Below are 70,478 nucleotides of genomic sequence, written 5' to 3'. Positions count from 1 at the left end.
TGGAGTAGGTATCTTTTTATAGTGACTCTGTGTAGTCGTGGTGCTTCAGGGGAAAGTCTCTTCCAGTATGAAGCTAAAAAAGTTTTCCTTTGTTCGTCTTGAAAATGGATCTATCAACCAGGGTATGAACTGACAGCAGAAATAGGGAAGGATATGTGGAATTGTTTTGTGGTGCTGTGAATAATATTTCACAAAACTCATAAGAACTTGGCAGGAGCTTACAACTTTATGAGTGCTTTTGAAGGTTTTTTGTTTTCTTCTTCTGGGAAAAAAAAAAAAAACCCACCTCATTTAATTATGAAAGAGATTGATGGGAACCAACCTTAGAAAATCGAATAAATGTCATTTGGAGGTACAGGAAGGGACCAAGAGGCACCATCTCTATGGGCTTACCCTCATTGTGGGCTTGGCAGATGGGGTAATGAAAAGTCCAGTCCAATCTGATATAAAAAGCTGCAGACTCTTGTCCAATTTAAAGTTTCCCTTTCCAGGGGCTGGGGGGCTCAGTGGTTGAGTGTCTTGTCTTTGGCTCAGGTTGTGGTCCTGGGATCGAGTCCCTCATCAGGCTCCCCGTAGGGAGCTTGCTTCTCCCTCTGCCTCTGTCTGCCTCTCTCTGTGTGTCTCTCATGAATAAATAAATAAAATCTCTAAAAAAAAAAAAAAAAAAAGTTTCCCTTTTCAGGGCACCTGGGTGGTTCAGTCGGTTAAATATCTGACTCTTGATTTCAGCTTAGGTCACAGTCTCAAGGTTGTGAGATCAAGCCCTTCGTGGGCTCAGCGCTGGGTGTGGAGCCTGCTTTAGTCTCTTTCCCTCTCCCTCTGCACCCCCCCCCCCCCCCCCCCCGGCCCCCTCACCTGCTTGCTTACAGTCACTTGGACTCATGTGCTCCTTCTCTCTGGAAAGAAAGAAGGAAAGAAAGGAAGGAAGAAAGAAAGGAAGGAAGAGAAATTTCTCTTTCCCCAGGCTTGGAATGCTGCAGGGTGGGCGGGATGTCTGGTAGGCATCTTCTCTTTTCTTTTACTTCCTCCCCACTCACCAGCTGCTGGCTTGGGTCCCTCTAGGGGGAGGGAAAGGTCTTGGTGATTTCCCTAGTAATCTGGTGTTGGTGCCTCTGGGTGGAAGTCCAAGGATGACTGTCTTGTGAGGTGATTTTGGTGGATTTTTTTTTGAGATCCTCACATTTTTTTGAGGACCTCCACCTATAGTTCCACGGAGAAGAGAATGCCCCCGCTGGCTGGCCGCCCCAGCTTGGCTTCAGTGTTTGATGGTCCAATACCCAGCCTCTTTCTGCCAATGGCACCTGGCTTCTGGCAGGAACCATTCTTGGTCAGATTTCCTTTTGGGCGTCTCACACTTGGCTCTTCCCTTGGGGTCTGCCCATGGAAGGCACGCACCTTTACCCAGCTGTAGATTAAATTTCTCTTCTTGGAGATAAATACCTTACCAGCTTCTTTTCTGTCCTTCTAAGGACTATCTGTGTTACTGTTTGTGATGCCAGTTAACCATTTATTGTGTCAGCACCAAAGCCACCCTCTAATGCCCTGCTTTGTCGAAGGTGGAACCCTGCAAATATTTCTCCTTTGCTGTGGCCATGATGTTAAGCCTTGTGTGTAGAGCGTACTGGAGGGACACTGCTGGAGGAAGGGGGGCTTCTCCTCCTGATTCCTGTGTTCTTCCTTTCTTGCTCCTTTGACGCAGAGCGGCCAGCAGTGTGTAGTGACCACTAGCATGTGGGGCAACCAGTGCTGCTTATGCCTAGTGAGTTTGAGTCACCCCTGTGGGCCTCCCAGTGAGTTTTAGGGGCACCCTGTGCATATCTTCATGAGTTCTACTAGCACCTAGTGGGTGGCTTCCAGCTGTTCCTCTCTCACAAGTAGTATTCTATTGAGTTTATTTTATTTTATTTATTTATTTATTTATTTTTTAATTTTTTCTGTTGAGTTTTATTGGTGCTCAAGAGGGGCAGTTTTCTGCTTGCCAGCCCTGGCCTGTGTCATCTCCGCGAACTTCTCTGCCATCTAGTGGGCCAAGACACACCTTCTCCCATGAGGTCTGAATCTCAAATTTGTTTTTTCCTTGGTGCTCTGCCTCCAGCTCTGGGAAATGCTGGGGCCCTATGTCAGCTCTTGTTCCATTGTTTCACCTTCTCTCTACTGCTTAGTAGTTAACCCCCTGCTATTACTTAAATGAGCTTTCCCTGTTCAAATTACTGTGTGATTTCTGTCTCCTGACTAGACCCTGACTAACACATTTGTCTTTTTCTTATTGATTTTTAGTAACTTTTTGTATATTCTGAATCTTAATACCATGGTATGTATTTGTCACATATCTTTCCCCAGACTCTCACTTATATAAAAAGTATACAGATATAATTTAAAATTTTTTAAGATTTTATTTATTTGAGAGAGAGCGAGAGCGAGAGCACGTGAGCACTCACAAGTGGGGGTGGGTGAGGCAGAGGGAGAGGGAGAAGCAGGCTTCCTGCTCAGCAGGAGCTAATCCCAGGACCTTAAGATCATGACCTGAGCTGAAGGTGGATGTTTAACCAACTGAGCCACCTAGATTTCCCCAATTTTTAATGATAAAGACAACATACATATCTTCCCACCTTAAGTCAAGAAGTACAACATTGGTGCAGCCCAGGTGGCTCAGTGGTTTAGCACCGCCTTCGGCCCAGGGCATGATCCTGGAGTCCCTGGATGGAGTCCCACGTCCGGATGCATGGAGCCTGCTTCTCCCTCTGCCTGTGTCTCTGCCTCTCTCTCTGTGTGTGTATCTCTCATGAATAAATAAATAAAATCTTAAAAAAAAAAGTACAACATTGTAAGCACCCTGAAATTCCTCAGCATGCCCCCTCCCATCCACAATTCCATCTTCAAGCTCCCTTCTCCCCACTCAAGATAACTACCATCCTGGCTTTTATAATGATAATATCCTGTGTTTTTTTTTTTTTTTTATTCATAGACAGAGAGAGAGGCAGAGACACAGACAGAGGGAGAAGCAGGCTCCATGCAGGGAGCCCGATGTGGGACTCGATCCCGGGTCTCCAGGATCACACCCCAGGCTGCAGGCAGCACCAAACTGCTGCGCCATCGGGGCTGCCCTTGTTTTTATTTTATTTATTTTTTATTTTTTTATTTTTTATTTTTATTTTTATTTTTTTTTTAAAGATTTTATTTATTTATTCATGATAGTCACACAGAGAGAGAGGCAGAGACACAGGCAGAGGGAGAAGCAGGCTCCATGCAGGGAGCCTGACGTGGGATTCGATCCCGGGTCTCCAGGATCGTGCCCCGGGCCAAAGGCAGGCGCCAAACCGCTGCGCCACCCAGGGATCCCTGTTTTTTTTTTAAATATAGTTTTAGTACATATGCTTGCATCCTCAAACAATGTAATTATGTCTATTTTTAATTCTATATGAACACAGTCTTACTGGATGTTTTCTTTTATACCTCATGTTTGTGAGACCCATCCATGTCATTGTGTATAGCTCTGATTTATTAGATTGTTTTATAGTATTTTATTGTGTGAATTCATAACATAGAGTGTCTCCATTTTATTGGTGGTGGACAACAGAGTTGTCCACAGTTTTTAGCTATTAGGAACCATGCAACTATGAATAGTTTTGAACAGGTCTTCAGGTATGACTAGGCAAGTTTTTCTACAGTACATACTGAGAAGTGGAATCGCTAGGTCAATGGATTCAGGTATCTTCAACTTTTCAACACAACTCCTGTTTTCCACAGTGGTTGCACCAATTTACATTTCCATCCAAAAAGGGATGACATTCCTCTTGCTCTACAGTCACACCAATAGTGGTTATTACCAGATTAGAATTTATTATTATAATTATATTTTTGGCTAATTTGGAGGATGTGTAATGGTATCCTATGATTTTAACTGGCATTTAAAATAAACATATTAATATGTTTATTAGTCATTGGTATTACCATTTTTGATGACATTATATTAAAAAATCTTTTACTGGGGCACCTGGGTGGTTCAGTCAATTAGGTATCTGCCTTTGTCTCAGGTCATGATCCCAGGGAGCCCTGCATTGGGCTCCCTGCTCAGCGGGGAGTCTGCTTCTTCCCCTCTCTCTGCCTGCTGCCCCCCCCACTCTCTCTCTCTCTCTCTCTTTCAAATAAATAAATAAAATCTTAAAAAAAAATCTCTTACCTATTTTTCTACTAGGCTTGTCTGTGTTTTTTTTTCCTCTTTTTTTTTTTTTTTTAAAGATTTTATTTATTATTGAGAGACACAGAGAGGGGGAGGGAGAGAGGGAGAGAGAGAGAGACGGAGTGTGTGCAAGCTGCAGAGACACAGGCAGAGGGAGAAGCAGGCTCTATGTGGGAAGCCCAATGTGGGACTCGATGCCGGGTCTCCAGGATCAGGCCCTGGGGCGCCGGCGGCGCTAAATCGCTGAGCCACCCGGGCTGCCCTGTCTGTCGTTTTCATATTGATTTGTAGGAGGTCTTCATTTATTCTAAGTCCTGGTTGTCTTTGGTGTTTTTTCTGTATTTCAAATAACTTTTTCACTCTGTGGCTTGTCTTTTCTCTCTATATTATACATTTAGCAAACAGAAGCTTTAAATTTTAGCGTTACCAGATTTATCAATCTTTTTCTTTATGATTATTGCTCTTTGTATATTGCTTAAAGAAATCCTTCCCTACCCTGAGATCATGAAGATATTCTTTCCAAAAAAATTTTTTTTAAAGTAATCCCTAAACTAATGTGGGGCTTAAACTCATGACCCTGAGATCAAGAGTTGCATGCTGTACTGATTGAGCCAGCCAGGCACCCTCTTTCTAAAATCTTTATACCTTTTATTTTTCATATTTAGGGTTTTGATGAATGCTGAATGGATAGCCAGTTGTCTAGCACCATTTATTGAAAGACTGTCCTCTGGGTGATGAGTAGTCACTCTGTCATCTATTAAGGTTATATAGAAGTTCAAGTAGTTTCCAGGCTCTATAATCTGTTTCTTTGGTCTATTTGTCTATTCATGTGGCATCTTTTTGTATTTTCATTTTCTTATCTTTTTTTTTAAAGTATGTCCTGTGCCCTACATGGGGCTTGAACTCACAACCCCAAGATCGAGAGTCACATTCTCTACTGACTGAGCTAGCAAGGTGCCTAAAATTTTCATTTTCTGTTTATAACTGTGTTTATAAGGAATAAAATGGATTTCCATGTATATATTTTATATCCAGAAGCCTTGCTAAACCTTCTGATTAACTTTAATAGTTTATTGGTGGTCATTTTGAATTTTCTATGTATACAATATGTAGACAAATAGGCCAATGGAACAGATTAGAAACCTCAGAAACAGACCTAAACTTCTATGGACACTTGATACGTGAAAGAGTTGACAATTTCCGGTCCTTATAACTCTTCTCTGTTTTGCCTAATTGGCCTATTACATTAACTAGGACCTTCAGGACAATGTTGAGGAGAAATGGTGCTACTGGGTATCTTGGTCTTATTCCTGATCTCAAACGTTTCACCATTGCATATGATGTATGCTGTGGGTTTTATTTTAAAACAGATATCCATGGGGGCAGCCAGTGGCTCAGTGGTTTAGTACCACCTTCAGCCCAGGGTGTGATCCTGGGGTCCCGGGATCCAGTCCCACATTGGGCTTCCTGCATGGAGCCTGCTTCTTCCTCTGCCTATGTCTCTGCCTCTCTCTCTCTCTGTGTCTTTCATGAATAAATAAATAAATAAAAAATCTTAAAAAAAAATAAAACATATCCATGATCACATTAAATAATTTGCCTTCTATCATAGTGCACTAAGAATTTTTACTGTGAAAGGATACTGACTTTTATCAAATGCATTTCCTGCATCTATTGCGGTGATCATATGATTCCCCCCAAACTTGTTACTTTTTGTATTTTTAGTGCCTAGTAGAGGGCCTGGCACAGAATGGATGTTCAGAAAAATAATTTTTGAATGAAGTAATTAAATACTAGCTGAGGAAATTGGGGGACTTGCAACAAGTAACAGAGCCTTCAGATCTGGGGCTTGGACTTTTAGTTCTGATACAGTTTATACGACCCTTACCCCTGTCACTATGATTTGTCCTGAGGCCTCTCATTTCGACTTCCGACCTGGGAAATTTTTTCTAGGAAACTGCAAAGGCCAGGTGACTTTCTAACATAGTCTTTTTTTTTTAGAATTTTATTTATTTATTCATGAGAGACACACAGAGAAGGAGAGACATAGGCAGAGGGAGAAGCAGCCTCCCTGCCGGGAGCCTGAGGCAGGACTCAATCCCAGGACTGTGAGATCATGACCTGAGCCAAAGGCAGACACTCAACCACTGAGCCACCCAGGGGTCCCTGAGTCTAGTTTCAGGAACAATGATCCTAAGCTTACCATGAATCCATGGGTGATCCTCAAGGTTTTCTTGCCTATATACTTGCTATATTTCATTGAAATACACTTTGAAACTAGAAGGTAGTGGGTAGTTGGCGAAGGCAGGAAGAAACTCTATGTTTTCATAGAGAATCTGAAGTTATTTACGTAGAATGTGGAATCTTATGAGGCATATATGGAAAATTATTAATTAAGAGACAGTTGACAAGTAAATTTTTGGAAATGGCTAATTACTAGTAGTTCATTGTGTTTTATGGAAAGATCATCTGAGTTACTTTTCCATTTGTATCTTAACTACTGCAGTTTACGATTATTAGGTTAGACTTTGGTTGTAAAGGTGCTGGTAGGTTAAGGTACAACACATTCTCCGCATATTTCCTCTGGCACAAGACATGTTCTCACTCAAGGCTCTTCTGTGCTCATGGTGCTAGGACCAATTAGTTGTCCTAGAACTCAGTCGTAGATACCACGAGTGCCCTGCTCATATTCTCAAGGCCCACCCTGGAGATGACTTGTAGACCATCATTGTATGCCACGTGGCTTCCTGTTTCTCTCTGCCTGAATGTACCCTCAGGCTGCAGTAACTTGCTTGGCTCGTGCACAGGAATATTAGAAATGTTGGAGAGTTAGTGCCCAAGATGATCGATGCCCCAGTTAAAAGGGATGTACTTGGGGATAAATACCCCAGCCTCTTTGTCCTTTGGGTGGACAACTCTCTGTTCTACACAATGTTTCAGAGGATCTCCAGTGGGATTGGGCCCCACGTAGCCACAGCAGTAACCTGCTCGTTAACACACCCTTTCTTGGCTTCCTCTGTTCCCTGTTTCACTTGTCTGCTCCCCTACTGATGCCTCCTGTGATTGTCTCTCAAATAAACCACTCCTATCCAAATCCTTATCTTGGGGACTGGCTTTGGGGGAACTCACACAGGACAGACACCGTTTTGGCCTTTTCATTCTGCTGCTCAAGAAGCTGCATTGGCTCCCTTCCATCCACTGAGTAGAGTCCAAACGCTGCTCCCTGGTGTTAGATGCCATTTGTAATTGGCCACCTAATGTTGCTCCCAACTCTCTCCCCACCCCATTCTCTAGTTCAGCCCCTGATTCCTTTTTATTTTTTTTTAAGATTTTATTTATTTATTCATAGACACAGAGAGAGAGAGAGGCAGAGACACAGACAGAGGGAGAAGCAGGCTCCATGCAGGGAGCCCAATGTGGGACTCGATCCCGGGTCTCCAGGATCACACCCCAGGCTGCAGGCGGCGCCAAACTGCTGCGCCACCAGGGCTGCCCCCAGCCCCTGATTCCTACCCGTGCTGTGCATACACCCATCTCTGTGCCAGAGCTTTCTCTATCCCCCAAGGGATGGCTTTTAATCACCTGCCAGTTGCTCTCTTCTCTATCCTGCTAGCACATAGTAGGTATGAAAAATATTTGTAGGACAAATCCATTAATAATTGAGATGTCATTTTAAGCCCCTTAGACTACTAAACTATTACAGAGTTTGGTGGTAACAAGGATTGGTTATTGGTGTTGGGAGCATAAATTAGCATAGTCTTTCTTGGAAGCAATTTCTATCAAATATTTAAATATGCCTACCATTCAACATAGCAGTTTCATTTTTAGTTACTTATCCCACAGAAATACTTTACCCTACGGAAATACTTTATTCCTTAGAAATACAGCACATGAACCCAGTGATGTGTAAATAAAGATCACATACAATGTCTATTGTCATTGCTTGTAATGATGAAAAAAAATAGGAAACTGCCTAAATGTCTATTGATAGAAAAATGCTAAACACTATTTAGTTCAGGGTATAAAATAAAATACTATACATCAGTTAAAAAGGATGAGGAATGGTTATTAAAAATCTTCAACAATTATGTTCAAAAAGCAAATAGAAGAATATACATAGTATGGTTCTATTTATGTAAAAAGAAATGTACAGGTGGGTATATTCCTATATATGCATGTATGTATACAAATGTATGAAAAAGGACTGGAAGGATACACTCCAGACTGTTAATAGTAGTTACCTCTGGGCATGGAGATCTTGAGTACGTGACACTAGAGAGGGAGATGGAAGGGAAGACTTCTGCTTTTTATTTTAGGTATTTTTGTTTTGTTTGCATTTTTTACATGTGAGAACATAGTTACTTTCCATTTACAGTTATAGCAGCGGGCCTGGAACCTATTCCTTTTTACCAAGGACCCTTGGAGGGACAAAAAAGGATCTCCACTCAGATCCCCTTGCAAATATTCCAGTAACCAGAGCATCTGATAAGCAAATAAATGGTATTTACTAGCAGAAAGGTAATAGTCTTTATCTGTAAAATGTATTTATTGGTATATACTTAATCTGCCCAAATTATTTATTATAAATAAAATCAGAATTTGTGGATTTATGGGGCATTGCTTATTGGAAAATGTTACATATACCATGTAATTAATGGGGCATAAAAAGAAGATGCTTTATAACTGATACGGCTCCCTCATGTAAGTGATGGCATGTATAATTGGTTAAGACTTACATGTTAAATCCAAATCACAATGTGCGTATGTGGGAGAGGAAGGGTTTATGGGGAGCTACGTCGATGGTCTCAAACTTCTCCAAGGATGAATGTGTTGCCTCCATCTTTCAATTACTGTATCCTTTAAAATAGTAGTGTTTGGTCTTGAATATGGTCTATGATGCATGTGAATCTGATTTACAAATGGGGAGATATAAGTTGGATTACATCAGCACATAAATGCACCTTAATGCCATGGAACTTGGGAGAATAATCTGGGCTGAGGGCATGGATAGGAAAGAGAAGATCTTGGACCAGTGGAGTAGCCATCTCCTTGGTCTCCTGGCCCCAGGGCTCTTGACCTCTCCACAGCTCCTAGTACTCACCCCTTGTTTGCCAATGTCCCTTCTACCCTGGGCTCCATCAACTGTCAGAGAGGCCTTTCTCTGCTGTTGCCTCTGCCTGCAGCATCCTTCCCCTGGGACATTCTCTACGTGGCTGTCACCTCTCATGTTTCAAGTCTCAGTTCAAATGTCACCCTCTCAAGACTTGCTTTGATATGCTACCTAAAATAGCTCCCTTCTCAGCCCTTGTCTCTTATCACCTCACTCCATTCACATGCTGCTTATCGGAAATTGTTAGGTTTTTAATTTTTTTTTATTGTGGTAAAAGCTACATAACTTAACATTTACCACTTCCACCTCTTTTAAGTGTACAGTTCAGTAGCATCGTATGTTGACCACATTATACAACCATCACTGCTATTTCCAGAACTTTTTTTTATCATCCCAAACAGAAACTCTATACCCATAAACAATAGCTTCCCATTCCCTCCTCCTCCCATTCTCTGATAACCTCTATCCTACTTTTTGATTTTATGAATTCGCCTATTCTGGGTTCCTTCTGTAAATAGAATCATACAATACTTGTCCTTCTGTGTGCGGCTTGCAAGATTCATCTGTGCTATAGCAGGTGTCAGACTTTCATTCTTTTCAAAGGTTGAATAATATTCCATTGGGTGGATATACTACACTTTGCTTATCCATTCAGCTCTTGATGGGCAGGCACTCAGGTTGTTTCTACGCTTTGGCTATTGTGAGTAATGCTACTATGAGGAGTACAAGGATCTGTTTGAGTCCTTGGTTTCTGTTGTCTTGGGTCCATATTTAGGAGTGGAATTGATACTATAGCTGTTTATTTATTCACTTGTTTATTATCTCCTTTCCTCTAGAATACAGACCCTAGTGCCTACAACAGTGCCTGACCCACAGTAGGAGCTCAATACATACTTTTGAAAGGAACTCATTTCTCAGGTAAACTGAACAAGGCATCATAATTGTCACCTAACTTGTAGGGCTGTTAAGAGTGTTAAGAGGATGAAATGCAATGGCTCACGTCCTAGCATGGGGCCCTAGCACATCGTCACAGTTCTGTTTATGGTGGCTGCCAACGAACACTTCATAGTTCAAGTTCCTGGCCTTCCTAACTGCTATTTTAGCTTCTATTTATCTTTCTGTTGCCAGCATAGATTGTTTTTTGGCATTCTCTAGTTTGCCCTACGCCATGAGGGCACCAGACGTCAAGATGAACAAGACCATGCACTTGTCCTCAAGCAGCTCATAATTAAATTAAATTCAGAGCATAGACCTTAAAGCGACACCAGAGGAACAGTTCATGGAGTGAGTTAGCTTGTGTTTTAATTTGAATTAAATTTGTTTCATAACTGACAGTATGACTTGGGAGTCCTTTTCAAAGTGGGTGAAAAGAAATCAAGCATGAAAAGTCTCCTCTTTGTACTCTTCTAGTGATCCAAGTAGGACCCCAAATCCTGGGCTAGAAGGCGGTGCCTGCCCTTCAGCTTTTCGCTTCATCTGTTGCATATCAGGTGGCAAGCAGCTGCTTACACTTTGCCAACCTATATTCTCATTTCATGCTTCTTGGAATTAGAATATGTGAATCTTTGGGGTAAACCCTAGAGGGGAAGATGGAGAGATGAAGGAAAAGGAAGCAGGAGCTGTTCGAACTATCAAGAAGTTTTTTTTTAATTTTAAAGATTTTATTTATTTATTCATGACTGACTGATTAACAGAGAGAAAGAAAGGCAGAGACATAGGCAGAGGGAGAAGCAGGCTCCCTGCAAGAAGTCTGATGTGGGACTCGATCCCAGAACTCTGGGATCACAACCTAACCCAAAGGTAGATGCTCAACCGCTGAGCCACCCAGGTGTCCCAGGAAATTCTTATTAAATGCAAACTGTGTCTTTCTTATGGTGCAGTAAGAATAGGGGTGGGGGCAGAGGGGAGTTAATGTACTGCTGTTTTATCTTCACGGAGCTTATGATCAAGAAGGGCCAGATAGAACTCCTGGCTGAGAAACCCCCACAAGACAGAGATGTAAGTAAGTGCTGAGAAATAAGGGAGTTGCTGATACAAACCTAGACTGTCAGGATGGAAGGGCTCATTGAAATATGAGCTAGTCCGTCATTTCAGAGGGAGGAATCTGAGGCTCAGAGATGGTGAGTGATTTGCGTAAGGCCACAGAGCTAGATGCTGTCAAAGGTAAGACTTAAAACTCCATCCCCCAACTTTTGTACCACAGTCTTTTCTGTTAAACCACAGGTATCTCTGTTAACTGAACAGCCTAGCTTGGCTCTGTCCAGAATCTGTAACATGAGTCATATGAGGAATTTAAAAATTTCTAGTAGCCACATTAAAAAATACAGGTGAAACTGATTTTAATAACATTTTCTCTAACCCAATGTATGTGAAATCTTATCATTTCTTCATGTAATCAATATGAAATTATTAAATAAGCTATTTTATAATCTTTTTTTTTTTTGCTATTTTATAATTTTGTCATTGTACTATGTCTGAGAGATTGGTGTGTGCTTTATACTTCAGCACATCTGGATTTGGACTGGCCACATGTCAAAGGTACTATGGCCAGCCCCAGCTAGCTATTTGAATTTAATGATTGATGGATCAAATTTTCAGGGGAAATAACTGAAGAATGTGAAAGGTGTTACACAGACATCATGGTACATAGACAAAGGAGTCTTAAAGCTGGTAGCCTGGGATTTGGATCTTGATTCAACTGTTTAGCAGCTGTTTAGACTCTGGCAAATCACTGACCCTCCTTGATCTCCATTTCCCTGGTTGGTTTATATGCATCCAAGGGCAATTGTAAAGATCTGTTGAGCAGCATATATGAAATATACATGTGTAATGCGTGTATATGTAAATATATATGTATGTATGAAAATGATTTGTTGTAGAGCATCCAGTACTCAGAGTGTTATTTTCATTTCCCTAAAATGCAAACGATTTTGGAATGTTGTCATGTGGTGAACACCAGATGGATAATGAAGCAACTTTATCAAGCATCTTTAGCATCCTATGAAATCAGTACAAAAGCAAGTGGGAAGCAACTAACGATGTCTCAGGTTGTTGAGCTGGGAAAGCCAGCTCAGTTGGTCAAAGTTGGAAGGTACAAATCTCTCTGAGTCTCCAGTCTGTTTGCCTACTGAGCCCAATCCCAGCTGATAGCCTGTGGAGTTACTACTGTCAGGGAGATCTGAGCTCTTGGGCCAGCAAGCTGCATGCCTGTGTTAACATTATTCACTTACATTTGCAATTCAGAATTAGAGGGGGAAAGCTCTGCTGGAAGCTGCACTGCTTCACAGCCCAGCTGCAAGCCATCCTCTGATAATGGAGAGCATCAGTTATCCAGGTCCATAGGCATGTTTTCATCACCACTTGGCTGATGAAAATACTGAGTTCTGGAAAGATTCAGTGATTAGGCCAAAATAAATGGGCTGAGAGTTGAACTCAGGTAGCCTGACCCTGAGGCTGCTTTAGGGACCAGAGATTGTTATTAAAGAAATACTAAATAAGCTGAATGCAGTTAGTTGCTTTCCCTTCCTCAGAAGGCAACCTGGAGGCAGTACTTTAAATGATTCTGTTTTTACTTCTTCTAGTGGCTGCCCCACACCTCTAAAGATAGAGTTGTGTGGTTATTTCTCAATGTATTAATTTTAGACATTTCTGTTGACTTCTTGTGGTGGGTTATACAACCTCTTTTCCTCTCTTTTTGTTTTGATGTTATAAGCATTCAGGCTTTGTAAAGCTTTTTTCCCTTCTCTTAGCTTTCTGCAGCTACCTTTGGCTTCCAATAAACAGAATTTACATATAAGCATCATGTAAGTAGAGCCAAGTAATGTGCTGACATGCCATTTCCATCTCTACTAATTTAATGCCACTAGAGGAGAATGCCCCAGAGTCCATTTCAAATGGATTCTTCTTTCATACAAAACACCAATTGTGGGATCCCTGGGTGGCGCAGCGGTTTGGCACCTGCCTTTGGCCCGGGGCACGATCCTGGAGACCCAGGATCGAATCCCATGTCGGGCTCCCGGTGCATGGAGCCTGCTTCTCCCTCTGCCTGTGTCTCTGCCTCTCTCTCTCTGTGTGACTATCATAAATAAATAAAAATTTATTAAAAAAAAAACACCAATTGTTTAAAATCATGACATGCTTTATTTTTGGATTATGCCTTTCCCGTACAGTTGCTTCCCCCTGGCATTTCTGAGCCTCTGTTTTTCTTGTGGGGAGTAACTAATAAAAATCGCTAATCTTTTCTGAGCAGTTGCCACATGCTGGATACATTAGTAAGGGCTCCACACATAATAATTCAATCAATACAGGTACCCAAAGAGGAAGGCACAAGAGTATCACCATTTTACAGATGAGGAAATTGAACCACAAAGATGTGAAGGATTTAATACAGATGGCTTGGCTTTATATGCCTAACCACTGTGCTCTTCCCAAGGGACATATGCCATAGTCACCATATCCCTAATCCATTCTAGCTCCCTACTCATTCTGTGTTCCTTTTTCTAATTTAGATTGGTTTCTTTGCATTTAGACCATGCCTTTCTTGTCCAACTATTACAATTTATTTTATTTTATTTTTATCTTTTTAAAATATTTTATTTATTTATTCATAGAGACACACACACACACAGAGAGAGAGAGAGAGAGAGAGAGAGAGAGAGAGAGAGGCAGAGACACAGGCAGAGGGAGAAGCAGGCTCCATGCAGGGAGCCCAATGCGGGACTCGATCCTGGGTCTCCAGGATCACACCCCGGGCTGCAAGCGGCACTAAACCACTGAGCTACCGGGGCTGCCCTACAATTTATTTTAAATGGACATCTTTGGAGTCTATTATTCTCCTTTCTGCACCTGTGGGAGAAGTCCATATAGATCCTGGAAATGAATTTGGAGACTTTTGGTCAGGGGATTCTTTTTCTGGGTACTGGGTACATAGTTTATAAAGAAGGGATGTCATAGACTCTGTGTAGCCATGTTTCCTTGGCTCCATAGAGTCCTTGACCCATAGAGAGGGGTGTGGCCGCAGAGGGTCAGAGTACTGGCTAAAAGGATGGGGCCCAGGGAAGAAGATCCTCTTTCTTGGGTCTAAGGCCAATACTGTTTTCTCCAAGAAGTTTTTAAGAGCTTTTGAAGATAAACCCATCCTCAAAGCTCAGTGATTTGCTACCACTCCACTGAAATGATTCAAAAGAATGTATCTTGAGTTCTGACTGTACAGTTGTGGGTGGCCACTTAAGGGTCAGAGCTGCTATGCCATCTCTGCCATGCCAAGGCAAAGGGTCCCCAACCATATACAATATCTGTGTTATAGATCAAGAGGCAGATGCCAGAAATCCCTGTGGCATTTACCAGAAGGAACGGCTGCTCTGAGAGGCATGTCCTCTTGGCCATGTGGGCTCCTCATCTAGAAGGGGCTCCTGAAGATTTTTTTTTTTAATTTTTTTTTATTTATTTATGATAGTCACAGAGAGAGAGAGAGAAGCAGAGACACAGGCAGAGGGAGAAGCAGGCTCCATGCACCGGGAGCCCCACGTGGGATTCGATCCCGGGTCTCCAGGATCGAGCCCTGGGCCAAAGGCAGGCGCCAAACCACTGCGCCACCCAGGGATCCCGCTCCTGAAGATTGAAGCAAGGACAGTAAGTCACAATGAGGAGTTGTACTTGTGATATGCCCGAGAAAGTTCTAACTAGACTGATCCTCCTGCAGGCTGCAGCTATTCACCTTTGCTCCACATCCCTACCCCCCACATTTTACCTGAAGCACTGGAGAATAAACAAAAGCAGATAGGTCCTGGAAAGAAGCTAACACTTGGAAGAAAAGAATGCCACAGGATGAGTTTCTAATATTTTATGGCTTTCAGCACACTGCAGTCAGTACCATTTGAGGGTGTCTAATATCCCAATAGAAAACCTACAGTAGGGAAGCCCAGGTGGCTCAGCAGTTTAGCGCTGCCTTCAGCCCAGGGCAGGATCCTGGAGACCCAGGATCGAGTCCTACATCGGGCTCCCTGCACGGAGCCTGCTTCTCACTCTGCCTGTGTCTCTGCCTCTCTCTCTATGTCTCTCATGAATAAATAAATAAAATCTTAAAAAAAATAAACTCCAGATCTCTGTGGCTGACCAGCAAATCATACATATATAGGAAAGACTATAAGCAGGTCAGTTAAGGATACAAGAAGTAAACTGATATTTGAGCTGCTTTTCCAAAGATGATGTGCTTTGAACCCAACCAAATAAATTACCTGGCAAAATAACAATCACAAAAATCAGCACTCTTTAGAGGAATATAACAGAATCTAGAGTGTTCATAACATTCACAGTGCAACCAAAATTATTCAAAGAAGAGGAGAATGTGATCCATTTTCAAGAGAAAAAGATAATCAACAAAGATTTACCCTAAATGAACAGATAATGATTTTAAAGCAGCTATTATAGCTATGCTCTTTGCTATAAAGGAAAACCTATTCATAGTGAAGGAAAAGATAGGAAACCTTAATAAAGAAATAGAAGTATAAAAAAGAACCAAATGGAAATTCCCAAGGTATGAAATATAGTATCTGAAATGTGAGAAGTCATCTAAGTCTCAAAAGATCATGAAGTGAGGGTGCCAGTTACCATTGATGAGTGAAGTAAATAAGCAAAATAAATGGTCCTGGACCAAGAAACAAAGAGAAGAAGGAGAGGCTAGTTTGGCAGAGATAAGACAGATGTCTGTGGTAGCTTTTAAAACTTTCAAAGGGCTTCTCTTTTCTGTTTAAAATATAATGCAAGTTTATTGTAGGGATTTTGAAAATACAGATAAGAGAAGAAAACAAATATCTATTGCAATACCACCACCTGCATAATTTACTGTTAACATTTTGCTGTTTATTTTTCTAGTCTTCTAAAATGTTATCATCTTTATTTTATTTTATTTTGTATTTTTATCATCTTTATTTTAATCAAATAAGTTCACACTCTATATACTATTTGAAATCTGCCTTTTGATGTTAATACCTGTCCTGGACATCTCATCTTTCCATGCCTCTAAATATTTTCTTGCAACATCATTTTTGATGATATGACTGGATAGTAATTATATACTAAATGTATTAGTGTTATATTTTCCATATAGATTACAAATGTTTTTCTCAGTTGGTTTTTGCTTTTGATGCAAATCACGGTGTGCCTATGCTTTCCTCAGTTGGCAATAGTCCAATAAAAATCAGTTACTGGGATCCCTGGGTGGTGCAGCGGTTTGGCGCCTGCCTTTGGCCCAGGGCGCGATCCTGGAGGCCCGGGATTGAATCCCACGTCGGGCTCCTGGTGCATGGAGCCTGCTTCTCCCTCTGCCTGTGTCTCTGCCCACCGCCCCCCCCCCCCCCCCCCCCGTGTGTGACTATCATAAAAAAAAAAAAAAAAAAAAAATCAGCTACTGGGGCTCCTGGGTGGCACAGTTGATTAAGGATCTGACTCTTGTTTTCAGCTCAGGTTACGTTTTCAGGGTTGTGAGATCGAGCCCTGTGTTGGGCTCTGCGTTCAGTGCAGAGTCTGGTTGAGATTCTTTCCCCTTTTTCCCTCTGTCCCTCCTGGTTATGGGCTCTCTCTCTCTCTCAAATAATAAATAAATAAATCTTAAAAAAATCAGCTACCATCTCTCTGGATAACCATCTATTAAATGACATTTCCGATGTGGGCAGGGTCCATGTCTGGTTTGTTCATCTCCATATTGCCAGCACATAGCATATTGCCTGGAGTGAAGTAGCTACTCAATAAAAATATGTGTTGGCTAATCAACTAACTTCTAACCTGTGCCCCTGAGGAGAAGGCCCAAGGGTACCATGACTGCTGGCTAACTTCCATTCTTGCCACGTAGCTAGTCTGTTTTTGATCTAATAATTCATGCTCTTTGACCAAGCAATTCCTCTTCTTGAATCTAAACTTTTTCAGAGATGTAGGCAAAGATTTATATACAAGGATGTCCATCTGAGGTTTATTTATAATAGGGAAAAATTGGAAACTATTTCTAGGAATAGGGAAATGATACATAAATACATGATAGACAAACACAAATATAGGGTTTTAAAATGCTTTTTGGTAACATGAAAAAAGATTCTTATGATTTAGTGGCATATGAAAAGCCCAGAATGTAAAATTATAAGATTTCTCAACTCTGTTAAGACTAGCTGGAAATATACCAAAAATTATTAACAAGTGGTGTATGAATTGGGATGCTTTCATCTCTAAGGAACTGAAAATCTGACTTATGGTGCCTTAAATACAGAGGTGTTTATTTTTCTCTCATAAGTAGCCTGGATATTTAAGGGAGTGGCATTGGCAGCTTGGTGATGTTAAGTTTGGCATCCCGTGATTCTGTCTTCTTTATGGTCACAAGATGACTGCCCCAGCTCCAGGCATCATGTCCACATTTGAGGCAGAAAGGAGGAAAGGGAGTAGCACAGTGCCTGAAGTGTCTGTCCCTTTTATCAGACACATCGAGAGCCTACTGAGGTGCCCCAGCAGATTTTTGCTTAGGTCTCTTTGACCAGAATTGGGTCCTGTGGCTGTCCCCATTTACAAAGAAGCTCCAAAGAGAAGTATTTAGCTTCCCGGTCTCCAGAGTGAAGGCCGCAGTGGGGAAGTGGTAGGAATATCTGTGGTGTTAGTTAATAAACAGTGTCTTTTACCCTGCTTATTTCTGGTTGGCGGGCTTATGGACATTTTTACTTTTCTTAGCTCTTTTCTGTTTTGTCCAATTTTTCTACAACCGGCCTTTATAATTTCTATGATTGAAAGAAAAATACAACAGATGCTACTTTAGAAATTCCTTGTGAAGTTGTGGGCTTATGTCTCAGGAAGCACCTGTATTGTCATCAGTCACGAATGTACAGGAGCAACTGTTGAATTCTGTGGGAGCTGGATTGACCCATCTATTGTCCCCTCCACCCCCTTCCCCCAATTAGGCACTGTGCTAGCTACTCGGGCAAACATCCCTTCACCTAATTCTCATAACAGCCACCTTTCCCAGAAGAGATGAAGGATGGTTACACAATTAATTCACACACAGTATAAAGCAAAGCCAAGTCTCAGATGATGGCACCAAGCTTTAATTTTGTATATTCCTGCCACGCAGCAAGTTCAGTAAAGATTGTGTTGAATGAATGCAGAGTAGATGAATCATTTAGATGTGCAAATGTTTTTTGACAGAATGAATTTCACAAAACTTCTAAAAATTATGCTCATCAAAGGATACCACTAAGTAAATGGATATCCAAGCCACAGACTGGAAAGTATACTTGCAGAACATCATATAGATGGATGTGCAAATTTTTTTAACTACAGCTATTACTTGATAATTATTTCTTACAGCATATCTCTGTTACCACTATTTTAATTAGTGTGATAGAAGAGACTGTTACAGATTGCCTGCAAGAGAAGAACTCTGCTCTCTTGCCTGTATCTAATATCCTTGACTAATATCTGGATTAAAAAACTTAATATGACTTCAGATGAAAAGACAGCTGAGGATTTGTTTCTTGTGGAGTCTTTTTTAAAAAATATTTTATTTATTCATGGGAGACAGGGAGAGAGAGAGAGAGAGAGAGAGAGAGAGGCAGAGACACAGGCAGAGGGAGAAGCAGGCTCCATGCAAGGAGCCCGATGTGGGACTCGATCCCAGGACCCTGAGATCATGCCCTGGGCTGAAGGCAGATGCTAGACTGCTGAGCCACCCAGGCATCCCTCTCGTGGAGTCTTTAAAATTTTTTATTATGAAAAATTTCAAACGTATACAAAAGTAAAAAAAAATAAAATGAATAAACAAACAAACAAACAAACAAACAAAAAAACGTATACAAAAGTAGAGAAAATGGTGGTAGGACTCTGTACCCATCATCCAGCTTCAAGAATCATCAAGATTTTACTTTTTCCATTTATCTCCCTCCTATTTAAAAAAAAAAAAAACTAGAGCATTTTTAAGCAAACCCAAAGACTCATTTCATCATGAACGTTTTTATAATTGGGATAAAAAGCCTTCTGAGTGGCCTCGTGTTTCTTTCTTTAGGTCTGCTCACATAGGAAGCAGTGGGATGAAAGTCAGCCGGCTCCATGACATAAAAGAGGCCCGGGAGCGGAGGGGCACATTCCTTCCAGGCTGTGCAATTTGTTTTGCTCTCAACCCAGGGCCCTCCTTCGCTGAAACTCCTCTGGCCTTAAGATTTATATTTTTTTCAAATGCTGAAAATAAAATATCTGGCTTCCCTCTAGCTAGAGACATCTGGGAGTGTTACTTCTGAAAGTATTTTTGGCATGAAAATGTCACCCAAGTTGCTGGAAGTGATTTGGGAATTTTAAGGTATTGAAAGCATCTGACTAGTGTGGTGGCTGAGGCCTAGTGGGTAGAGGTTAATTATTATCCTGGCCAGTCATTTCCCATTAGGATTCTTGCTCCCTATGTTCTTCCTGTTTACAGCTCTTAGTGCTTTAGGTCAAGGATTGGACCTAGGGCTGGTATGTGGAAGGTGGCAAAATAAGTACCTGTAGGAGACGTGTGGCTGATGGTAGGATAAAGGGGTACTCACTGGCCATCCTTCCTCTAATCCTGCCTGGCTCCCTGGAAGTCTAGCACGTTGGGAGACCCACAGAGGGCTCCTAGAGAATGCTGGGATCAGATGTTTGCTGATGGGCTCCACTAGGTAAAAAACCAGAAAGTTCTGACCCTCTGAGTCCCACATAGGGTACTGGGTATCAGGCTAGATCAACTGAGATGTTTCCCAGGATGAGCCATTAAAAGAATATTAGAAGGAGCAAGTGGGATTTGTAATTAAGGGGGGACCATAGGGGTCCAGCAAGCAGCCTAGGCTGGGGGCAGGAGTGGAGGCCATTAAAAGAATAATAGAAGGAGCAAGTGGGATTTGTAATTAAGGGGGGACCATAGGGGTCCAGAGCAGCCTAGGCTGGGGGCAGGAGTAGAGGCCATTGAGAACAGGCTGGGAAGGGGAGAAGAAGGCAAAGGCCGGTGGTTTGGACATTATCCAGGGGTGGCATAGTAAAGCAAAACATCCTCTGAACCGGGAGCCAGGGAATCTCGTCCTTGTCCTGACTCTGCCACTTACATTTGGGGTCTCAACTGCCCTACCTGGGAAAATGGAGCCAGTGATGCTGTGCCACTCGATCTGATGAGCAATGAGATACGAGAACGCTTCATAATCTTTGAAGTGTTGTATGCATGTGACCATCATGATCTCCACCTACCTCCTCCCTGTGTGTGGGGATGATCCTGTGAAGGAGAAGCGGAAGTGCTTTGTGTTAAGACGCAGTACTTACATAAGCAAATGTGAGGCTGGTAGGGCTCTAAGCAGGAAGTGCGTTGATACCATGCTCTCCGATTTCTTTGAAATGTGTAATATTTTGCAGTGACACATGAAAGAAGCCAAGTCTCGACTCTGAGATCCCAAGTACCAGAGTGGGAGCAAGCAGGGGCTAGGATGGAGCCTTCTTTTGCACCACAGTTTCGAGAAGAGCAAAGCAAAAGAGAGAGTTAAGTTCTGGGAGGTGATTAAACTTTTAGGGTCGGCTGGAAGGGCCCTCAAAAATGATCGTTCAGCCTTCTCGTTCTACAGATGGGAAACGGAGCAAAGCCCAGAGAAAGGAAAACAATTGCCCAAGAGCACACAGCGAGCTTGTGGCTTCAACCCTAGGTGTGTTTCTCTCTAAGATCTGCACAATTCCCATACTTGTTCCCAGCCAGGGCCAGTCACATTCCCCCCCCTCACCCCCCTGCACCCCCATGCCCCCATCCCCCACCCCACTGCTAAACACCTGGTCTGACTGCCCCATGTAGCCCAGAACACGAACAACTGGGGGTGCAAGTTAACCCACCACGCCTGCGTACACGTGTAGGTGGCAGACGTAGGAAAGATTCATTTCATCCTCAAGTTCAGAAGCCATTCCAGAAATCAGAGGCAGCGGTGATCTCCTGGTGGCAGGAGTATCAATGATCTTTATTTTATCCTTTATAATATTCAGGGTTTCCTAAAATATTACAACAAACATCTATAATTTTATAAACCTCACTCCCTCCAAATCTTATTTTAAAAAAGAAGGAAATTGGAGGGCCCTGACATGCCCTCCAATGGGGTCCACTGAAGCCAACCAGTATTGTCACGCCAGGCAGAGGCCCTGAGCCGGGCGAGGTCCTGAGGTCATCCACCTCTCCCGCCTGGCACCAAGGCCAGCTAGGCGGCATCTCCCCACCTCCTGAAATGTCCTCCTCTCAATACCGTTGCCAAATTGGACCTATTTTTCAGGGTCCAACACCAATTCTGCTGATTCTGCGAAGGTGTTTTAACGTCCACCTTCCCCATTGAGATGAACACCTATCTCCCTCCTCTGACCACTAGTGGCACTTTCTTTGGATCCGTTTTGTGATCCTTATCTGCCTTGTCCTGGAGTCTTTTGTACCCAGGTCTGTCTCTCCTACTGGGCTGAAACCTCGAGGGTGGGTTGGGCTTCCAGTAATATCCTCCGCCTGGCAGAGGTAGAGCTCAGATCAGTGTTTGCTGAAGGGAAGCGAATTGAAAATACAGATTCCTAACGAAGGGATCTGCCCGGGCTCATCAACCTTGGCACCACCGCCCTTTGGGGTCTGATAATTCTATGTGGTGGGGAGCTGTGGGTTAGGAGCATCCTTGGCCTCTACCTACTAGACGCCAGCAGACACCCCCGGTTGTGACAACCAAAAGTTTGGACGTTGCCATATGCCCTCTGGAAGGCACAGTGCCTCCTGTTGAGAGCCCCAGAATATGGTTTATCAAGGGTCTTTCATAAACAATCCATCGGAGCAGAAATTCCCATTTAGCAGATGAGAAACGCAAGGCTCGCACGGAGTTGGACTTGGAGCAGAGTCTTGCACATAGTTCTCCCACTGCAAGTCCGGTGCCGATCCCAATACCCCAAAACCCCTCAGGACCCCAGCAAGGTCTTTGCTTCTGGGCTTCGTGTGCCCACGCCACTCTCACTGCCCCTCCACCCCGTCCTGCATTCCATCCTGTCCCCTCCCCTCCCAACCCAGGGCCTGTGCCAGGCTGTGACCCACTGGTTGACCCTACTGGTCCATGCAGACTAGAACACAGGCGGTGCCTCCGCATGCCCTCTCGTCTTCTCCAGCACCTTGGCCTCCTCCCCGTGCTTAAACACGCTGATGGTGACCTGTCCTGTCTCAGAGCCATACTTATTCTTGACAAAGACACCGTAGCGCCCACTGTCCTCACTGTTGACCCTTTCGATGGTGATGGTGACCTCCGAACCCCTCACTTCCATGCGGTAGCGGTCAAGGAAGGCGACAGGCTGGTCATTCTTCAGCCAAGAGATTTCAGGGGTGGGGTCTCCTGAGATGACACAGGTCAGGCACAGGGTCTGTTGGAAAGGACAGGAAGGGAATGCTCAGTCTCCCCTCCTTATAATCCGCCTTGGCATTCACCTTCGCTCCCCCCAGAGAGCTCCCAGTACAAGTTGCTCCCCGTGAAAAATGAATTATGTGTGTTCTACTGTAAGCCATAAAAGGATAACATTAAAGGGAGAGACGTTTTATTTTATTCCCACATCCTCCTCAAATTTTCTAGACTAATACTTAGAATTTCAGACCATCACCACCCTAGCAATTACCTGCCCCAGACTGGCCTGAATTTTGCTTTCTTGCTTTTTGTCGCATACATGCCATTTTATGATTATGATTTTACCGTGCAAATAAGACTATGTTGTTTTGATACAAAGATTTATGAATCGGGTTTGAAACCTCTTGGACAAGCTCTAACACAGGGCCCTGTAGTGTAATGGTCAAACACTCAGACTGGAGCTGGGCACATGCAGACTCTGTGAATCTCAGGTCGGTCCCTTCGAGTTGTGGGACCTTAGGAAAGTCTCTTAGCCCCTCTGGGTTTCAGTTTCCTCAGCTATGAAGAGTGACTCGTTTCCTGTGGTTGCCTTGATGTTAAACAAACTAAGGTATGTGCATATATATGGAACAGTGCCTGGCACAAAGTAAGCACCACATGCACATCGGCAATCATTTTCTAGAACGTGAGGCTTGCAGACTTTCAGTTCTAGAAGGGCTTTTAGGGATCATCTACTAGAACTCCTGTAACGGAAATGCAAGTTCACAGAAGTCTGTGATGCCCGTGGGCCTGACACCAGGCTCAGCGTCTTCCTTTGTACCACATATGACCAGTGAGGTGTGGCCACTTGACCTGGCCTTGGTGGAGCCGGCAAATTTGGTTTTTGAGTCCATGGCGCTACACTGTATCATGAGCTTTGATGGATACAGAGGGAGCAAGAGGGGCACCGCCGGCCACGGGCTGGGGTGGTCAGTACCTTATCTTCCATGATGGTGGCTACATCTGGCAGGCCTCTCACCACTTTGGCACGATCTGGAAGGGAAAAGAGAGACACCAGTGATGAATGATTTCCTGCCAGCTGCTTCCCAGAATCAGATTCCGCAGAGCCGGGGTTTATTTTTAAGCAATGATTCTTTTCTCTCTTTTCATCATTTTGGGTGGAAACCTTTAGATTTGTTTCCATGTTTCCTTGCCTTCACTAACAGAAGATAGGGGACCTACTGCGCTTCTGTTACTGACCTGAAGCGATCCTTATAACAGGTGGAACCTGGAGGTGACAGTGAGGTGCCCCGGCCCTCAAGAACTGGGAAGGAGGAACTGGCTGGGGACACCCGATGAAGCTAACGTATGTGGGCTTGGTGGTGGCATCCCTGCTGCTCAGAGGCCAAGCCTCGTTCCTCCAGGGTTGGGACTGTGTCCTGCCTGGACTAGGTGAGGCCCCTGGGTCCCGACAGCCAGAACCAGCTTCAGCTCTGAGGTCGTCCCACCCCAGGCCTCCCCTCGAGAGCCCGCCCAGCCCCATTCCCATCTTCCCGGCCTTGCAGGCCCCAGCTTCTGCCCCTGACCTTGTCTGCAGGCCTGCTCAGTCCACACCCACCACGTCCACCATCCTCGGGCCCCTTTCCATCCATTTGCCTGTGTGCTGCTGCCGCCACGGCCACACAGACCCCACGGGGAACCAGGACTTCAGACACCTGCCCAGAGGCATAAACTCACGGGAAGCTGCCCCAAACTCAGACACGAAAACAACAGCAATGCGAGGGGACTTACTCTTCTCAATGATGGCCAGGGCTCTGAAAAACAGACATGGGGAAAAGGCTCGAGCTGCGCTTGTTGAAGGACAGGCCCGCCTGGGAAGGGTGAGGGGGTGATGCGGGAGGGGCAGAGCTGGCCGGGGCTCCCAGGAGGGGGTCCTTGTACCCAGCTTGCACCACACCCCAAGGGGCAGAATGGACAAGTTGGTTCACACAAGAGATGCGAAGGGCACTTACTTCAGTCTCTGGTGCTCAGCGAAGGCGTCGTCAAAAGCTGTTGGAAGGAAAGGGGGAGAGAAGAGGCGTGTCACCCCTCAGTCCCTGTGCCCTGCAGGACAGGGCTTCACGATGACTGCTCCTCCACTGTCCTCCCATTCCTGTGGGCTCTCAGGGCAGTGCTGGGATCGGGTGGGGCGATGGGAGGCCCCCCCACACCCTGCCCTTCAAAGGACTCTGGGATTTTCTAAACAGGGTTTCTCTGTGGACGGACAGGTGGACAGCTCACCTTGTCCTGAGAGATCCGTGGAGAGCTGCCGGGTATCCTTCCCCGCGGCTATCTCCAGGGTGTATTTGCCCTTGTCTGAGTCTTTGGGGTCCAGGATGTGGAGCCAGATCTCATCGAGGGTGTTGCCAGCCCTCACCCGGTCACCACTCTCCAGGCGTTTCTCTCTGGATATGAGGACATAGAAATGTTTGACACGGCTCAGCTCATCAGCGCCGCCCTGCTCATCGGTGCTGGCTGGCTGGGGGTCTGCAGGCACCCCCTGCCCCAAACTCCTCTCCTGGGGCTTTGTTTCCAGGTGTGTGGTGTTCCAGTGCCGAGCCTATATTTGTGACATGTCCTTCAGGCTGGGGATCTAAGGACACGGGGCTCCAGGGTCAGTGCCTACCACTTCCTCCACCCTTGGGGCAGGGGTCACTTCCTCACCTCTTCATTCTGCTCCGCTTAAACCCTTTAGTGTTTCTTCTAACAGTCATCCTTCCCTTGCCCCTAAAAACCACAGAACTCCTTCCTTTCTTTCCTTAAACTCCATTCCTGGAGACACCTGGTCCACATCTTCAGTGTCATGTCGCAGAAGTGACACTTCTGGACTTGATCACTGGGCTCCGTAACTCTAGCTGGGAAAGGAGCTCTTGGCTTTGGTTCTCACTCATTTGACAAACTTGACCAAGTCGGCCTAGCCTTCTCCATGGGACAGGGGCAGTCATGTCTGCTCTGCGAGGCCGAGGCACGCAAACGATAAGCAGCCCTGGGAAAATAATGCTCGCAAACTGTCTGTGGTCACTTAGCTCCAGGCTGAGTCTCTGTGGACAACTTGTCCATCCTGCCTTCAAGCCCTGGAACTCAGTCAGTCTCTGCTGCACCTCTCCCTCAGCCTGGCTGCCACAGTTTGCTAAGGTTGCAAAGACCCACAAGGGCACCGTGACCCACCCGACCTTCTGGTTCTCCCCCGTTCTGCATCCTTCCCTCCCCCGCCCCCCCCCGCCCCAGTTCCCAGATGCTGCTCTAAGACAATGATCCTTCTGTGGCCATGGATGTTCTGGAAAAATGATTTTATCACCAGGGTTCCCACCTTCCCTGGGGAACCTCCCTTCTGTTAATTGCTGTTCCCTGTCTCTGACTCCCTCTGAGGACACTGCAGTTGGTGGGAGACCCTGTCTCTACCAATCCCTTGGGACTGGGCTCTGGGGCAGATGTGCCTGTCCTCCTCCATCCTATACGCCCCCACCCCAGCCTGGCTAGGGCTCCAGGGCAAAGCCAACTTACTTGTGGAACCAGGTGGTTCTCATGTACTGGATATTGTAGTACTTGACCTTGCTGAAGATCCGGATCCCCTCCTCAGTCCCCTGGATTTTCAGTGGGGTCGCAGAGAGCGCTGGAGAGGCAAAGGAGAAAGCCAAGGTCCTTTGGGCAGCACACATGGGGGCCAGCCAGCTCACCCCTGCTCTGGGGGTGTGGTGGGGGGAATGCCTCATTGTGAGGAGGCAGGAACTTCTCCCTCAGTCTTTGAGGTTGGAAAATAAACCTATGCCTGGTAGCCGAGCCTGTTTGGAGGTGCCCTGGAGGGTCTTTGCATCAGGACAGGGCTGAGCAAAGCAGGGAGGGGGGCTTGCTTACCACCAATCCTGCCCAGCTCAGTGAAGATGGCATCCAGGGCTGGAGGAAGACAGAGAGAATGATTAGTTGATGTAGGGCCCTCCCAGGGATGTGCCTGGGGTGGGCACGTCCCTGGAAAAGGCTGGTGACACTCATGGACAGCTCAGAGCATGGGGAGCTCTGTGAGATGACTCCCATGGCTTGGGGGTAGAGGGGGTCTGGGGCACTCCCTGATGGATGGGGCAAGGGGGCACTATGGATGGAAGACAAATGGGTCAGCTTGACAATTTTCTTGAGGCTGGACCAAACAGCCTGATGAGGAGTCTGGGGCCCAGGGGAGGGTGGAGGAATGAACTCTGGCTTTGGGTCTTGAAGCCTAGGCTCACTGTGGTACATTGCAGAGAACATAGGTGTTGGTGTCACAGACCAGGCCTCTGTCACTGACCAGCTGTGCAGCCCTGGGGAGGTCACTTGGCCTCTCTGTTGCCCCAAGTGATATGGGGATCCCATACATTTTACCCCACAGGTCATATCATGTCTCTTGATTCTGTGTGACCTCCTGGGTCCTCCTGGCCCATCTCTAACATTGCCAGCTCCTACCTTCACCTGTGAGGTCCAGTATGGTGTCATCCTCCCCTCGATCGTCAGAAACTGTTGCTCTATAAATTCCCTTGTCCTCTTTGGACAGCTGGAAAGAAGAGAGATGATGGTGTCAGCATGGGTTCTGGAAGGAGTGCAAATCAGCCCGGACTCCAGGCCCGCCCCTAGCTGTGTGATCTTAGGTAAGACTCTTCTCCCTGAGCCTCAGTGTACCATCTAGAATGGGTGATCTCTAAGGCTCCTTCTAGCTCCAGAGCTCTTCGATTCCAAGTTCAAGGCTTGGTCTGGGCCCAGGGTGGGAGTGAGGGGGAACTGAGGGCAGAAGCAGACACCCCACATTTGGATTCACAGGCAGCTGTGCCAAGCAGAGCATGATGAGCTCTCCTCACAGGGTAACCTGAGCCACCCTGCTCCCTGGAGGTCCTCAGATGGAGAACCCCGGGGACCCCTCTGCACTTCTCCTGAAGGAAGTGAGTTGTCTTTGGCCCATGACAAGGGGCTCCTTTCTGGCACATGCTCGTCATCCCCAAATGAAGTCTGAACTAACACTCAGCAAAGCAAGAACTTGGATTGTGCTTTTGAAGCACCTCCTTCAGGCCCTGGGAAGTGCTGTCTGCTTCCCCTTCCCCTGGAAGTGTCCCTCCCACTCCAGGTCTACATAGTCTGTTTTGAGGAAGAATCCAAGGCAGAGACAGCCCTTAATCTGGGGATCACAGGGCTGAACCCCAATAGTCTTCTCTTATGTACCCCTCTCTTTCCCCAGTGAAGGTGCCAAAGTCCCAGCCAAACCTGGGGGAAGGGTGATTGGAGTGACTTCTGACCCCACTCTCCAGCCTTGTGTCTTAGTATGTAAACCCTCTGAGCCTCCGTTTACTCGTCTGTAGAATGGTGGCACAATCCTTGCCCTGGCCAGGTGCTGTAGCTGCTGTGAGGATCAAGGGAGGTAACCCTTTGGAAGCTGGAAAGTTCTGTGCCAGTGGGTCGGGCTGTTATAACAAGACACAGTAGCTATTAAGCACCTACTTGACGCCCAGCTCTGTGTAAGGAGGTGACAAAGGGCGAATCCTGGCCAGGATTTGGGGAAAGACCCTGAAATCATTATTTTCCTTCCTAGTCAGGAAACCTGCATTGGTGCCAGTCCTCCCTGGCACCCAGTGAAGCCACAGAGACCAGCAGCAGGGCAGAAAAGCATGGAATGTTTGAGAACAAGCCTTATGTTTCTATCGTAACCAGACTACCCTCCTCTGGAGGCCAGGAGGTGGTCATGGGCTGGACAATGGAGCCCCAGCCCTGCTTTGCTCCGCCCAGACCTGCCTCGCACAGAGCAAGCATTCCTGTCCTGAATCCTAGACTGAACAAATCTTTGAGAGAGCATCCCTTCTTTTAAGAGTTTTATCTTTTTAAAAAATTTTATTTATTTATTTATTTATTTATTTATTTATTTATTTATTTATTTATTTAATACACACAGAGAGAGAGAGAGAGAGGGAGGGAGAGCAGGAGAGCGCACAAGTAGAGGGCAGGGCAGAGGGAGAAGTAGGCTCCCCACTGAGCAGGGAGCAGGCTTAACCCACTGAGCACCCAGGTGCCCGGAGAGAGCATCCCTTCCCACCCATTCATGTAACAGATGAAAACCGAGGTCACAGGAGGATGGTGACTAGCCCAAGGCCACACAGTGGCAGGGCCAGAAATGGAATCCAAATAAAAAGGAAAAAAATCAGTATTATTGTTCCTTCTTTATTTAAGATTTTGCTATTTTCCCCTCCATGGGCTTTTTTTGCATTAATTTTTTGTAAAAAACACTGCATGAAATATTATTAATCTCGCTTACTGGGTTTTTAGTGCCCCCTTAAATTTTGCACTCAAAGTGAGTGCCTCACGTGCCTCACCCTGATTCTGGCCCTGCCCCTGACTCCCTGCCCAGTGCTCCTGGTGCTGCCTGGAGGGTAGGAGACATGAAGCTGGAGCTGCACTTACCTCTTCGATGCACAGAATTCCCACTCCAGTCTGGGGGTCGTACTGACCATCCGGTGCCTCTCTCTTCTGGAAGAACCACTGGAAGTGGGTTTCCTTCTTGGTGTTGGTCGCCTGAGGGAGATGGGGAATGAAGAGACTTCCTCAAACTTTCTCTTTTTTTAACTAAAAACTCAACTCACCACATTTTTCTTTCTTTTCTTTTCTTCTTTCTTTCTTTCTTTCTTTCTTTTTCTTTCTTTCTCCTTTCTTTCTTTCTTCTTTTTCTCTTTTTTTTTTTTTTTTTTTTTTTTTTTTTTTTTTTACAAATCTGACTCTCCCCCACCCCCATACTCACTCTTAGCTAATTCCCTCCCAGGTCTCAGCTATTCCTTCCTCACACCGTATCTCTTCTCTGGTTTCTGGATTTTCACTAATGATTTTCACTTTTGATCTCTTCCCTACTCCCATTTTTCCTTGCTTCTGCAACTTACAGATGCAGGTTAGATGTCACCTCCTCTAGGAAGCCTTCCGTGAAGCACCCCAGAGTGTCCCTATCATGATTAACCAATTTCTTGCACGTGTCTGGATCACAGCAGGAGGGCATGCTGTTTTCCAAGGATCCTGCCTCAGACCCCTGGGCTCCTAGAGGCCTAAGGAGACCTCACTTCTTCATGTTTGTGTCCTCAGTGCCATGCAGAGTATCTGCTGCATAGTATCTGCTTTGAGTTAGCTGAATGGATATGATTCTGGGAGAGCACTCCCCCTACCCTTCCTGCCCTTCCCCAGTCATCTAAAAAGGCTGCAGGGTGCGGAGAAGGGGCCTCAGCTTTGGAGTCAGACAGACTGGGTGAAAACCGTGCTCTAGATCTACTTCTTACCATGCGGTCTTGAGCTATTTCTCTACCTGTTTTCTGGTCCATGCTTATCTCACAGATGATTGTGAGGCAGATGAGCACTGAGCACAGGGTCTGGCAAGGCCCTGTGTCCCTGATGTCCCTGATCAGACCCTGATGTCCCTAATAAACATCAGGGAATCCCTCTCAATATACAGATCCTCACATGCTCCCAGATGCCCAGGCCCTAGAGAACCCTTTCCCGGAACAGCCAGGAGATCTGGCTGAAGGCTGACCCAAACCACACTGATTGGTGGGTTTCTCCAGGGGGTGGTTTTGTTTTCCAGTTAAATGTGGTCTCCCTGGGGCTGCTGCTCCTGGGCCTCAGCCAAGCACAGGAATTTGGGAAAGTGGGCAAGGACGGCCACCGGGCTTGGGGACGAGCCACCCGCTCCCCGCACTGGGCCAGGGGGCAGGGCCGGAGGCAGGGCCGGGATTTGCCTTGCATGTCAGCAGCACTTGGCAGTCGTCCGTGACCTTCCACTGCAAGGGCTCCTCGAAATGCGGACCTGGGAGCGCAAACAAACACGCCCACCGTCAGAGCTCCAGGCTCCGCCAGGGCGCCGCCTGGTGGCCAGACGAGGGGGCAGCGAGGCAGGGGCAGCGAGTGACCGCAGGCCGGGTGGGCCCCAGCCCAGGCAGGGACTGGGGCGCGGAATTCAAGGAGGCGTCACTCTCAGGGGTGGATCGGCTCTCAGGGGTGTCGCTCTGGGTTTTGTTCTTGCACGAGGACCCACCTGGATTGCACCGCAGCGGCCCTCCCTCTGGGCTCTAGTAGCCCACCGACAGGCAGGTGCCCGGCAGGTGCCCCGCAGGTGCCCAGCACCCACCGCCGGCCTGGTGGCCACGTCGTCCGAACTGCACCCCAGCACTTCTTACCCTGTTTTCTCTTCCAGTCTCTTCTCTTAGCTTCTGCTTTCCTCAGAAGTTTGTCGAACTCTGTGAACACACAGGGAGGAGCTGGCATGAGCCAGGAGGAGCGCAGGACCTGAACGGGGCCTAGGGATGGACGGGGCGCCCCAGAGCAGAGAGCGGGGACCTGGGGGTGGGTGGGGTGGGGGTGGGGCGGGGCTGACCGTCATCCACCAGGGCCAGGGTGATCTGGTTTTTGGCTTTTCCGTCCTGCAGCTGAGCGGTATAGGACCCTTTGTCATCCTCGGACAAGTTCTCTATGAGCACTTCCACCAGGCCCTTCTCTCTGTCAAAATTGATCTTGCGGTTCTGGGGAGAATAAACCCGGAGATTCTGTTTTGCTCTTTTCCTATCCCAGGAGATTTGTGCCCTATCCCAGGGCCGGCTTGGACGTGGGGAGGGGATGTGTGCAGAGTTAGGAGCCTTCCGAGATGCGAGGGGAGGCCCTGGGTAACTCCGAGGCTTCCACACACTGGGGTCCACCACCCCTGGGGGCCCTGGGAACACCTATGGGATCCAGCAGGCACAGGAAAGAGTCTTGGGTGCTTGAATTAATTGTAATTCATAATAAGCCCCAACCCCTACTGTGCCACATTTTCTACAAATCCTCACAAAAGTATAAAGGATAATGTAAAAAATGCCTGCCTCTGTCCTTGCTACCCAGAATTAACATTCATTTCCATTGTGTCACGTTCTAACAGCTCTTAAAAGTCTTATTTTCCACATTTAGGACTGTATTCCCTCTGGGTTTATTTGTATATATGATATGGGGGAGCCATCTAGTTTTAGTTTATTTTTCTGTCGGGACAAGCAATAGTCCCAATGCTGTGCACTAAAGAGTGCAGACTTTGTCACATGTCCTCTACCACGTGCCAAGGTCTTTTTTTTTTTTTTTTTACGTGCCAAGGTCTTGATTAATCTTTATGCACAACTTTCACAGCAATTTTCTCATTTGCTTCTTTTGATCCTGGGACAACCAGCCCCATTGTACAGATATAGAAACTGAGGCACAGAGAGGTGACGAGAACTGCCCCGGGGCACACAGGAGGTGGGTGTGAGTCTGACGCCCAGCCCTGAGCGCTTTCTCCTCTGTCAGAACCACAGCCCTTCTCTGTAACACGTATCTTCTGGTGGCCACGGTGCCATCTGGGGATGGAATTTGCAAATCACACGATGGATGTCACGACTGAATTTCTCCTGAGATCGAAACCTCCCATGTTTGTAAAAAGTTGATTACGGGCGGCTCGTGGTTGAATCTAATACAACCTACACACATGATTTTTTTTCCCCTCCAGAAAAGCAATGTAACACCACGACTGTAATATGAAGAAGAAATAAAAGCCATATGTATTTCAATAGTAGATGCTCCAACATAATCTCACTCATGCTGCCCTGATTTATAATGAACTGGTTTGAATTTAAGAGAAGTTAAGTAAAGCAAGAGGATCAGGAGCTATTTGGTACGAGAAGGACAGGAAAGTGAACGAAAGAGCATAGGTGAAGGGGCTCATAGAATAACCCTGTACTTGGTGTATATTAAAACTGTGCAGAAATCCTGTATATTATAGAGTTAGGGTCTAGGCTTGGATAATTATGAGCACGAATGTGAGTTTTTAATCTTAAGAACGGATGGTAGGACATTCAAAAGTTGTGGGTGGCACGAGGATTCTTTATCTGGAGGGTCCCTTGCATCAGTGGGCAGCTAGCCACGAGCCCCCCCCCCCCAAAGCCAGGTGTCCCACCCTCACCCCACCATTGGGTCAGCCAAAGCATGTGGCTGTTTCTGCAATGTCCACCAGGGGGTGGTGCTGGGCTGTGGAGAACCACTGCCCCGAGAGGCCACATCCTCAAGGCAGGGGGCCTCCCCTAAGAAGTCTGAGCCCCCAGTTACCGGTGAGCTGAAGATCTCCTTCTCGTTGAAGATTAGATGCAGCTCCGCGGCGGGAGACAACTTTTCTACTTCCAGCCACAGCCGCACCTCTCCTTTTTCGAGGATGTCAACGTTCCAGCCCGAGATCAGCTTGATCACTGGGAGGATGGGAGGATGGGGACACGGAGGGGGTGGGTGGGGCCTCCTTCCCCCCTGCTCACTCCCAGGCCAGCCCCACCTCCAGCGCACCCTGGGCCTTGAGCGGGCAAAGTGCTTGAAGCTCTGAAGGCCACACCACCGGGATGGGGGCCTTAGGAGGGTTTCCATTTCAGCTACTCTAGATAGAAAAATTGTTTGAAGATCTTATTTATTTATTCATGAGAGACACAGAGAAGACATAGGAACTGGCTCCCTGTGGGGAGCCTGATGTGGGACTCGATCCCAGGACCCCAGGATCACGACCTGAGCCGGAGGCAGACGCTCAACCAACTGAGCAACCCAGGCGCCACCACTCTAGATAGAATTTATCTCAGAGAAGCATTTGGTGTTCCTATGGTTTTGAGGCCATGCTTCTCAACCTGGCTGGCCACTGGATCCCTGAGGATTTTCAAAAAACACCAATGTCTGGGCTCCATCCCAGAGGTTATCTGATGTGTCTAGGGCAGGGCCTGGGCATTGGGACTTTGAAAAGTTTTCAGAGAGATTCCAACGTGAGCCCAAGTGCGTGACCCCTGCTCCAGGGACTGCAGGCTACTCCTCACCAATGACGGGAGGCAGGGGTTTAGAGGATCCCAAATCCAAACTACTAAAGAGCCAATAATAATAATCATAAGGAGATGAAACCAACCACACAGCCCTCCTCGGTACCTTACCCCCTTCACACCCTGCTGGCCTCCCCCTTTCTCATGGACCCTGACCCTCTAGCTCTTGGATGCTCCTATCTTCCTCCCACCCCCCAACCCCCCACGCTCTGGCTCTCAACCCTATTCAGCTCTGCTCTGGACACCCCAGGGGGCCCAGCTTACCTGGGTTTCTGATCTCATGGCTCAACTTCTTCAGCTTGTCCAACTCTGGAACAGGAGGAACAAGGGGGAAAAGAGAATGAAAGAGAGAATGAAATGCTTGGGCCGTGGGGTCCATCCCAAGGGACTCCCCCCGCCAACCTGGAGTCACTTGCTACACAGGTGGTGATGATGAGCACTGTGGGCCTTGGCCCCGGAGCACCGAGGGGGATGTGGGGGGCTGCTGCCAGCCACCCCAAGATCAAGTGCCACTTCCTCAGAGAAGTGCCCACCATGTGCCAGGCTCTGCATTACCTCACTAGTCTTCACATAGGGCTGTGGGGCGAACATTACTGTCCACCTCTGAGCACTCTGGGCTCACTGGTTCCTGAGCCCCAGGGTTAACCCACTCTAATATGTTGTCCCGTCTTGAGGGGGGAGGCCCCCCATCCTGAGCACTTCAGTCTACAAGCCTCAAGGGCAGCTCAGCAAAGTTCTCTTCACTTACTGCTTCTGTGTATTAGGTTTGTAGGTTTGTGTCTTCTGCTAAGTTGAGCTCTGGACTTACATGAGTGTCTGGTACACAGTAGGTGCTCAGTAAATGTGTGTTGATGGAAGAATTGGCAGGGGGTAGAGGCCATACTTCGCTTTCCTTGTAAGCCCCAGAGTCCATAGAATCATCTGATGGTATCTGCATAACGTTGTTTCAGTTGGGGCAGCGAGGGACTATGATCTCCCTTTACAGATGAGCAAACTGAGGTCCAGAAAGGTGACATGACTTGTTCAACCTCAAACAGCCAGAAAACTATGGAACCGGAACTGGAACCTGAGCCTGTCTGGCTTCTTAATCTTTTATTTTTATTTATTTATTTATTTTTTTAAAAAAAATATTATTATTATTTTTTGGCTTCTTATTCTTAACAAAATCAGAGAGTCTCCTGTACAATCATCAGCGGGCAATGGTCTGTCCCTCAGTTACTCTGGAGACTGCAGAGCATGAGTCTTGTCATTTGTCAGCCCTGGTCCCAGTTCTGCTTAAATCAAACATGAACGACCCTTGAGAGGCAGCATCTACTCCCTGGTTTGTCACAGTCCCCACTGCTCCCTACTGTCATCCTCATTCTTCAGACCAACTGCCATTTGCAATTTTTTTTTTTTTCCATTTGCAATTTATCCTCACACTGCACTGTTGCATTTCCAGGGCTGCAGAAGAAGGTGAAAGAATGCTGGTACCTTTGCTTTTATCAAAAGTAGAAAAAGGAAAGAGAGACAGGAAGGATGTGAACTCCACCAAGCAGGGATTTTTGGCTGTTGCACTCACTGATGTAACCCCCAGGGCCTAGGACAGTGTCTGGCACACGCTAGGTGCTCAATAAGTCCTGATTAATCGCCTGGCTGACTGAATGGGTGGGTGAGGGCCTACTTCTTTGGAACTTGCTGCTGCATTAATTTTTGTTGCTTCTTGCCAGCCTCTGGGGATGTTTGTGTTTGGGACTCTCCATCAGGGCCTGTCTCTCCGAGGAGCTGGCGGTGGAGCGGAGGGCATTACCTTCCTCCGTCAGCGTGTGGCTGGCCGAGATGTCTTCATCAGCATCGGTGACCACCACGGAGTAGGTGCCCAAATCTTCAAGGCCAGGCTCTTTCAGGATGACCTTGGACCTGGCAGACAGAGAGAGAACACAGACTCAGTGAGGTGCCTCGTGCATCGGAGGCCTGGGAGTTGGAGGCTCTGTACCCCAGACGCACCCCTGGTCATGCTACGGAGCAGGGATGGTTGCCTCCTTACACCTCCCTGGGGCTCTCTGGCACAGGGTCTTCTACTGGCTGCACTGCTCTGTCTCTCCCCCCATGGCTCAAGTCATCGTCTGGACAGGGCCAAAGCCAGAGCTACTGGGGGTGGGGGAGTGCGACATGGGGGACATTCGACATCTGGCCCCTATCCCTCATTTTACAGATGAAGACGCTGAGCCCAGACCTCTTCCAAGAGCAGGTCACTGTTTGTGACTAGAAACCAAGGCTAGAAACCAAGTGCTTGTGCTCGCTTCGGCAGCACATATACTAGAAACCAAGTGCTTAGCGTGGCCTTGGAAGCACAGGTGCAAAGGCACACGCCATTCCTTGCAGAAGAAGAATCGCCAACGAATGTTGCCCGGTCTGCTCTTAAATGTACTGTCCCCTCATTTCTCCCTACGGTGGCAGGCAGCATCCTTAGGAGAGGGACCAAGCAGCCCCTGTCAGGCCCATTATCTGTGAGTCCCGCCAGGCGGTCTCACCCATGAGCTTCCGGCGACACGCCCGACAACATCTGGGACCTGTGGACTGGGTCCGCCACCTCCCACTCCCCTCACTTACTTGTTAGCTTTCTCCTCGACCCTGACCCTCTGGGGGTCTGGGGGGCCCTTGTAGTCCTTGGACCACTGAAACTCCGCCGAGTCAGGGGCCTCGGGGGCTTCGAAAGCCAAGTAGATAAAGCCTTCTTCATCCACCCCAACCTCGATCTCTCGGGCATCTGAGGGCAGGATCCAAGGGAGGGCACGGGACATTTAGAAGTAATAAGCCAGGTCCTACACCTCCCTGCTTAAACCTTCCATGGCTGTCCACGGTGCTTGAATAAAATAATAAACCCCAGTATCCTTGCGTGGCCTCCAAGGACTTGTGCGATCAGTCCCTTCTCGGCTCAGATGTCACACCTCCTCAGGGAGGCCATCCCTGACTGCTCTGGCTAAAGTTAGCCTCACTCCACCCTACCACCCTGTTCATTTCCTTTCTAGCACTTACTATCCTCTTATATGATCACCTTCACGTCATCGGTACCTGGCTTACTGTCCTTCCTGCCCCTCCCCCATGCTTGAGCAAGGGGCCTTGCTTTCTTGTCACTGCTCTGACCCTGGTGCAATGTGGGTGTCACCAAATATTCGTTGAATGAAGGAATAAGCAGAAGAATGGAAAGAAGATGTGCTTTAGAGTTTGCAGAGCGGAGTGATTCCATCTCATACCGGCTGTGTGCTCAGATCATTTAACTTCTGAGCTACAGCAAAAATCAGCTCTAAAGTGTGGGCAATGATCCCTCACCTGGGGGCTTGTCGCAAGGGCCAGGGCCGTGGGAGGACCTAGCACAGCACATGGTGTGTGTGGTAGGAGGGGACCTCAGCAGTTGTGACTGCAAGACAGACAAAGCCTCGTGTAGCATCTGGAATGCAGTTGGGTATTATTTTAAATATCCACAAAGGGTTGTGTGAGTTTATGAATTTGGCATATGAAAGAATGGAAGACCCCATCAAATAGAAATGTTCATATCTTGGGCTCCCACATAAATAAACGGGAGTGGGGGGTGGGGGAGAAATAGGCAAGAAGGAAAGGCAGAGCTAGAAGACGGGGAGGGTGGCAGTGGGAGGGGGCCCCGTCCTGATCCACCTGCTTCTCCCGACCCCCATCTGACCTCCGCCTGTCCTCGATGGCACAGTCTGGCCTTGTGGTGCCGGCGCCTCCGCCTGCCCCTACCTGGCTTGTCCTCCAGGAGTATGGGGTCGGTGGGCAGGGACGGCTGTCCCGGACCTGCTGAATTCACTGCCTGGACCTGGAACACGTAACTCTTCCCCGGCTGCAAGTCAGAGATCTGGGGGTGGAGGTGGGGGGTAGAGGGGTGGGTAAGGGTGAGCACCTAGGACGTCAGACTGGCCCTTCCTACAGCCCCGGCCACAGGGGCGGGGGGTGCAGGGAGCCACTCGCCTGTGGAACCCAGTTAGGGCACAGGCCGCCCTGGCGTGGGGAGCGGGCCCGGAGCGCCGTGCTCTGCCCAGGCCCAGTTTGTAGGGGTCCCCGGGCTGGAATCGCCTCCCGCGCCTACGCACCCGCAACTCTGTGCGCCCAAGTCACCAGCTGCCTCGCCCCCTTCCTGCGACCCATCTCTCCTCCGGCCATCACCCAGGGAGAGGCCTGGGCATCGTCTCCAACATCTTCTTCTCGAGCCCTACACGTCCACCCACCCGGTTCACGTCTTATGTCCCTAACGTTTCTCGAACGTGGCTTCTCCTCCCGGCGTCCCAGCCACGGTCCCGATGGAGGCTTCATTTCTGCTCTCCTGGACTGGTCCAGCAGCGTCCGAGATGCTGTCCCTGACCCTGGGCCCCTCTTCCCGCTCCACCTTTCCTTCCGCCAGTTCTTCCGAGGTGCCAGTCTGATTGCGTTCCAACCTTCCCGCGGCCTTCTCGGGAAAGTTCAGGTTTCCAGGTTTAGTTCCTAAAGGCTTCCTCATCGGGCCTTAGCCTTCTGCATGCCCCCTTCACCCCATGACTCCCTCCGGGTGCCCACGGTCACCTCCTCCGTTCCCCTCTCACGGCTCCACACCCTTGTCCTTGCTGGGCCCTCTGCCTGGAATGTTCTCTCTTTCTTGGTCTAGCCAACGCCTGTTCATTCTTGACCACTCAGCTCGGGCAGACTGAGGATTCCAGGAAGGGTCTCTCGCCTTCCTCCTTGGAACTCCTAGGATCCCTTTGCCCCCCCTCCCTGGCCCCCCGTCAATGGTACAGTGCACAGCATGCTGATTGCCTGTTGCCCAAAGACCAGGGCCTATTTAGCTTTTTACGTCTAGGACCTGGTTCCAGACGTGGCACTAAGTTGGTGTCAAGAGGTGTTTAGTAAATGACTGAGCGAATGCCAGCCAACGATCCGCAAGGCAGAAGTGGTGCCAAGGGGCCGAGGCCCGCCCAGTCCTTGCCTGGGCCAACCTCTGTGAGGAGGCAGAGGGACTGCCCATCCCGTGCGGCTCTCGGGCCAGCTGTCCAGCGCTGGCCGACTCTCCTGCAGGGAGCCTGGCCCCATGGGGCAGAAACTACGGAGTTCCAGAGCATTCCACTGGCCAAGGCTTATCCTCCCTGCTTCTGTGTGAGCTGGCCTTACTGTTATTTTTTCAAAATGAAAGTTTTCATTCTTTCTGATGATCAGAAAATACACCCTTGGGATAATATGAAGGCAATAGAGAAGACTATAAAATGAAAAGGGTTAACGCTCCCCTGGCAGCTGCACCCAGAGAGGTGACCAGAAATAACAATTTTGTAAAAATCTGTTTAGACTTTGAACTGCACATGAATCATGTAGAAACGTGACATGCACCATGTTTGTTAGTATCTTATTCTTTCCACATTGTTTTGGGCGTCTCCAACTTGCCTTCTTTTCTCTCGGTTGCTAACTGATGGGATGCTAACGGGTGGTCTCGAAAACTGCACCCCCCACCCCCTGGTGTGTAGTTTTTGCTGCACAAAGTGAGCTGGAGAAGCAAAATGAGTTGGAGAAGATATTCCCCTGTCCCTAGAGCTCCGGGAAACAAAATCTAATCTACATCACAGAACTGTCCTCACCAGTGTTCCTCCAAACACAGGTGGCCCGTGAGACATGCAGGCTGCTGAGATGGGCGTTGGGAGTGTGGGAGCGGCCTCAGGGACCCCGAGGCCCGGGATTCCGACCGATTGTCTATGGTAGCGGTTTGTGTCTGCTAAGAACGCTTCAATCGACCCTTTGTTTTCTGGCATGGGCAATTTCTGTGAGTTGGTGGAGTTAAAACGACCACCACAGGTGAATAAAACCAATGATTCTGCTAGATTTCTTATTTATCCCAAGAGTTTAGCCTTTGTTTCTCATTTAAATTAAGAAAGACATATCTGTGTATATTTTTATTAATGTATGCGCTCTCTCTGTATATGCACTATGTTATCAGACATAAATATCCTACTTTATATTCTGCTTTTGCTTCTTAGCCACATATGATGGATATATTTTCATGTCAATACATACACATCGGTCTATGTCATTGTCTATACCATTGTCATTCCTTAAACACCCATAGTCTTTACACCACCTGGCACAGGTTTCTGCTTGAAGGACGCACTGATTTATTTAAGCAAACCTCCTATTGATGGACATTTGAATTTTTTCCAACTTTTGCCTTTATAAACAATGCTGCAGTGAGCACCGTTGTCCTTAGGCCTTTGCACACTTGCTTCATTATTTCCCTACAATCCAATCCCAGAAGCCGAATTCCTGGCTCAAGGGATATGCATACCCCAATGCGGACATACCTGGCTGATTATAAGTGAGGGTTGAGGGAGGAGTTTGCCCAGCTTGGAGCAGGTTAAGACAACCAGCCAGCCAGCCCGACTTTCAATTTCCTGTGTGACCCTGGATATGCCACTTCCCCTCTCTGGTCCTCTGCTGACATTAAGTGAGGGCAGTGATCTCTGAGGGTCCTTCCAGCTCTGATGTTCTGTAGTCCTGTACTGTTCAGTGGACGGGAAGGCTCAGGGTGGGTAGGGGGGAAGAAGCAGGGACTTACCCTCAGGTGGGTGTTAGAGATGAGGTCTGGGGTGACTGGCTTCCATTGTTCAGAGCCTTCCTCTTGGACACTGATGCGGTAGCCCGTGACCGGCCCAGCTCCAGTGTACAGTGGGGGCTCCCACTTGAGCATCAGGGAGGTGGCCCGTACCTCAAACGCCTGCACGTCATACGGGGGACCTGTAGGAGGAGGGTAGAGGAGGAGTTGGCCAGCCAGCATTGGGCAGCAAGGCAGTCATCAACCTTGTCAAGCTGTCAGTTACAACAGGGCCTGGAAGCGCCTGCCCTGGGCACAGTGAGGACCTGGCAGGCCTTGGCGTCATGACAAAGCTTGCTCTTGGCCTGGGCCTGAAATAGGGTTAACTCTTCAAAATGTGCTCAGCACCACTTTTTCTGGAAGTATCTGTGATCTTTCCCTTTCCTAACCCAGGCAGCAGTAATGCTTCTCACGTCTTTGGTGTTTTTGTGATTAGTGGAGGGGCCAAGGTGTGACCTCCAGAGTCAGATCACTGGAGTTCATGCCCTAGCTTGACCCTTTCAGGCCATGGGGACTCTGGGTAAGTTATTTAGCTCCTGTGTTCCTGTCTCCTCATCTGTAAAATAGAGATAATGATAGTTCTTATAATCTAGTGCTGTTATGAGAATTAATGGCATAATTTATGAACTCTGTTGGTACATGGTAAATACCCAATAAATATCAGTTGTTTATAATTATTGTCTAAAGCATCACACATGCTAGTTATCTACAATTTGCTTGAAAAAACCAGCACTGAGCTGAACGGAATGATGGAAGGTTGTGATCCTTCCTTCCTAGATAGGAGATGGGGGCTCACTTGGGGAAATCTAATGGGGTTGTGGGAGTGGCATGTGGGGTGTCGGTCACCCTAGCAGTGTGCCCTTGGGGTTTGACATTGGTCTGTGGCCAGAGTCAGAGCTCAGATGGTGTGTTGAGTTAGGGGATAATTTTTGCTGAAGTTACAGGGCCAGATGATGGCCAAGGTCAGGGGTCCTCTAAGGCAGAGTTAAGACTGTATCAGAGATTACAGGGTCTCTTGGTGGAAAGGGCCAGTGGTCTGGGGCCTGGGACCAACAGAGCAAGCTTGGATGCATAGAAAGCTCAGTGATTCTCCTTTTACTGGTTGGACTGGTGGGGAGAGAGGGGGAGCAAGAGCAGGTACTGAATTTCGGCATCTTCAGACCTCTCACCTGGTTGGGGCATCGTCCACTCTTTGCACTCGAACAGGCTGCTGGGCGCTGATAGTTCACCAACACCTGCCCAGTTTGCTGCCCGGGCACGGAACTCATAGAAGTGGCCTTCACGAAGGTTACTGACCTTGAGGAGCAGAGACAGATGGTGACAAATGTGAAAGGTTGTGACCCCCCCTCCCTCCGCAGAGCTGGGGCCGAAGGGGAAAGCGGTACAGTGACAGGGGAGAAGTCAGAGCAGGAAGTCCATGGGGACTTAAATGAGCTCAATCAAGTGAATCTGTACTTGAAAATTAGCCAGATTATTGAGTCCAGGGAATCTGAGGCCTCTCTTGACTTCTGAACCTCCAATAGTGACCTCTGGTCTCCACCTGCATAGTCCAGGACACCAAGCCAGTGGCCCCATTCCAGGCTTACCTTGCAGACCCGGGTAGGGATGGGCTGCTGGTTGACTGGGTGCCAGTCCAGCTCCTCTGAGTCATGCTGGTCCAGGAAGTAGCCCAGGATCTTGCCACCTCCACGACGCTTGGGGGGCTTCCACCCAATGACCATATCATTTTTCCCACAGTTCAGAAGTGCGAAATCATACGGGGCGGATGGTGTGGCTGTGGGGAGGGAGGAGGTGAGGATTGCTGCTTCCTAGGGGTGGCTGGATTGGGCAGTGGGGCCTGAGAGAGCCAACAAGCCTCCTGCAGTGGATGCCCACCCTGCTCTGGGGGTACTAACTTAGCCAGCAGCATTTGCTGGTAACCCAAACTCGGCTACTTGGAGGGCACCTGGGCCTCAGAGCTAGTCAGACATTCCCCTATGGCCTCAGACCATTGTCATTTCTTCCCCAAAGGAAAGTGTGTGTGTGTGTGTGTGTGTGTGTGTGTGTGTGTGTGTGGATCAACTCTAGAACCCCTCAGAGGATTTATACCCCCTTGGCCTCTGGGATTGGACCCTCCAAGATGTGGTCTCTCTCTGGCCAGCCCTGCTGTCTGCCCAGCCCAGGGCTGCCCCCAAGAGATGTGCAGGCTGCACCTGCCCTTTGGACTTACCCAGAGCCTGCTTGACCCTGATGGGTTCGGTGATGGCTGAGCTCTCACCTACCCCAGCCTCGCTGACTGATTTGACACAAAACTCGTACTCCTTCCCTGTCCTTAGCCCGGGAACTGTAAACCTGGAAGGGAAATGTGCAAGCTTTCAGGGAGGGCCAAACAGCTTGCAGGCATCCCTGAACTTTCTAGAACAGCCCACCAGCAGTAGGATTTGACATTTGGGGTCAGTTCTTACCTAAAAGATATTGCCCCTGCCGCTGCCCCCAAAGCGATGCCTGCACTCTGGAGGGTGAAGTTATTAAGATTCGAAACATTGAAGGAAGTTGGTCAAAGGGTACTAACTTTCATTTATAAGGTAAATCAGTGCTCGGGTTGTAACACACATCATGGTGAGCACAGTTAATACCATTGTGTGATATACAGGAAAGGTGTTACGAGAATAGATCCTAAAAGTCCTCATCACAAGGAGAAATCAGTTCTTTCTTTTCTTTTTAGCGTATCTATATGAGATGATGGATGTTAACTAAACCTCTGGTGGTTATTATTTCATAATATGTGTAAATCAGACCATCATGCTGTCCGCCTTGACCTCACACAGTCATGTATGTCAATTCTTTCTCAGTAAAACTGGGGGGAAAAGATTTTAAAGGGTCTGGCTCATTTAGAGCCCACCATTAGAATACAAATATGCTGGGAAAGCTAACCATTGAGGGCCCAGGTAGCCAGCCCCTGAGCTGTGCTACCTGGTGCATCTCTAGAACTTTGGGCCTCAATCTTGAAACACAACAGTGGCTCTTATCATGAGTGTTGTGATTCTAAAGCTGGAAGTCCATTTAAATACCCTCACGGAGGGGCGCCTGGGTGGCTCAGTCAGTTGAGCACCCACCTTCAGCTCAAGTCATGATCCCAGGACCTGGGATGGAGCCCCACATCACAGCTCCCTGCTCAGCCGGACATCTGCTTCTCCCTCTGCCCCCCTCCCCATTTGTGTTCTCTCTCTCTCTCTCGAATAAGTAAATAAATAATTAAATAAATAAAATCTTTAAAAAAAAGACTCTCAAAGATAATTGTCATGCAGACACACTCTGGTGTAAAGAAAAATGTCCTCACCCTGTCCCTTCTTGATAAAACCCTTGATGGCAGACATAGCAACTCGTTCCCTGCTCAGGGACATGCTAACGGGGAAGCACACCTCAATAAGAGGGATGAATCACCAGGGGAATGAAGCTCAGGGAATTCCTGATCAGGTGAGGCTGGGATGGCTCCCTGGACCAGCCCCTGTTGACAACAGATGATGACGATGACAGCTGTGACGGCAGCCATGCACATACGCCTGGCACTGGCTTTCCCTGTCATCTATGCAAACTCGAGCACTTGTCACAACACCTTCTGAGGGAGGTACGGTGGCTTACCCGTTTTGGAGATGGGGATGAAATTGAATGTTGGGATGTGGGAGGGGCCCTTGTGGATCACACTGTCCAGTTTCTCCCTTTTATAGGTGGGAGGGGGCTCCCCAAGAAGCAAAGAGGTGAGCCAAGAGCATACGGCCAGTTAGGAACTCGGCCTGGACCGCTGCCCGGTGTCCTGAATCCCAGAGAAGAGCCTGCCCTTTTGCTAGTCATTCATTCAGACACTCAGATGGTGCTTGAGCATCTCCAGTGAGAGCCAAGTTCTGCGGGGTTGGATAATACAGCAGGGAACCGGACCCCCACAGCCCAACGGGGCTCCCTCTACACCATCACACAGGCAGCACCCGTGGGCCGTGGTGGTTGAGCAGTGGAGGCTGGAGCCTCTCTCCAGCCATGACACACATAACCAGTGGCATGCACACATGTTCTCTACAAACCAGAGGAGCGTGCCACCCCCCCCATGTATGATATATGTCCCAGAGGTGCCACTCCCTTCAGGTGACTGTCCCACAACCCCTGGCTCCCCTCAGGGAAGCATATTGAACGCAAGTTGGGGGAGAGATGTCATTCTAGGAACAACTTGGTCAAATCTGTCAGAATTTGTAAAAAAAACCTGATGATTCTCCAATTTGGGAACTTTAGTAATAACAAGTTATGAGTGACCCCTCATAGCTGACCATGAGGCACCAGAGACTTGTGGGGTACACGGTCCTGTCCTTTCTGGGTAAGATGATTGAAGGCCTCATGTCCAAGGGGAGTCCAGCTGGCGGTGCTCAGGGCCCAGCCAGCCGTCTGATGGAAATGGAAGGGATGGGGTATCACCACCCAAGCCCCTGACCCCACAGAGCCCCCAGGTGACAGAAGTCATGAGCCCAAGAGCCTCAAGGTTTACCATTCCTGCAAGGACCAGGGCCTTGTAAGTGAAGAGGGAGCCTCAGCGGGGAGGAGAGTCTGGTGCTACCCCCTCCAGCTGACAGAGGATCCCAGGCTCCGGGAGGGCAAGTGTCAGTGCAGGGGCACCAGGCGGGTGAGGGGTGCGTGGCTGCATCCTCTGCCCTCTCTCTGTCTCTAAGCTCCTGGACCGACAAGACCCAGTCCGCCACCTCTGCAGACAGCAGGCCCTCAGCCAGTGTTTGTGGAATAAAAGGCCATTCGGGTCAAGTCCCAGTTTTCCGCTACCAGCTAAGGGGGTTTGGGCAAGTTACCTAAGTGCTCTATGCCTTAGTGTCACCATCTGTACAGTGATAACAAAAATACTAGTCCTAGGGACGCCTGGGTGGCTCAGCGGTTGAACTTCTGCCTTCGGCTCAGGTCGTGATCCTGAGTCTAGGGTTCAAGTCCCCCATCGGGCTCCCTGCAGGGGCCTGCTTCTCCTTCTGCGTGTCTCTGCCTCTCTCTGTGTGTCTTTTATGAATAAGTGAATAAAATCTTTAAAAAAAAAAAAACTAGTCCTAAACTCAAAGGATGGCAGCTAGACTAAGTGACCCAATATAGAAGAGCTCGGACAGCGCCTCATTGTCAAATGGCAGGTGCCAGGATCCTTAGGGCTCATCCTTGCAGGAGGTGGAGTTAGGGGGGAGCAGACTCACTTGTGGCCCTGGATGGGCTTGTTGTTAACCGTTTGCCACTCGGATGATCCTGCCTGACGGGAGTAGATGTAATAACCCTGGAGCTCTGGGGCGTCTTTCACAGGTTCCCAGGTCAGGGACACAGACGTCTGTGTGTCCCGGAACGCTTGAACTTGAGCTGGAGGACGGAGAGTAGCTAAAAAACAGAAATGTGGGCTGTGTGAGGAGGCTGAGTGACCCGGCCTAACAGACTGGGGAGGGAGGGGAGGTGGGGAGAGGCTGCGTGGAGCCCCCACTGAGATCCAGGCCGATGGGGGTGGGGGTGGCAGACATGCCCTGGGGCATCAAGAGTCCCCTTCCTCCCCCCTCTCCCCTCCTCTCTGCTTCCTTACCAAAGCCTCTGTCATTAATCCTTAGTCTCTGTCCCCTCCCCCGCCATGCTCTCTCTTTTGCTTTTTTTGTGTTTTCTCATTTTTGTATAATTTTACTTTTCTAACACAAGTAAGTGTTTTTTCTTTTGTCCTCCCTTCCCTCCCATCCTCTCCTCTCTTTTTCTCTCCTTTCCTTTACTGAACTGTACTGGAACTTTGCCCTAAACTTCCTTGTGGTCTGATCACACACTGCTCACTGGCCAGACCCCGAATCACGTCTAAGTGTTAATTGGGCCAGAATGAGAGGAAAACATCACTTATTCACCAACCCATTCATATTTGCTATGAGTATATATATAATATGCACACACATAATACATATGCATACATATATCTGTATGTGTGTATATATATATTTCCTAAATTACTGGACCAGAGCAAATCTAGGACTCCGCTATCTCCCCCACACGGGCCTGCAGCACACCGGACTCCTCTGGAATAGGTAGTGCTGCAGCTGGGCTCTGTAAAGGGCCAGTCAGTCATGACAGCTGCAGGGAACCTTCTGATCTGCTCTTATCAAAACTCGAAGAACCCCAGAATCCAGAGGCCTCAGAAGAGGGAGGGGCCGCAGGAGGTGGGGACCAGGGTGGCACTGCACGGGGGAGAGTTGGAGGGGCAGAAGTGGGAGCGATAGCCAGGCCTTTGGAACAACATGTTTGGCAGCTGAGGACACCGAGGTTCGCAGCTAGGAAAGGACTTGCTCAGGCGCACGCTGCGCTGTGGCTGAGACGTGTCCTGCCCGGTGAGCCAGAGCTTGGGGTGGGACAGCTTAAGAACCGAGGGACCACCTGCTCACACTGGGCCCCTGCGTCGGACCAGCTGGATCCTGCAATCTGTGAATTATTGATCTGGAAAAAAAATTCCCATACTCTCACAAACTCCCCACCCGGAGAGATGGGATTCCTGATGCTCTGAAGCTTGATAGGCCTGAGATCATGTTGCTTTTCAGCTTCATGATGGGTAGAAGGGGTCAGGGACTCTGAGTATGGCTCTGTCCCTGCAGCGACAGGTCCCAGTGGCCTGGTCTGGGCTGCCCCCATCTCCTGCATCACATGGGTACCTGGCTTCCCCCTCAAGGCGATGGGCTCGCTGGGCTCCGAGGGATCGCTCATGCCATACTGGTTTATTGCTCGCACTTTGAAGACATAGGACTTCCCTTTTTCCAGATCCAAAAGGGCGAATCTTGGGGATTTCACAGGAGTTTCTGAGTTGATGGCCTCCCAGGTGCCACTTCCTATGACTGACTGTGACAAAGGAGAGAAATACACACCGGTTAAGCAGTTGCCTGGGCCGAGGCTCTGGGCCGGGGCACTTCCACACATGCTCTCATTAACTTCTAAGCCCAGTCCCGGGCGGCCTCTGGACACTGAGCTCTGGACCCAGCAGCCTCCTCCACATCTCTGCCTGGATGCCTACTGAGCATCCCACATTCAACATATCCGGAACTCCACTCTGCATCTGTCCCCAAACCCATCCACATTTGGTTGTGGGGACCCATCCTTCCCGTGGCTCAGGCCAAAAGCCTTGAAGCCATCCTGGACTCCTGCCCTCTGTCCCTCACACCCCAAATATGCTCCTTCAACAAATCCAGTGGTCTCCACCTTCAGAATTTATCCAGGATCCAACCATGGCTTACCGCCCTAATGCTCCTGCTATAGCCTTGATCCAAGCCGCCATCATCTCTTACCTGAACTACATCACTCTTTTCTCCAGATGATGGTCAGAAGGATCCCTTCACAACACAAGTCAGATCACATCCCTGGCTGCCCACAGCCACATCTCCCTCAGTGCAACAATCTTTGCCTGGGATGTTCTTCCCTCTAGAAACCTCTGGTGGGCTTCTCATTCAAAACTCACCTTCTCAGGGAGGACTCCTCGGTCCCCCGTCTAAAATGCCAATCATCCCGTCCCCTAACACTTCAAACCCCTTCCTTGATTTTAGTCTTTCTCCTTAGGGCCTACCACTAATTAATTTGCTAAGTATTTTCCTGATTTATCTTCTTAACAGTGGTCTCTGCACCCCTGACTCAGAGCTCAGCTCCATGAGGCAGGGTTTGTTTGTTTTCTCCACTGCCATGTCCCCAGGGCCAGGAACAGCACTGGCACATAGGGGGTGCTCAGTCTATGTTTGTGGGACCAATAAATGGGAAAATGAATGAATTCTTACGATAACCCTGCAAGGTGGGTTTCATTTCTCTGCCAGTGAGAAAACTTGTGTTCAGGGAGTTTTGGTCACTTGGCTGAAGATCATGCATCTCATGATTGGTGTATTTGGTATTTAAGCTCAGGTGTGGGTGCCCCCAGATCTGCTGTCTACGGCATAAGGGACCCAAAAGGCAGCCACCAACCCTGCATCTCTGGGCAGATAGAGGGTGAAGAGCTGAGGGTGATGCTGAAGGGGAGTGAGGCACCCAGAGGCCACTTCTGCTGGGTCTGGATTATGACAGTTCAGACCTGGAAGCCCTGTGGGAACTCACTGAACCCCACCCTCCCTGTGCTTTCCCCTCCCAAGGCCCAGCCATCTGCCAGGATATCCAGAACTCAGCTAGGCCCCCCAAAAATCGCAATAAAAACCAGTGAACATTGCTGAGCACCTACTGTTTGCCAGGTTCTAAGTCCTTATGTGCTTCAATTAATTAGATCCTCATATTGACTCTATGAGGTGAGTACGGTTATTATCTCTGTTTTACAGAAGAAGGAACTGGGGATCCCTGGATGGTTCAGTGGGGGATCCCTGGGTGGCTCAGTGGTTTAGCACCTGCCTTCGGCCCAGGGCGTGATCCTGGAGTCCCGGGATCGAGTCCCACGTCAGGCTCCCGACATGGAGCCTGCTTCTCCCTCCGCCTGTGTCTCTGCCTCTCTCTCTCTCTGTCTATCATTAAATAAATAAATAAATAAATCTTGAAAAAAAAAAAAGAAGGCACTGAGGCACAGAGAGACTAAAAACTTGCTCACGCCACACAGCTAGTAACTGAAACAAGATTTGAACCCAGGCGGTGTGACTCCAACATTTTAAGCATGACATGCTACAGCCTCACAGAACAAATCCGTAACTATCTACAGCTTTCCTATGTGGGAAAAATAGGGTCACCCAAGAATGGGCATAGAGAGGCCTGTTTGAATAACTGGAGGCAGAGACTCCTCCCTGGAACTTTCGCTAACCCTGTATGTCCACCTACTATGTGCCAGGCCCTGTGCTGGGTGCAGGGAGTAATGAGATGGTAAACCTGGCCTCTTCCTTTACGGGGGTCGGAGTCCAGAACGTGTCGCCCAGAGGAGTTTACAGGTTCAGGGCTGCTGGCCTGGCTGTGTGCTGCGTCTTATATTCAGCCTCCATTTGATGCCAGAGGAAACTGAGGCTCAGGGAGCTCAGGAAACTGGCTCACACAGCAGAAGTCAGGATTTGAGTTGATCTTAACACCATGCTGTTTTTCACTGTGCCAGCTGCCTCCCCTCTGCTGTGAAATCCACTCTGTGTGAGCTGCCCGCACCCCCAGACACCTGCCCCCCCTCCGTCGGGGAACTGCCTCCAGGGCTACCCGCCACCCCCATCCCCCTGGTTGCTCATGACCCTGGCTCGTGGGTACTCTCCCAGTGTGGCCCTGGCCAAGAAGAGGTGCTGGGCCCAATGCGTGATCCCATGCCAGCCAGACTCGGGGGCGGGGAGGTACCCAGGAAATGGTGGATCGTATTGTTGTCACTCTTGCCTGTGTCTTAATTCCTGTGTATTTCCATGAACAGCCCCAGGAGCTGCTGCCAGTCACTGGCCTCACAGGGCTGAGGTCACCTCGAAAGGTCTGCCCCCTGTGGAAGGCTATTCTCAGCTCTTCCAGGCACGGGTTCTCTTCTAGTCTCCGAAGGCCTTCCCCGGGGACCCTGCCCCTGTGCTCCCCACACCTCCTGTGTGACAGCATGTCTGTTTTTCAGCCTAACCTGCGGCTGGGGCCCTTGGTATCTCGGTACCTTCTCCAGGGAGTATGTCAGGGGGGCTTTGCCCCGAGGCCTTGGCTCCTCCCAGCTCAGAACCACGTAGGCATCGCGGATCTCACTGGCGTGGACGTTGGTGGGGGGCGAGGGGATGGTCACAAAGTCTGGAATCAGAGTCATTGAGGAGCAGAGATGAGTGGGCCCTCAGAGACCCCTCATTTCATAGAAGAAGAAATGGGCCCAGAGAGGGCCATCAATTTGCTCTAGGTCACCCAGCAAGGCCAGGCAGAGCCAGGGCCAGAAGCTAGGTGTCCCGATGTCCTCCCCAGGACTTCCCCCAACATGCTACCTCCTCCACGAGGAGCACAGCAAGATGGGAGGCCTGGCCTCCTCCAAATGGACCTCACCCACCCTTCCTTCCCCACACCCTGGACACGGACACTTTCTGCCTCTTTGCCCGTGTGTGTCCCAGAGTTTCCAGAACCATAAAGGAGGCTGGAATGTTGAGGCAAAGTGTCAGGAGGTTCACACGTACCTTCAAACTCATCTGTGCTGACCGTGATCTTGTTTCCCAGATCAAAGGGGATCTCTAGGGTGGAGAATGGAGCGTGTTGGGGGAGAAGTAGGGGGTGCAGGCTGGGTCAGGAGGGGTCAGGGCAGGACCTGCCCACTCTGGGGGCTGATCCCTCACCCTGCTCCCAGTCCTGGCCTTTGGGCCCCTCCTGTGTGACCTTGGGCACACTCTCTGAGCCTCCATATTCGCAGGGGTCCAAAGGGGAATATGGCTGTTCTAGACTCTGAGAGATGCTGCCTTCTTGGGACAAATGGGGACAGGGGAGAAGTGATGTCTGTGTCTGGGGTTGGATACCTAAGGCAAGGTGGAGCTGGGAGGCTAACCCAAGTCAGGCTGGTCCCTCAAGGCCGAAAGGGTGATGCCCCCACCCCCACCCCACCCTCCATGCCCCCCAGGCTCGGGGCTCCTGAGGCAGGGCTGCTTTCCTCCTTTAGATTGAGGGCATCTGAAGAAGGTGCTGTGGTCCTCCCTCAGATTAGCATCTCCCGTGGACAGATCTGTGTTCCTTCCATCAGGCTAGTACCTTCCCCCTCAGGCTAAGGGTTCCTAAGGACAGCACTATGCTTCCTCCAACAGCCTAGGGGTTCCCAAGACTGTGTCTCCCCCATCAGACTACCAGTTCCCGAGGGCTGTGCTGTGTCTCCCCCACCCCCACTTTGAATAGGGCTTGGAATGGGGACCGTGCCACCTGTGTCCTGCATTGATGCTCTAGGATGTCCCTCGGGGCCTCTGTACCCACCTATCTTTCTCTGGGCTTCCTCGTGGTCGCCCATGACAACCAGTTCAGAAGCTTTGGAGGGGAGGCTGCTGCCTGCTGTGCTGACGGCTCGGACCCGGAACCGGTAGCTCTGGCCTTCGATGAGGCCTTGGATAGGGCACCGACAGGTCCCGCTGGGGGCCTGGTGGCAGGGCACCCACTGCCCAGACTCGCCCTGGCACCTGCGGGAGAGAGGCCTCGGCTTCAGCCCCTGCCCCCGACTCCCATATGGGGGTCTGAGCCCCTCCCAAGGCTGTTCCTCCGCCCCAGGCTGCCAAGCAGAGTCCTGTTCTCCACTCGGGCGCCTGGCCCCAGCCTCCAGCTTCCAGGAGGCCTTTTCACCTTGCTGGTGATGCTAATCAAAATAGCTAGCGCCTTCCTGCAGCTTCCCCGTGGGCCTGGAGCCGCACTGCACCCTCGCCCCCTCGCAGCCGCCCAGATCACTTGATGCCAGCAGCCCTCAGTGTTAGGTCTCATTAGCTTCACTCTACAAATGGGGGATCCATTCTGGGCTCCGGGAGTGAGATGAGCCGTGAGTCCCATGGCTCGTGAATGTCACCCAAGGGCCGTCCACTCCCTAAGTTGGCGTGCATTCCAGACTGACCCCCAGAGCTTGGGCTCTCTGTGCCATCTGGGTGCCACCGTCCTCAGGCGGTACGCGAGCACACGCTGCCAGCTGGACGGGGCAGGGGCACATGGGGCCTAATCCTGGCTCTACCACTGATGAGCAAGGTGACTTTGGGCGAAGTCATCACCCCATGTACCTCAGTTCCCCCATCTGTAGAATGGGGGCACTAAAGAGTCCCCTACCGCCTTGGATGGGAGCTGCCAGGATTCGGTGAGATTAGGCACGCAGCTCCAGTACCTAGTATGTGAGCCCCATCAGCGGCAGGATTAGGTGTCACCTCACGCTAGGGCCTCAGGGCTGGCAGCTTGTGGAGGAGGTGGGGTGTCCTGGGCCCTCCCCTTCCTAGCGTGCCCCTTCCCTCTGGGTCAGTGCTGTCCGTCCCTGTCACTCAGGGTGAAAAGTCGGCAACATATCCACCCGTGCTCGGCTGATGTTTGGCCCTCCCGGGGTCCGGAAGGCCGACTCCAGCGGTGGAATTCCAGGGATCGCTGTGACATATTTGGAGGAATGGATACCTTTCTCTTGCCCCTAAGTTCTATAACCTGGCCTACCTCCTGTTCCGAGGCTAGGCAGGGGGCTCCCTCTTTCCTGTGCTCCCCCACTCTTGTTCTCACAACCAGGCAATAGTGTCCCCTGGAAACTCTACCACTCAAGAGGCTGACTCACAGCTCGATGGAGTAGCCGGTGATGGGGTTGCCCCGTGTGTCGCTGGGCGGGGTCCAGGTCAGGATGAGGCAGTCTCTGTTCACATTCAGGCATCGGACATTCAGAGGGGAGCCTGGGGCCCCTGGCTTCTCAGCTGCTGCATCTGAAACCCGTGGTGGGGGGTGTTGGGGAGGGAGAAGGGGAAGGTTCTTCCAGTTGGTGTCTATTTGGCAACTGGCCCCTCCCACTCCTTCCTAACAACCACTTTGAGAGAACCTTCCAGGGCTCAGTTGTGATCTTGAAGGCCGGGACCTGAACAACAGCCTCTTCCTTTTAACAACAACATCTGGGGGGCTGTGGGAGTACGAGTTATTAAGGGCCCATTCTACTCCACGCCCCTGAATAAGCTCTGAGCCCTGGACCATCCCTTCCTTTAGTGGATGGGGAAAACTGAGTTGCCCAAGGTCACCAGCTAGCGAAGTGGCAAAGCTAGGATTTGAACCCAGATCAGTTCAAAGACCAAAAGGAAAGGCAGCCCCGGTGGCGCAGCGGTTTAGCGTCGCCTTCAGCCCGGGGTGTGATCCTGGAGACCTGGGCTCAAGTCCCACGTCGGGCTCCCTGCATGGAGCCTGCTTCTCCCTCTGCCTGTGTCTCTGCCTCTCTCTCTCTCTCTCTGTGTCTCTCATAAATAAATAAATAAAATCTTAAAAAAAAAACACAAACCCAAAAACCCAAAGACCAAAAGGCAGAACTCACCAGGTACTAGAATCATCCCAGCCCATGCTCAGCCCTCCCTCCGCAGCTCCCACTAAGTCTGAGACTCAAGCTGTGTTCTATTGGAGGGTCATAGGATGCCACAGGGATTCTTAGAGACTCTCACTCAACACCCCTATTTATAACAGGGAAACCGAGGCCCCAAGAGGGCGGGGGAACTTGCCGAAGGTTCCAGAGCCCATCTGCTTTGTGGGCTCCAGCTACACTCTTACTCTCCAATTCCCCTCTCACCTCTCACAAACACATAGGTGCTCTGCTCCCGGAGCCCAAAGGGCGAAGGCACTTGGACAGTGTAGAGCCCCTCATCCTCCTTGTAGGCGCAGGACACCTTCAGAGATGCCTGGCGGTCTGCGTAGAGGGTCTGCCGGCGTCCTGAGGATCTCAGGAGTCTCCCTGAGGAGGGGAGGGATCCTGTGTGAGCTCTGCCCTCACCTGGGAACTCTGAGATGGTCTAGGGGTTTAGGCAGAAGCATGGCTGGTGTGGGTGGTGTGGGTGGTGTGGGTGGTGTGGGTGGTGTGGCTATAGTCTGAGGCTCAGTTGGGGAGTTGGGAAGAGGGTAGTGACCTCCAGGTGTCTGACAATGTGGCCCTGAACTCTCCTCTGCAGAAAGCTTGGGGAGGGGGGCTGGGTCCAGGGAAGGGGTTGGTGGCTCAGTGGAGGAATGAGAGCTTAGGGAAGTGGTCAGTGGCTCAGTGAGGAGTCAGAGGTGCTGTGAGAAAGTGCGAACAAGAGAGATGGGCCCCTTGGTGAGGGCCAGGGTGTCTCTGCGTGCTGCCTGGGGGCTCACTGTGGGTGTTGGGGGCTCAGTGGGTGGGGAATGTGAACTCAGTGAAGGGAGTGGGTGCTTGCTGAAGGAATTGGGGTGTCTGTGGGGATGGTAGAGAACTCATTGAGGGTAGTGGGGGTCAGTGAGGAGAGAGGGGACTCACTAGTGTGACCTTAGTGAGAGGGATGGGGACTCAGTGAAGCAGCTCTGGGGTTCAGGGAGTGGGTCCTGCCCTGAGGCCACACTGTGGGGGGCATCCAGCTCTGCATCCCTCCCTCCTGTCAGACCTCTTTTCTGGAAGATCCCCAGGTTTGGGGAAGACATCTCAGCCTTCTTGCAACTGTCTCTCAGGGCTTCCTGTGGCTTCCCCGCTCTTCTGCCCCCTGCCCCCAGCAGGTGCAGTCTCCCTAAGGGTGGTAGCACTCCTTGTCCTTTGGCTATAGGCCTGGTTACAGGTGGGGAAGAAGGTTCAGCCATCCTTCTCCTTCCTGGCTGTCAATGGGCAGTGGCTACGACTGTGCCTTGGCTTCCTCCCCCTCTCAGAAGAAGAGTCCCTTGAGTTCATGCATATCTGCCTATCCCTGCCCTGGCACTCAGCACAGGGACCAGCACCCACACGTGCTTGGTGACCCTTTGTAGGGTGACCTGATCTCAATCCTCCTGGCTGAGCTCCTGTTTTCTTCAGGACTCCTTACTCAGCCTATGGTTGGGGAGGGGGCATGGCCAAGTTTCTTTGTCCACAGTCCTTCTCTGGCTTCCATCTCTGCCTCTGAAGGCTGGGGACCACAACAGGGGGGCCTCACCATCTAGGCACCACTGGATGTTCTGCTCGGCGTCTAACACATCTTCTGAAAATAAGCAGGACAGGGTGAAGGGCTCCTTCTCTCGGGCAAAGACTGGCTTCAGCACTGATGTGAATTCCACGTTGGGGCCAACCATTAGTCCTGGCATAGGAACAGAAGTTAGAGCAGCAGTCTGCTGAGGCCCCCAGCCTGGTCTGGGACATCCCCCCTCCTCTGAGTCAGGATTCACAGCTCCCGAGGTGGTCTTAACCAGGAAAGAGGGGCCCTGTCTTGGGTGGTGGAGGTGGGGCGAGATTTATCTAGGTGGGATCAGATGAGCCAAAATAGCAACCTATCCAAAGGTCATGTCCATTTGTCTGTTTGGCTTTGCCTTTCTCCCTCATTTTTGTCCCCTGGAGAGCTTGGCACTAAGGACAGCTCTGGGGTCCCCCACCAGTCTGCAAGTATGAGCAGCTCATAGACGATGATGTGCCTTTGTGGGCAATGAATGGCTAATATTCTAAAGGTGGCTCTGGAAGGTATGACAAGGAGCCCAGACACCCTCCTCCCGAAGGCCATCCCTCCCCGAGCCTCCTTACTTTTAAAGATCTCCGAATCGAAGCCGGCATCCTTGCCCACATAAGCTGAAAGTCCAAGGCAGATGGGGTTTGAGAAGGTTCAGACTTCACATTCCTACTAGATTAGAGGCATGGGCTTGGCTGTGGGCTCGGGTCCTGGTCTATTGGTGGGTCCCCCTCTGGCTGCTGGAAGTTCCTTCACCCCTCTGGGCCTCTATTCCTTTCTTGGTAACATGGGGACAGTGGCTCCTTGCTCGTGGTGGTGGGGTTCTGAATAAGTGAGTTCATATGAACAAAGCCCTCTCAGCTGGAGGCTGGCACACAGTTGGTGCTCAATAAATAGTGGTCTCCATCCTCTGCTCAGACCCACTGCCAGGATCACACAGTCCTCATAGAGGCCAAGTCTGGTCAGATTGGGATTTCTGGTGGGGTCCAGGACAGCTGGCAAGGGTAGGGCGTGCTAAGACGACCCTCTGGGGGCTTAAAGGTGAAATCCCAGGTGATGTTGACAGAGACCACCAGAGGACAGCAGCTCTTGTTCACACGGGGCGTACCACGTGCCACATATTAACTCACATATAATCTCCATAGTACCCTGTCTTTTGGTGCCATTATAATCCTCTTGTACAGATGAAGAAACTGAGGCATAATCACCCAGCTAGTACCCTGGTAGCCTAAAGCCATGATGTGACTGGTCCCTGGAAAGGCCCTTCCTGAGTGAGGCATGGAGAGGGCTGGGTGGCTGCCCAGGGTCATACAAAGTCAGTGAAAGCCTCAGGATTAGAACCCAGAGCTCCAGCCTCCCAACCCAGGGCCTTCTATCAGTTGCTATGGAGATGAGATCCAGGCATGGATGGTGATGATCGGGAGTGGATGCTCTTAGGAGGAGTCTGGCTAGGTCCTGGGGGCCAAGAAGCCAAGGGGAATCCAGAGTTGTTGGCCTAAGGAGAGAGGGATGGGCGTCTGGAAGAAGTGACAGAGGGAGGCAGGGCCCTGATGCTTGACCTTGCGCTTAACTCTAGGCACAGCCTATAGGGACAGCTCAGATTCCAGAGCCGGACTGGCAGAGGGGACAGCTGCCACCTAAGAGCTATTTGGGGAACAGGGCAGAGGAGTGGAGAGGACTGTGAAGGACAGTTTAACAAGGTCTGGTGAGGCGCAGGGAGGGGGCTGGACGCTAGCCTGTATCTCTGACCAGGGACTGTGTGTGTGTGTGTGTGTGTGTGTGTGTTTGCACACACACCTCTCTCCCAGGAGCCCTCAGGGCGAGGTAGCACTCTCCTGGGCCCAGAGGTAAGGCCCCCTGGCTATGCACCTCCCTGGTCATGGTGCGGCTTCCCAAAATCTACTACGCGCCAAGCTTTACCTACACCATCTCATTTAATCCACCCGAGGACCTCAGTGAGGTGGGAGGAGTCCCCCTCTACAGATGAGGAGGCTCAGAGAAGTGAAGGGAGGAGGCCGAGGCTCACACAGCCAGGGAGCAGCAGAGCCAGCGTGTGGACACGGGTCTGCCTGACTCCCGAGTGTCTCCCCTGCCTTATGCTGTCGTTTCAGATGCCCCTGGGGGAACTTCCAGGATTGGGAATCACACCAGTTGGGAATTGCAGCATTGGGAAATATGCACCAGAACCCAGATGGGGCAGTGAGGTCAAGAAGGGAGTTGGTAGGCCTCAGCCTTTCCCCTTGAGGACCCTCGGCAGGGCTGGCAGGGTCAGGCCACCCTCCTGGGTGCCCTGAGCTGCATCTGGACCCCAAGTCCAACCCAACAAGATGAGCATGCTCTTTGGAGATAGTTGTAGAGGTTGAGCAGTCTGAGGGAGGCGAGTCTCACTTGCTCCAAAGGCCCCAGGGAAGTGAATCTTTATGGCTGCCCTGGTCATCCGACCCCAGGGAAAATACCCCTGCGTCAAGGGGCCCCTCAAGTCCGAGCACAGATGCACATCCTCGTCTGCTCATCCTGGGTTTGCTGCGGGCTGGCCTGGCCGATTGGAGGGTGAGTACTTACTTCGGACAAGGACTTTGGCAAAGGAGGAGGCCTGGCCATAAGCATTCTTCACCATCACCGTGTAGGTGGCTGCGTCCTCAATGGTGCATCTGAAAAGGAGACGGGGGGACACCTAGGTGGCTCAGTGGTTGAGCATCTGCCTTCAGCTTGGGGTGTGATCCTGGGGTCCAGGGATTGAGTCCTGTATCAGGCTCTCTGTGGGGAGCCTGCTTCTCCCTCTGTCTCTCTGTTTCTCTCTCTCTCTCTTGCTCTGTGTCTCTCATGAATAAATAAAGTCTTTTTTTAAAAAAAAAATGAAAAAGAGAGAGGAAGAGGTGCCCTCAGGACTGCTGGGCTCCATGGGAAATTCAAGTCCCTGTGTGTGGGTGGGAGAGGCAGGCATTAATATGAAGGCTTCAGGGGTGAGGGCGGAGGCTTCAGGCTTTAGTTCAGATGCCACCTCGGAAAAGCTGTGTGCCTCTGGGCTAGCCACTGCCCTTAGCTGTGCCTCAATGTCCTTCCCTGAAGAACGAGGGACATGACGCCAGCCTAACCTACCTCAGGTGAATGTACTGTGAAAATATGATTGTGATTACTGACTCTGTAGGATCAGACAAGTTAAGCGACTTGCCCAGAGTCACACAGCACCCGAAATTCAACCCAGCTTCAGGGTGACAAACTGTCTCACAGGCATAGCCTCCTGGCCTGTCAACACCTCCGAATCAGGATCCTGGAGCAGGAGCAGGGCACTACTGCATGTCTGTGCCAGAACTGGGCCAGATGCCCAGGTGTTCTCAATCTCAGCCCTGGGTCTCATCACGAGTCAGGCTAACGCTGTCTTGTTCCCAGAGTTGGGTTGGCTCCATTCCAGGGCCACATCGGTGAAAAAGTCATTGGTGGGATGTGGCACATCTGGCCCCATCGACAAGCCGAGAGGCTCCTTGGCATCCTCGCTCTTACCCTGGCTGCTCGGGGTAGGAATCCCTCTTGCTTCAAGGACTAGTCCCACTTGCCTCTTTAGGAACTCTGACCCTGGATGACTTCCCTGACTGCTCAGCCCACAGGCATCTCCCTTGGCAGCATTGCATGGCCAGATACTTATATCCATGTTATCCCCATTTTGCTTCTGGGGGGTACAATATATATCCTGTCCGTATTCATGTCTCTGAAGCCCAAGTTGGTTGAGTTGGAGGGATTGGTGTACTGGAAAGAACCCAGGAGGGAGAAGTGCCTCAAATCCAGGCCCTGCCCTGCACAAGCCATGCAACACCCTTGATCCTTTTTGTGGAGCCTGGGTTTCCTCTCCTGCACCATGGATGGAACAATGCTTCCTGCAAGAATGGCGGTGGGCGTCATCAATCCTATGCATCTGGCACCTCACACAGGGCTTGGCACCCATAGGAGTTCAGCAGGCGGTAGCTCCTGTGAGCGCTGTAATACGTGCTCTGGGCAGGCTGGTGATCATATTCCCCAGTGCCTCCCTCCATGCATGCTGCTTCTCCCTTTATTTATTTTCTAAGTAGGCTCCACACCCAACACAGGGCTCGAGGTCACAACCCTGAGATCAAGACCTGAGCAGATATCAAGAGTCAGATGCTCAACTGACTGAACTACCCAGGCGCCCTGATGCTTATCCCTTCAAAACCACACTTAAGACTTACCATCTCCTGAGAGGTCCATCCAACTCTTTCCCCTCCAATGGCCCCCCCTTGCACTCATGCCCGTGTGTGTACGTATGTGTGTATATGTGTGTCCTCTCCCCCACCCCTTCTGTACCTCCCCACACCGGGAGGAGCACTCCCAGCACCCCTAGCCCAGCATTCAGTCCATCCAGCTGGCCTCTGACTCCAAATTTCTCCTCGTGCATTCCAAGGCATTGGGATGACACCGGAGTGTTTGTTAAATACTGATTTCCAGGCCCACTCCAGATTAAGACCTGCTTCCTCTGGGATCCCAGGGTGGCTCAGTGGTTTAGTGCCTGCCTTCGGCCCAGGGCATGATCCTGGAGCCCCAGGATCAAGTCCCACATCAGGCTCCCTGCATGGAGCCTGCTTCTCCCTCTGCCTGTGTCTCTGCCTCTCTCTCTCTCTCTCCCATAAATAAATAAAATCTTAAAAAAAAAAAAAAAGACCTGCTTCATCTGACTCTCTGGAGGCAAGAGGAGGGCCCATCTCATGAATCAGTGTCTTAACAAGCACCTCAAATTCTTCTGAAGATGAGGCCAACTCAGTTAACAGCTCCAAGGGAGGATTTGAAATCCTGCTCTGGCTTCGGCGGTGTTGGGGCCCCGGGGTCGGGGGTCTCTCTAGGGCCCACAGTCTCACCTCCTAATCTCCAGCGTCAGCAGCCCATAGTTGTTGGTGATTCGGTACTTGCCGGCAGGAAAGAGGCGGGGATCGATTCGTATGTCATTTTTGTACCTGTGGGGACACAGTGGTCTGTGGCAGGCTGTGCGGCTCTGAGTGGGAAGGGTCCGGAGGCTCTCAGACCTGGATTCCAACCTCAGCCTTGTGCTGTTTACTTGCCTGCGTGAGGTGAGGCAGCACTTTCACTGCTCTGACCCTCAGTTGTGCTCATCTGTGAAATGGGATTAATAAGAGCATTGACCTATAAGGTTGCTGTGGCAATCAACTGGGGTAAGATATGTAAAGCTTTTCTCTGGTGCCCTGAACACTCTAGATGCTCAAAGGCTCATTCTCCTACAGAGAGGTGGGGGCAGAGAAGAGGGAGCCTGTAACTAGGGGTAGCTGCCCCTCCTTCTACCAGGGGTACCCCCCTGGCCCCAGGGTCAGGATACAGCTTTTCCCTCCTCTCTGATGGGTTTGCCAAGGAAGGTACCCCATTCTTCCTCCTTCATCACCCTCTACATGCCCGGACTCTGAACAGAACAAATTCCTTTGAGAATTTGTATCAGAAGCTGTTCATTGGTCTCCAATAGCCATCCCCTCTTATTCTCTTTCTCTCTCTCTCTCTCTCTCTCTCTCTCTCTCTCTCTCTTTTCTCCCCCAGGACCCTGAGATTAAGACCTGAGTTGAGATCAAGAGTCTGACACTTAACTGCCTAAGCCCAGGTGCCCTCCCTCTTATTCTAAAGGAATAGGATTCATCACCGAGCCACCCGATGTGTAACATATTTCCTACCCTCTCTTTCTATTAGGTGTGGCCATGTGACTAAGACTTGTCAACAGAGAGTAAGTACAAGTGCCATGTGGTTGCTATTATCACCCTTTGCCCCCTTTATGTCATCTTTCCCTCCATCCTATGGCAAGAACATGGCCCAGACGGTTGCAGGCCTGAGTCCCTGAGGAAGCCGTGGGCGGAGTCACCATAGCTGCCCCACTCTGTCTACCTCAGGCACGCAGTGCAAGAAAAACAAACTTCTATCTTATTTAAACCATTAGAAAATCTTCATGCCCGGGGTTGCGTCCCAGATCATTCTGGAATCAGAATTTCTGGAGGTGGGGCCTGGGCAGCAGTATTTCTTAAACTCCCCAGGTGATTCCCAAGGGTGGCCCAGTGGACTACTCCAGCCCACAGCACCTCGACACTGTCATTTGTTTTCTGAGTGAGGTCCTGCTCTCCCTGCTGTGGGCACTGGGCAGTGAGGTGGCCTTGCTTCTGTCTATAGGGTTGGGAGGCCTAAGGGGTCAGGGCTGGAGAGTGAAAGTTTGTGAAGGCCGAGAGGCCTGGACTCTTGACACCCCTTGCTTTGTGACCTTGGGCAAGTCAGTCCCCCTCTCTGGGTCTCTGTCCAAGGGGCTGTTGCATGGACAGTCAGCCCCAGTGGTGTTTGAGGTTGAAGAGGAGGCCACCGCCGAGAGAGGGCGCCCCAGCTTCGGTGCATTGCTTTCCTGGGACTGGGCTCCCCACACACCCTGTTTGTGTCCATGGCAACCAAACAGTGCCTCACCCACATCCCACCCCCAGGCTGCACCCTCTTCTGAAAGGAGCCCTACTAAATCTCCTTGGAGGAGGGCGGTACCTAATCTCGGTTGCCAATCTTTCCACCTCTGCTAGGCCTGGGGGCCAAAGTCAGGTCGTCCCACCCCCACCTATCAGGAACATTCCGACACCTCAGCCTGGCCAGCTTCCAACTTTTCCAGAAAAATAGCAGCAGCTGCAGCTCTGGGGAAGGCCCAGACAGCCAGAGACCTCAGCGCTCATCTTGCCCCCTCTCTGGGCCCCCGTCTCCTGCCTCACCGGCAGCCCCTCGAAGGCACGGACTGTGCAGGTGACCCTAGTGGCAGCCAGTCATAAAAGAGCATTAAGCCGGACAACAGCGGTGAGGCGCGCAGCCCAGAGCCTGGCTCAGAGAGGCCCTCAGAAAAGAGTGAGATTTTTACTATTTATCTAAATGCTTTTTCTACACATATTTTGGTATCGGATTTTACTTTTTAAGGCTGCTTGGCCTGGTGGATTGATTCGACATCAGATAGAATCACGGCCAGTGCCCACTTCTGCAGTGGAAACGTCGCCACACTGGACCTTGCCTAACTCGTCCGGTGCATTCAGGAAGTGCCCAATAATTGCTGAATGAATGCACTTGTCTGACAAGCCTGGTGCGCTGGGCCCTTCCTCCTCTTCAGCTGGGGGAGAGGGTCTACGGGGACCTGGACAGAGCCCTGGAAGCCAATCCCAGGACAGGGTGTGGCCCTGCCCAAAGTGGTAGATGATGGAAAACCAGACCCCCCAAAACCAGGAGCACCAGGGCCCACCCGAGTTGCTCCTACTGGAGGCTCAGCTCCCTGTTGTGGCAACGTTGCTGGCAGGGTGGATACGAGTCCCCCTCCTGGGAGGCTCCCCCGGAATGCCTTAGACGTGGGCTGCTCAGTGCCAGGGCAGGGCAGGGCAGGCTTGGCTGCCAGGCCGGACAGCTGAGGGACTGACCCCCCCCCCCCAGCCCAGTCCAGCTGGCAGGAGCAATCCTCCTACCTGACCAGCCGCTTGCAGGCAGGGACTGCCTCGGTCCCCACAGAAATCCAGCGCCCAGCACCAATTCCAGCTCCTGGCACGCTGTTTTGAACGAATGTCATCTGGCAATGACCAGCCCGATGCCAGCTCCCTCTATGCCTTTCTTGATTGCTCCCGGCCTAAGTGCTTTCTATGTCTCTGACTTCTGAAGTGTTACATGAGCTTCGGGAAAGAATAACCATCGTGATTACCCCTTTGCTACTTTCTAGGCAGGTAGAAACACCAAGGCTGGGAGGCAAGAGACAGAGTCTAAGTTCTGACTCAAACTGGCTGTGTGATCTTAGACAAGTCACACTACCTCTCTGAGCCATGGGTGGCCCCAGGCCTCAAATGAGAAGAAAGTGGTGAGTCAGTAAAAGTGGGTGCAAGTATAAGATATTGCTTTTTTCTTTGTGATCTCGGTCATTTGTATGCTTATCCTCTCTCTCCTACTAGACCATCGTCTATTTACCCCCAAGATCTGGCTTATGTGCTGCCTCCTCTGAGAAGCCTTCCTGGATCCTCCAGAGGCAGCCACTTCACTGTCTTCATCTTTACTCTTTTATTTCAAGTCGCACCCATGAATGTTGCCATTTCTCTTGTGGGCCGAGGGTTCTTTGAGGGGTGATTGTGTCTGGTTCATTTCTTATGCCTCAGTACCTGAGTCTGGGCCTGGGGCAGATTATGCTGCCGGTAACTACATGTTGAAATCCTTTCCTTGTCCCCCAGCAGGCCTGATCCCAGGCCTAACACCCAGAGGGAGCTCTGGGAACAGGCTCAGCCTTCCTCTAGGGGGACTGAGAGTCCTGAGGCTGCCATGCTCACCCCTAGGGGAGACACCTGCCGCCTCCCCTGCCCACCCATCCCCTCCACCCTCTCCGCCAGCAGGGCCTAGACTTCTGCTATGGTTGCACTCTTCTACTTTCCCAGCACCTCTTGAGTTCTGAGGCTTCCATGTAGCCGTGGCATTAAATCCTCACCACAGGCAGGCTGGGCAGGAGGCCTTCAACCCATTTTACAGAGCAGGAAAACTGAAGCAGGACCAGAGAGGTTGAGGCGTGGCTGGGGCCACACACTGATACAGTAGAGAGAGCTGGGTGGGACAGAGGGCTCCCACTCCAGGTCTGAGCTCCTCGCTGGGGGGTGGGCCCTGCCCTCCTCGCCTCCCCTCCTCCTCCTCTGCCCCCTGCCCTGCCTCCCACCGTCATCCTCCAACCCCGGGGACGCCCAGCTCAGAGCAGCTGGCCACCAGAATCATATTTTTACAAGTGCTGGCTCTCCTGCGGCCGCGTCTTCCTGCCCCAGGCTGGCCCCAGGCTGGCCGAGAGGAGGCTAAGAATAACTCCGCGGAGCCTCGCAGCAGCTGCTGCTCTCTGGGGCGTGGGCAGAGCTCGGGGTCCGTGGGCTTGCAGCTTCTCTAGGCAGCAAGAACTTCTGGGGGAGGAGGTGGGCTCCCAGAAGGGTGGTGCTGGGCTGTGAAGAGCTTGTACTCCTTGCTCTTTTGCGGCTGGAGGCTCAGAGCCTGAGGCCCCCTTGTCTCCTGCCCCAGGGGCTTACCAGGTGACCTGGGGCGGAGGCGAGGCCTGGACGGTGCAGGTCAGCAGGACTGTGGCGTGCTCCCAGACGGCGTGGGAGCGCAGAGGGATCCAGAACCAGGGCCCCCGGCCGGAACACAGCTCCCTCAGCTCCTTGGCCTCGCGCACCTTCTCCTCCATCTGGAGGCGGGAGGGGATCTGTGACTCCCGTGAGCCAGGAGGTCACATCTCTGTCTTTGCTGTCACCGCTGCCCCTGACACTCAGGCTCTGGAGTCAGACCCGCGTGGGCTGGAGCCACCCCCTCACCCACCGCCAGCTGAGAAGCAAGGTGGCGCGGAGGGCAGGGCACGGGCTGTGGAATAGCTGGCCTGGGGTCAAGGCCAGGTTCTTCTACCTCCTACCTGTGAGACCATAGGCAAGTCCTCAGTTTCTTTATCTGTAAAATGGGGATGAGAATAATACTCCCCCCACCTTCCTGTGGGGTTGGAGTGCGGAGTAAATGAGTTAGTCCGTGAAAAATCACGGGCCCTGAGAAAGCCCACGTCAGTGCTGGCTGTGCTCGTGGGCCTTCGGGAGGCGGCACGGAGGGTGGCTTCAGATCCCTGACGTTTGTCAGGAATAGTGTTTCCGGACGCTCTCCTGTGGCCTGGGCACTGGGAAGGCCTCTTTACCAGCCCGACCTGGTTTGATCCCCACCTGGGCCCCCAGAGTCCGTACACCGCCCACACATCTGTTTTACAGATGAGAAAACCGAGGCTCAGGAAGGGCAAGCGGCTCGCCCGAGGTCACACAGCTGGAGGGCGGGGACACCGGGGCTCAAACCCAGTCCAAGACCAGGGCCTGGACTGCTGCTCCCTGAGAAGAGGGCAGGTGGGGTGGGCGGCCCGTGAAGGTTGCGGGTCCCCAGACCCCCTCACCCGCCACCTCAGCGCCTTCCGGTCCCGTCTCTGGCGCAGCACCCACTGGGTCCGCAGGAAAGCGACCTCCATCCTCTCCCAGTCGTTGCCGAAGCCCACTCGCTTCTGCCCTCGCTCCTCCAGCTCCACGGCGGAGGTCTGGCGCCTCAGCTGGGACTCCCTGGGGGCAGAGGCCCGAGGCGGGGGGCCCAGGGTTTGTGGGGGGCCCAGCCAGGCCGCCCGTCCTGCCCGACCGGCATTGGCGGCTGCACCTTAAGGTTCTCGAGGACAAGAGCAGCTTTTAATCCGCTCTGGCCTCCCAGATACCCCATGGGCCCTGCTTACAGTCGGTGCATAATAAATACTAGGGATCTAGTTCCCTGAGCTCTTTCACAGATCTTTGTTCCTCTTGTCTTCACGATGGCCAAGTGGACGGGGACAGTCCCCCTATCACCTAGGGCAGGGACTTGCTTCAAGCCGGCCAGGACCGGGACCCAGGCCTTCCAACCCAGGACGCGGCGTCCGGCGAAGCCCGGTTGGAGCGCGGACCCCCACCCTCTCCCTCGGGATGGGGTGGTCCCTCACTATTGCTGGGGACCCATCCAGAGAGCGGGCTGGGCCCTGGCGCTAGATGTGTAAGTTCGGGCAGCTTCTGTGAGCCCAGAGTGGGAGCCTGGAGAGGCAGGGACTGCACAGGGTGGCCCTCCCTCGGCCCCGTGTTCTCTGGAAAGGTCTCCTGACTCACCAAGATTTCTCCGAGGAGGCCGTCAGAGCCAGGGCTGCTGCCAGGGCGTAGTCTGCGGCGCTGAACTGATACTCTTCCTCGCTGCCCAGGAAAGGGAGTTAATGGCTCTGCCCGATCCAGGGGATCTGGCCCAGGTGTCCCTGAGATTGAGGCAGCATCTACCTGCCGTCTCAGTACATTAGCTGGTAGGGCTGTGCCTCTCCCCAAGACTGGGGTCTCCACCAAGCAGGGCTGTGCCTCCCCCCAAGACTAGGGTCTCCACCAAGCAGGGCTGTGCCTCCCCTCAAGACTGGGGTCTCCACCAAGCAGGGCTGTGCCTCCCCTCAAGACTGGGGTCTCCACCAAGCAAGGCTGTGCCTCCCCCCTCAGACTGGGGTCTCCACCAAGCAGGGCTGTGCCTCCCCCCAAGACTAGGGTCTCCACCAAGCAGGGCTGTGCCTCCCCTCAAGACTGGGGTCTCCACCAAGCAAGGCTGTGCCTCCCCCCTCAGACTGGGGTCTCCACCAAGCAGGACTGTGCCTCCCCCCTCAGACTGGGGTCTCCACCAAGCAGGGCTGTGCCTCCCCTCAAGACTGGGGTCTCCACCAAGCAGGACTGTGCCTTCCCCCCTCAAGACTGGGGTTTCCACCAAGCAGGGCTGTGCCTCCCCTCAAGACTGGGGTCTCCACCAAGCAGGACTGTGCCTCCCCCCTCAGACTGGGGTCTCCACCAAGCAGGGCTGTGCCTCCCCCCTCAAGACTGGGGTCTCCACCAAGCAGGGCTGTGCCTCCCCCCAAGACTAGGTCTCCACCAAGCAGGGCTGTGCCTCCCCCCTCCAGACTGGGGCCTCCACCAAGCAGGGCTGCGCCTCCCCCCTCAAGACTGGGGCCTCCACCAAGCAGGGCTGCGCCTCCCACTTCACACCGTGTTCTCCAGAAAGAAGGGTCTCCGAAGGACAGTGTTGTACTTCTTACCTCAGATTGGTCTTATGCACAAAGCAAGCTATGCCTCCCCGCTCAGACTGGGGACCCCTGGGGACAGGGCAGGGGCCGGGGTAGGGTCCCTGATGGTCCCACCTGCTGCGGAAGGTCCGCCTCCGCACCGAGGAACCCATCTGCAGGCTGTGCTGCCGCTCTTCCTTGTGCTCCTCCTCCTGCCGGTGTTCCAGCCGGTGGACCTCCACGGCCTGGGGGGGCCGGGGTTCCCCCACATTTCCAGGGCTGTGGGGCAGAGTCATGGCTTCGAGAGCGACAACCTGCCAAGCCAAGGAGCATGGTCACTTCACCAGGCCCATCCCTTCCCCGCGTGGTCCTCTCGGCATCCCCGGGAGGTTTGTGGGGTCGGGGGTTCTCTCTCCAGGGGCGAGACAGAGGCGTGGAGGCCGGGGAGGGGCAGGGACCGGGCCGAGAGGACAGAGGCTGGCTGCACACTCGTGGGCTAAGGCACCATGCGTCACCCTCTGCCGCTGAGTGAGGGCCGCCCCGCACCGGAGCAACAGCTCTGCCCTCACCTTGACCTGGGCCACGCCGTCCCTTCTCTGGGCCTCCACTTCTCAGATGACGAGCCATCCCACCCCGTGATGAGGGCTGCTCTGTGACTCGGGATGGGCAGGGGTCCTCACTCCTCCTGCATGTGCCCACCCAGCCCTACCTCTGCGCCTTTGCCTGCCCTGGTGGCCACGTTGGAAAGATCTTTGTCTCCTCCTGGGCTGCTGAGCACCACCCAGGCTTCACAGCCCAGGCTGACTTTCCGGGCTGGTTGTCGAGGTTAGAAGAGTGCTTGGAGCATAGCAAGTGCCATGTAAGGGTTAGACACGAGCACTGTGTTTCTAACTAACACTGCCAAAAACAACCGGCCACCTAGAATTTTCCTTCCTTTAATCCTTTTTATGCTTTTCTGTCCCCACGCCCCAGTTCAGCTCTGATTTGGAAAAAAACCTGCTCCCATTCGATTATTTCATATGTGTACATCTTCACTCTCTTCCAAGATTGTAAGTGAATTAAAAGGAACAACAGTGAGTGCTCACTATGTGCCAGACCCATCATCAGCCTATTTTGTTGATGAGGAAGGAAAGTGCTAGCCCAAGGTCAGCTGGTTGGTGGTGGGACCATGACTGGTACCCAACTCCGAGCTCTCTTGACATCTATGTCTCATGCCTACTGAGGGCCAGGCCGCGGCTATGGCTGGGGACCCCGTGGGCCACATGGCCTTTCTTCTCATAAAGGGATCACAACTGAGGGATCCCCTTTGTATTCTCGAGGCTCAGGTCTGGGCCACAGGTGGTGCCCAGTAAGGGTTGGATCACGTGGGTGTGGAGGAGCCTCAGGGACCAGGGAGTAAATCCACAGATACGGAGAGGTGGGCAGGGAGAGTGCGAGGCCCATCAGCTGGCTAGCTTTGGGTTCTTACACAGAGTTCTTTCCCAGATCTGGGCCTTGGTGTCACCACTGGGTCTCTGAGGGCCCCTTTGATGCTGAGGCTCTGGGATGCTCCGCAGACTCCCTGGGGTGGCTTCCCCACCTCCTCCAGGGGCCAGTTCTGGTGGGCAGGCCTGGGGCCTGGGAGGCTCCTTGCTGGGCCTTGACCCGAAGTCGTCCCTGACCCCAGCCTCCCTGAGGTCTTCCCCACCGAGCTGGAATGTGTGTGTCGTATTCTGACCTGGGTGTGAACATGGCACCAAAGGATCACTTCTCTGAGTCCATAACATGGGAGATGGGCCCGCTGGCCTCATCTGAGCACCCTGGCCTGATGGACCTGTTGTGGGGTGTCGGGGGGCACAGGCTGCTGAGGGACAATCTTAGTGGGCTTTTACTCCTTCTTGTTCCTAAGTTTGTTCCCTTTCAGTGTCTGGATTCCTGCAGATTGTTAGCCAGGAACAAAGGCTGCACCAAAACTTCCTTGGCCTCCAGGGGATGACGTGAGCTGAACCAACAGGACAGTCACTCCTTGGGCGTCAGGCCTCTCCTGAGGGATAGGGTCTGCTTGCACCCGGAGAACGACTGGCCCATGCTCCTTGTGTGCCTCCTTCCTCACAGCGCCAGAGGAGCACATGGGTACCACCCTGGGTGGGGAGGCCCCCTTCCCCCAGCTCTCCCGGGACACCGTGGCCCTGGCCCTAGCAGCTGAGGAACGTTCCCTGGCGTCAGCTGCTGGCTCCCTTCCCCGGATGCTCTGTTCCTGATTAGCACCGTGGCGGTGGGGGGGTGGGGGGGGTGACTGGCACCCAACCCTGACCTCCTGGGCCTCCCGCAACCAGACCCCTCGCTTTAGCAGATGAGCCATCAATTCTTTTTAAAGCACTGACTGAGGCTCGGGATTAAGGCGCAACAGGAGGGCAGCGCCATGTGGGCCTGCCGGGGAGGGGAGGGGTCGGCGGGGGGACCTGCCGGCTGCCCTCTCCTGGGGGTACGAGGCCTGGGCCACGGGTCCTGCAGCAGGGCCTCCCCTTTGCTCCCGAGCCCCTCTCTGCTTTCCCACCAGGCCTTCTGACAGGCACCCCCTTGCACGAGGGGCAAGGAGGCCTCTCCCCTTCCTCAGGAGGGAAAGAGAAGCCAGAGGCCGAGTGACCCGCAGGGCCTGACGGCAGGAAGCTGGGTCCTCCGAGCGCCCCCAGCTTCTGACCCCGCCACTGAGCAGCTGAGGCAACCCCTTCCCTCTCTGGGCCTCGGTTTCCTGCCAGCGAGCCCAGGCTGGCCGAGTGCCCTCCTGGCCCTGGGGTTCGGGCCTTGAGGGCTCACTTCCTTTCCCTGCCTGCCCGGTGGGCCAAGCAGGCCTCCGCCGGCTTTGCTCTAGCCCTGCCGGCCCTGCCAGCTCACCCCGGGCCCTTCTACTGCGCCAGCATCCCCGACGCCTCTCACATCACAGAGGGCTCAGCGCAGAGGACCCGGGGCCGCACAGCAGCGACAGGGCCCGCGGGGCACAGAATCCCCTCCCATTCTCACTCGGGGTGCTACCTGGGCACGTGTGTACTTTCTCTTCCCAAATCCCCCAGGCTCCTTGCCCAACACACACACACACACACACACACACACACACACACACCCGACTCCTTAATGGAAAGCTGAGGGTCTCCCTTTTTGAAGGTGTCCCTCCCGACCCCGGATCCCTGGAAGTCACTCACAGAAGCAGCTGTGCCCACTTAGGCGTCTCTGGGGAGAAGATTCCAGAGGATGAGAGGGACCTTGGTTTCTTCTTGCCCCGGGCTCAGCAAGGACTGGGAGAAGAATGTGATCCTGGAGCTTGCATGGGCCTTAAATATAGCAGCGCTGAGACAGTTGATGACAATGGATGGGAACTATGGAGGGGGGGCAGAGAGGAGGGGCTGTCCTGTCAGTCCAGCATTGCTCAGGCGGCAGCAACAGGTGGAGCTGTCCCCACCTCCACCCCGGCCTCCGCACACTGCTCCTTCCCTCAGCCTGATCCCTTCTGCCAGGTTCTCACCCCCACCCACTCCCCAACTGAAGTAGAAAGAAGACCCCCCAACAGGTCAGCCCTGGTTGCAGGGAGAGCAGACAAGGAGCGGTTCTCCCCGTGGCTGGGCTTCTGACTGGGGCCTTGGGGAAGGCGCTCGGCGTCTCTGATCTGACCCCACCTTGTGAAAAACGGAGCTGCGAGACTGGACACTATTTGTAAAGACAGTGGAAGGAATGGGACCTAAAACGAGTCTTCAGGGACACCTGGTGGCTCAGTGGTTGATGGTCTGCCTTTGGCTCAGGTCGTGATCGGGGTCCTGGGATGGAGTCCCGCATCGGGCTCCCCGCAGGGAGCCTGCTTCTCCCTCTGCCTGTGTCTCTGCCTCTCTGTGTGTGTCTCTCATTAATATATAAATAAAACCTTTAAAAAAATAAATAAAAAACAAAACAAGCCTTCAGTGCTTGTACATTATCACATCCACATGGAAGCAGGTTGCTTGTCTTCCCAGGCCCTGGTATGTCCCGGGCATGGCTGAGGCAGGAGAGGAGGCTTCCAGAAGGGCCTCTCCATCTTTCCAGCCTTTGCCACACCCCCTCCAGTGCCTCAGTTCTTTCCCCCACATTCATTCACACCCACCCTTTGTAGGCAGAAGGGAAAAAGACTCCTGGTGTGGTAGAAGCTTTAATTTAGGTGGGGAGACAGGAAGTTACTAAGGGGGGGGCGGGCTGACCAGGACGGTACACCTGAGCCAGGTCTCAGGGGTTGAGCAGGTTCGAGGAAGGGGGTGCCAGCAGCTCTGGTCGTCCAGAGTACAGCTCT

General features: G+C 51.0%; 1 protein-coding gene across 1 annotated transcript; it reads right to left on the bottom strand.

Moving 5' to 3' along the window:
- Positions 1-21,233: 21,233 nt before the first annotated feature.
- MYOM3 (myomesin 3) lies at positions 21,234-69,522 on the bottom strand. The gene is made up of 37 exons (XM_025447503.3): positions 69,367-69,522; positions 66,323-66,501; positions 65,268-65,348; positions 64,544-64,703; positions 63,648-63,805; positions 59,466-59,561; positions 57,163-57,251; positions 55,176-55,220; positions 54,598-54,738; positions 53,259-53,420; positions 52,275-52,416; positions 50,963-51,162; positions 50,185-50,238; positions 49,686-49,813; positions 46,783-46,966; positions 45,313-45,487; positions 42,315-42,436; positions 41,692-41,879; positions 41,275-41,401; positions 40,070-40,248; positions 37,243-37,357; positions 36,094-36,250; positions 35,291-35,400; positions 33,766-33,810; positions 32,762-32,898; positions 31,035-31,179; positions 30,838-30,897; positions 30,400-30,467; positions 29,087-29,197; positions 27,110-27,197; positions 26,531-26,569; positions 26,180-26,288; positions 24,917-25,080; positions 24,649-24,685; positions 24,428-24,450; positions 23,634-23,689; positions 21,234-22,679 (listed from the first exon to the last, which is right to left on the bottom strand). Exons 2-37 carry the CDS (start codon positions 66,481-66,483, stop codon positions 22,386-22,388), a joined length of 4,350 nt encoding a protein of 1,449 aa, XP_025303288.1. The 5' UTR covers positions 66,484-66,501; positions 69,367-69,522; the 3' UTR covers positions 21,234-22,385.
- Between the last annotated feature and the right edge of the window lie 956 nt (positions 69,523-70,478).

Source organism: Canis lupus, chromosome 2 (assembly GCF_003254725.2).
Source record: "Canis lupus dingo isolate Sandy chromosome 2, ASM325472v2, whole genome shotgun sequence".
Classification (NCBI taxonomy): domain Eukaryota; kingdom Metazoa; phylum Chordata; class Mammalia; order Carnivora; family Canidae; genus Canis; species Canis lupus.
The sequence above is the reverse complement of the archived record's forward strand: the minus strand, read 5'-3'. Positions and strand labels throughout refer to the sequence as shown.

Excerpts from the sequence above, each read along its gene's own strand:
- MYOM3 (XM_025447503.3), bottom strand. The coding sequence starts at position 66,483 with ATGACTCTGCCCCACAGCCCTGGAAATGTGGGGGAACCCCGGCCCCCC. Across the intron at positions 50,239-50,962 it reads GGAAGCCCAGAGAAAGATAG|AGATCCCCTTTGATCTGGGA; the intron begins GTGGGTACAGAG and ends TCTCCACCCTAG. Across the intron at positions 49,814-50,184 it reads CAGCACAGATGAGTTTGAAG|ACTTTGTGACCATCCCCTCG; the intron begins GTACGTGTGAAC and ends CTCTGATTCCAG.